The following is a 68,327-nucleotide window of genomic DNA, read 5'->3' as shown; positions in this document are numbered from 1 at the left end:
GAGCAAGGCTCTTAGGGATTGGTAACATCAATCATTTTCTAGTCTCCATGTTCTGCACTGACCATAGACATGTATGGCACATGCAAATACATACATGTAGATGTCTAACTTTGGTGTCTTAATCTTGAACTCAGTTTCTGTGTAAGTAACACTGACTGGACCAGCCATCCTCAACGGTATTCAATATAACTACATCCATCTGATCGCCAGCAATTCTGTATCTTTTTGTTTCTCATCTTGTGAATAATTCATCTTCAGGTGTCTGAAACATGCATCTGTACTAAACTTCCTGCAGGCTTGCTACTTGTACATTATTTTGTAAAAGCTTTGTTTTAACTGCCAAAGAATTTGTTCCTGTCTAGCTCCCAAATCAAAATATCCCACAGCAGAGCTTTTTTCCACATTCCAGAAAGCATTTTAAGGACAGCCTGGACTGTATTGTTGATTGTCTCACATTAAGTTGACTGTTCAATATCAAACAAACCATCCTCACTCCAGTTCTTATTGCCTGTTCTTTTGCTAGGGTTGCCCTTAGCAGCATTTATCAAGTGTGACAATCCAGGAGATTTTGCCAGCACTTCTGCTCTGGGTGTGTTCTCCCTTAGAGCCGTATCTGGAATGGAAGGAACCATGATGTATATTCTTTTCCTTTTATGGCGCTGAAAAAGTTTATCTCTTCTAGAAATGTGAAAAGATTCTTATTTCCTCTTCTTCCTCACTCTCCCTTTGACAGTTTGAAGAAGAGTTTTTGGAAACTCGAGAGCAGTATGAGAAGCTCCTGCAAGGTGAGTCCATGTGAAACCTCAAGAAAAGTGTAACCAGACATAGAGAAGATGTGTGAAGTCTTTGAAGACTGTATGTGACTTCCTTTCCACACAGAAGGGTACAGCTGAGAGCCGTGAGCAGCTGCAGAGGCTGATTTTTTCCATATGTGGACAGATGAAATTGCAAACTGAGTATCTTTCCAACCTGGAAAGTTTGCCAGGCCTCTGGATTCTTCTACTCTCCATCTGTCTACGCATCCCACCTTGTCCCACAAACTTAACCATGGGCTTCAGTAACTAGAAAATATGTATCCGAAATTTTCATTTTATGTCCTGATAAAGCTTAAAGATTGATCATAAGAGAGAAATCTGTGAATCTAACATTTGCTTCAAATACTGTTTGAATAATGGAACAGAACTTTTTTACATTGTTTAGAACTAGACACTTTTTACTCAGTTGAGATGTTTAGTGTGCTTGTCTCCACTGCACTTCAATTTCATTTTAAAAGCTGCTGTACACAGTCTTGACTGCAACTACAGTGAAATTTTTTAAAGGAAGGATGGTAACCCACAATAACTGTGTTTTTCAATTGAATTTGTCTGCATCACTGTAATTTATTCTTTGCATGGAAGAACTCCAGTTTAATACAATAACTGCCCACAGCAAGCTCACCAGAAAAGCAATGATCCTCTGAAGACAGCAAGAAATCTGACGTGGACTTACTAGATCAGTCAAATAATGTGTGTCTTTCCTTTTAGGTGGATCCCTGCTGTTTCAGCAGGTGCCCATGGTGGAGATTGATGGGATGAGGATGGTGCAGACCAGAGCCATCCTCAGCTACATTGCAGCAAAGTACAACCTCTATGGGAAGGACCTGAAGGAGAGAGCCTTGTATGTAACAGTATTACTCTTGAATTTAGTATAGTAGTTCAGATGCATCAAAAAGTAATTGCATAGTCACACACACACAGAATCATCTGTGGGCCTCAGTGATATGCAACTTGCAGTCAGCGTGAGAGGCCACAGTTAGATGTAAGCCAACTGATTTGTTCTAACTCAGTTACTTTTCACATAAAAATATTTGAGTCAGGGGTTTATTGTGCCTTAGTGAAAGCTTAATACAGGTATTTGAGAGGTGACTGGCATGTAGATGCTGAACTACTTTTGTAACCAGAAAACTCTGGAAAGAAATGGTTCATTTCTAACTTCTGGCTGCAAAATAAGAGCTATCATTGACATTATCTGTGGTTGCATGATGTCCCACTGCACTGTAAAACGTGCATGGTTTAGATCTTTGGGAGCTGGGGAAAAAACAGCTAAAAGCTGTTGAAAAACTATTGGTTTAATCTGAAATTACATCCACATGAAATTACATCTTGATGTTGTGTCTGTGAAAAAAAAAGTATGATTGGGCTGTCTCAGTATGTAGCATTTTAAATGTCCATCTACAGTATGAAACCTGCACTCATAGTTCTGGAAAAGGGACAATCTGAAGAACTGCTGTACTGATAATTTAGCTGGATGAAGAGCCTGGTATGCTTCAGACTTCCAACCCCATTATTTATCTATTTGGCACTACTTGGATTTTGGATTAAATTCTGAAGGTGGGATACATCCAGACAATTCAGTCAGTTGGGAGTGAGTCCTTGTGGTGCTGTGTGTTTCTCTGGTGATTGTGATCTGTAGCACCAAAGTTACGCTCTTAACCTCTGTGCAATCCTGTTTAAACCTGCACAGTGATGCAAGTAAAGAGCCAAAACCACTACAAATACCAGTAAACTCAGACTGTGACATGTTTTTTTAATTGCAGAAATAATTTGTATGAGGGGGTGTCATGAATGAGTGTGTTTGAGATCACTTAAAAAAACATTTTTCAGATCACACTGCAGCCTGGAAAGGAGGGAGGGGGAATGCACCACCACAGGGGGATGGGAAATACAATTTTTACTATCCTAAAACAAATATAAGGTAATTCTGCTTGTGAAGGTGCCTTCTATTTAATGTTTTTGTTTGCTTTGGTTTTAAGGATTGATATGTATGTTGGAGGAACAGATGACCTTATGGGCTTCATTTTGATGTTCCCTTTCTTATCTGCGGAGGATAAAGAGAAGCAACGTGCTTTTATAGTTCAAAAGGCAACAAGCAGGTATTTCCCAGTATATGAAAAGGTATGTAGGAGGATCATTCTCTTCCCTGATTCTGTAGGGATAACAGTGGGAACACTGGTATTTCACCACAACCAGAAGCTAAAGTGTCAGTGCAGTACTTTACACCAGGACATCCATACTGTCTATTGGCTGGAGATGGGTCAGAGCAGTATCAGAAAAGTTGGGGCAGGTCAACCCAAGAGCCTTTCATTGAATTTTCTTCCCCATGCCCAGGTGAGGAAGGGAGTGATAGAGCAGCTTTGATGGGCACCTGGTGCCCAGCCAGGATCAACCCACCACAGTAATTTGCATTGCAAAAGCAGTGCTAATTATCTTCTTTGTTTAACATTTCAAATACATCTTGTTGGGTTTTTTTTAAACACAGTAATACACAGCTATCACTGCTGACTTCTAGCCATACTGGAATCTTGGTGTTTTTCTGATTATAGTTTGAGAGACAGGACCCAAGAGGTACTCACAATGTAAATTAAGATGCATGGACAGGATGATCTAGCAGGAATAGATCCTTCTCAATTTTAAAGACTAAAGAAAAGACAGTTTTCCACTTTGCCAGGTCTCCCATACATGGTTGCCAGGGTGCATTCTACCCTATATTCTACTTGTTGTTCCACTTGTTTTAGCCCCAGTGCTTTAGGCTGATCACCTCTCTTTCATACTCTCCTATTTTCCCATTGAAGGTGTAACAATGTGTAGAAAAATTCCATATAAATTAGACTTGAAAGGTGTGAATACCAAGAAGGTATCTAACCCTGTACTCCAGTACACAGGGTTACCTAGGGCTATAGGAAGAAAGGACCAGTAAGAGAAACCCTGGGATTCTAGATTTCTGCTGTAAAATCATCAGTGACTGCTGGCACATCCCCTGTTCCCCCTGTTAGCTGCGTGGGAGAGAAGGGTGAAAAGGAGACAGTAGTATTGTCAAAGAAGGTGTGCCTGTGCATTTTGAAAACATGAACCTCAGCTGGCTATCCACACCTGAGTGTTTTCATTTATGACATTTCTAGGTTTTGAAAGACCATGGGCAGGACTTCCTTGTTGGCAACAATTTTAGCTGGGCTGATGTTCATCTTCTTGAAGCCATTTTAATGGTAGAAGAGAAAAAGTCAGATGTGCTCTCAGGCTTTCCTCAGTTACAGGTACCTTGCACTAACAAGATGCTCATATGGCTGTAAATGTGATAAGTGATATTTCAGTCTGTTATGTGTAAATAATTCCACAAAACATTTGTTACTTTTTCATTCCAGTCTTGTTCTTCTTGCTTTAGGAAGAGGTTGTAAGATGTTTCATCTAAAGAAACTGTTATTTTCAGGAGTAACCCCTGTACACATCTGAAGAAACGCACCCTCCCTTTTTTTGCCTCTCTTCACCAGTTCTGTGGTACTGTTAAGTGGAAGATAGTTTTGGATCACAAGAACTGATCTGAGTAACATACATATCAGAAACCACAGATAACTGTTAACACTTCATCCCATATCAATACAAGACAGAGGGCTGATTTGTTACTGTGGAATATAAAAGGGTTGAAGTGAGTGGGAGTAAAATTCATCCACGGTTAAAACCGTATTTCCTGTCTCATCTCCACATACAGCTTGTTAAAGGATGTTACATAAATCAGCAAAATAGGGGGTTTTGTTGTGTTATTTCTGTTCTTTAAATACCATGTACTTACTGTTTACCTTTTAGGCATTTAAAGCAAGGATAAGCAGCATCCCCACAATCAAGAAATTTCTTGAGCCAGGAAGCCAGAGGAAACCTGTTCCTGATGATAAATATGTGGAGACTGTCCGGAGAGTTCTCCGCATGTATTATGATCTAAAAGCAAATTAGTTTGCTTGGCCACAGGCTGTAAGAGAACTGCCAGATTGCACGTGGCCAGTTATGCTGCGAAGGAAGGTGAAGGGGTGTTTGGGAGGTGTTTCAATGGGCAGGAGGTCGTGCCCTCACACAAAATATAGTAGGCAGGTATCTTTTACAACACTTCAGTACTAGCCTATTTTCTCTTTCATTCATCTCGAGATTTTTCCGGGTAATTTTAAGCAAGTGAAATAGCAGCAAGTACACTGTCTTCCTAGAGACTTCGTGGAATAGCAAAAAAGAGAAATGGGAGTTGCTGACTGATAGCTTCAGCATGTCATGCTATTTCTGACGACTTTTTTCTAGATCTAGATCGGATTTTTATATGATGATTGCTCCCAATGTAGGTCTTTACTGTTCTTTAATATCACTGTTGGCAAATGAAACAAGTGGTTTTTAAAGATGGTAGGAGTGAGGTCTTTCTCCTGCCAGTTTTACTGGACATTAGTGACTTGTCTGAAATGTCAACACTGTGCCTTTATAACTATGCTGCACTTTTATTAATGAAATAGGAAATAAACTGACTGCCAAATGACATTTTTGTTTAACTGCTGCATCTAGAGGACCTGTACTAAACAAATAAACTTTTTATGTAGTCACATTGTCCTGTTGGTCTCGTGAATGAAGGTTGGGGCTTGCAAACATAATTTTTACTTTTCTTGTAGCTTGAATTCTTTGTATTTGATATGAGGAGGGTCCTTGTTAACCCATACGCCTCATGGGAAGGCATATTTTGTTTGTGTTTATAAACAAGAGAATGGAGATGTGAGAGGTAACAAACCATCACACAAACCTGATACAGCTCCTGTCTAGTACCAACCAAACTCAAAATGTTGTTTCTTCTTCTCTTTTTTTTTAACTCTATGGTTTCCACAGACAACTAGATAATGGAATTTAAAGTTTTAATCACTTCAACAAGGCACTTGGGTTTTGAAAAGCTGCTCTGCAGGATGTTATCTTGGGGTTTCATATTTGTTGTTTATAGTTCTACATTAATGACATATCTTACAAGAAAAAACTTGTGCTCAATCGCTAATGGCACTGGTTTATTCCTGTGTTAGCTTGAGTTGAGAAATATGATGCTGCTTGACATTGGGATGTAGTAAGTACACTCATCTGATACTTGATGAACAAGTTGCCCACTTGAGAGCTCGTCAGGCTCCCCAGCTTCAGTACGATCGAAGTTTTCAGTGCTACAAACACTTTTCCCTCATTGCTAGGTATACAAAGTTTGTATTGACCTACGGTAGTTCATTAGCTACTGTAATGTCAATTGCAATTACAGTTCAGTCCTTGGTTTAATCTCAGATTAGTTTAATAGAAAAGTTTGGAAGACCCTGTAGTTGTTCATTGTAATTCCTTGCTAAGTGAACTTTTTCTCCACAATATGAGGAAAATTGTGGCGTAATGCTGTTCAAGAGGACCATAAGCAAAGGTGCAGCAGATGTAGGAGGTGCCTCTATCAGTACTTGTTGGTGATAAGCCTAACAGCTGATGGTTATGCCTTTTAGTAAATAGAGTGGTACAGCAGCAATGAATGTGAGCAGGAGAACAGTTGGTACTGAAGCCTTGTCATCAACACTGTATGTGTTTGGCACATGGTTAACTTCAGCATAGCTCAAGAGTGGTTGTGTGGAATGAATGCCCCTTAAACAGCATTTGGTGCACTCTTGGAGCACATTTTTCAGTTTAATTTCATCTAGAAAGAATCCAGTTTGTACACTCCAAGATCACACTGTGATGGGAGCCAAAGTACAGTTAAGAAATTAAATTTTAAAACATCGTCCTGTTTCAGACCACTGATGTAGATATACCCTGCAATGCTCCAGGTGTGGCCCAACTGATGGTTCATTTCCTGATATTTTAGTAAATTGATGATGAGAAGTTCTATTTTGTTTCATTATTTTTTACTTACCTTCTTGATTTGTTTTGAAATGAAGACACCTTAAAAGTGTTTATACATCATGTGGACTTCTCCATATAAAATCTACAGTCATGTTTGCTTATGCTGTGGTGGCAGAGCTGTATGGTGTGACAGTGCTGCGGGTTAACCCTGCCTGATAACCTTCTTATTTTGATATTCCCATGCAGGTTTGTCAGTTTACTTTCTAACCTGTGAAGAGCAGCAGGTTTACAGACTATTATTGTGATCTTCCATATTCTGGGCAAACTAGGGATGAAATCAGCTGAAATCTAAGTATCTTACAAAACAGTTTTTTCACTGAGCAACCTTGAGTCCTGGTAAGTGTTGTAAATGAGGCTGAGACTTTTGAAAGGAAAAGTCAACTTGTTAATTTATTAACTGCTGAGAGCAGGAACTCAGGATAAGCCCAGGCTCCGCACGACAAGCCACAATAAAACAATACAAAAACAAGACAGTGAGACCCGCTGGGTCCTCCCTTGGACCCCAAGTTCCTCAGGAGGACCCCTCCCACCCTGGGGGCAGGTGGCTTTTAAAGTCTCTGGTGCCACCGGACTGGTGCATTTCTTAATCCTCGTGCTGATTGGTCCCTTTCCTGTTCGCTGGTTGGTCTATACCTCCGTGCATTCCTCACCAATCATTTTCAAACAAGTCCACATCATTGGTTGGCTCGTTCTCCAATCACAGTCTAGGGCATCGTCCTCATCCTTTGTACCCTATGAAGCAATGTACTAGAAAGTTCCTGCTATTAAACCCATTGGGTCCTTGTTATATCCCCATCCAGTGGTTACATTCCAGCATTACACCCGTACAGTCTCGCAACTTCCCTTCAATTAACATGTCCATCTATTCCACCCTCAACTCCCCTCTTTTATATCTTATCTAAACAGTAATAACCAACACCCTGAAACCAATTCATTTATTACAGTAAGCACTCTAGCAGTAATTATTTAGGGGGTACCTTTCTTTAGTATTGCTTTTACAACACATCAGAGCTTTTCAGTTCTGTTACCAGCCTTCAAGACAGTGGTAAACAAGTAAAATATACAGATGTTTGTTGCCGTTTGTTCTATGTCTCTCAATGTTGCCAGCCCAATAATTCCTGGCTAAAAATTAGTTAAGAACACATAATAACCTCAGGATTTGTTTCACTCTTAACTCTCACAAAGTACTTTGGTGTTAAACAGGCAGTTTTGATGTGTTCTCAAGAAGGACTTGGGGTTTTCTTCAACTTTTGCTCTGCTAGGACCTATTTATGTACAAATCAGCTGGGAGCATCATTCTGCTAGCCAAGTAAATTATGCTTAGTGGAGGTAAGGGTTGTGATCCTAAGTAACCATTTTTGGTTTAAAACACTGTCTGGTAATGGAATGACAAGTTCATTTCCATTGAAAACACTAGGATAATTCTCACTGATTTAATAGCGAGTACAGGATATTTGCTTTAGTACACATTATGGTTTCTGATGACTGTATGGGATCTTTACTCTGCATTGTGCTTGCTGATGTTTTGGTATATTGCAGTTAATTCCAATGGAACTCTGCTATTCGGATGAGCACATCTGAACGTGCAAAAGAAGCATCAGCTATTCAAAGGAATTTTTCAAGTCTCCTGCATGCTTCCTGAGGCACTTCTTCACACCTGACTATAGCAACACTAACAAAACAAAACAAAAACAAAACAAAACAAAAAAAAAACAACAAAAAAAAAGCAAGATGGCAAATTTAGGGAAAACTAGCCAGGTCAACTGACTGGAGGATTCCTAACATTGCTTCTAGCAGGCACTTAACAGATATTCCTATGCTTAGTATCACTTGCCAATTGCCACCATAGGAAAAATAGACTTGATTTGGGGGAAATGTCTTTACTACCAATTAATTTAGTTGGTGACAAAGCAAAACAAGAACACCTTTGATGAGCGGAAAAGACTCCACTACTAAATAAGTAGTAAAGTAGGTATGTTTATTCCAGCGCTGGGACACACAGGGGATGGCTCCTCCAAAACCATGCGTGCCAACAGCTGCATTCAGCTTGGTATTTATCGGGTTACAAGTGCCATATTCATTAAGTTTCCCAATACGCTTATACATATTCATCACCTAGCCCTGCCCAGCCTCACTTCGTATTATAATGAACCCAAAAGTCATTTACATCTACGTTGCGCATGCGCAGTGTTGTCTGTTGGCTTTGGTAGGGGTCTCCGAGGGTCTTCCTCCGATGAAGTCAGGAGTCTTCTTCATTCTGAACTTTTCACCTTTCCTCTCTGTGCATGCTCTTTATACCCCTGGCCCGAGTTCAAGCTTCGAGACTGGTTTGAGCTAGTTTTGGGTTGAGCACAGGATGTCTGTCCGAGACTCCCCCTGCCCTTATCAGTGGTCTCTTATCTTTTCTTCCTGCTTTGGTATGCTGACCAACCTCGATGCATTGTTCCTAACAAACTAATTATTCTGCTTCCCATCCCCCTGATTCACCTTCGCTCCCACTCCTTCCCAAGCTCAACCTCTCTCCTTCGTTCCCAACTCCTCTGCCTTCTCCCCTCCTTCTCCTCGTGTGCAGGGCATTTTCTTCGCTGTTTTTCCCCGGCACTCTGCCGTGCAGTGTTCTACCCCTTCTTAAACACATTCCGCAACGCCACCCTGGCCATGGGCTCAGCCGCGCCCTGCAGTGGGTGGTTGGATCCGGCTGGAACCGGCTGTGTCCGGCTGGGGCAGCCCGGCCTCCCCTCATGGAGCCCCTGCTGAAGCCAACGCCCCATACAGCTGTGTCTGGTTTAATAAGCGGGTCCCTCAGCGGGTTTCCAAACGGGTCATGGGGTCACTGGGATCTGCTGGTGGTGGCCCATAGCCTTGCGGCCCAAGAGGGGAAAAGTTCGTGTTCCAGAGGCATGTAGGACCTGGACACCAGGGCACCTGGGCACCGCTGGTGCAGAGGAGTTCTCAGGAGGCTTCACTCGGAACCTGAAATTCGGAATTTGCATTAAAGCCCAAATCCTGCTCTTAAGAAAGGCTATTTTATTTGCTGCTGGGGAAAATTTGAGACGTAGGCAACTCCTCTGCATGTCCCCGGGCTCCCTTTTAACTACTCGGAAGCTCTCGGCATGGAATTAGCCTGACAGTACTTTTCCTGCCCCCAGGTGGAGCCCTGCGCTTTCGGCAGGTGCCCTTGGTAGGGGCTGGCGGGAGGGAGGTGGTGCATCCTGGAGCCATCTTCAGTCACAGAGCCTGAAAAGTACACCCTCCGTGGGAAGCACCTGAAGGACAGATCCTGGTGCAGTAACTTCAAACCTCAAAGCACGAGATGCTCCTTTTTAACATGTGACTATTTTTGGAGTCAGTGGCAACAAATAATATTATCAGAATGCAATTTATCTGTAAAGCATGGTCAACCTCTGAGCAGCTGACTGGAAGCATGTCTACAAGCCACCTTGGAGTGCAGAGCAGAGAAAAGCATATATATACACATTTCCAGCAGCCCTTTCAAGGCTTTGTTTCAGTGCTGATGTCTTGTTGGAATTTCCCGTGCTACAGCCTGTGCCTGTTGTCTCTTCTACTTTCACTATAGTCCTCCAAGGACAACCTGGTCCTGGCCCCTCTGCAGCTACATATTAGGTAGGTGAACAGAGTAACTAGATCCTTGGCACTTCACTGTTTCACATTTTTATCAAAGGGCTAAAAGAAAAATCAGCATGTTTCACGGTAAATAAAATAAAGTGCCAATAGGTAGGCAAGTTGAAACTCGGTGATCTGAATCAGTATGCAAACTGGGAATTAATAAACCAGAGGCATTTAGTTTTGTTAAATGCACTTTGCCAAAATTCCCACTGATGTGAGAAGCAGGAACTCAAAGGAGGAAGAGCTGAAGAACACAGTGGATAATTAGCCATATGCCATCTTCCAGCACGCCACTGGCATCTGAAAATGCTGATGTGACCTTGGTGGATAGTGGAAATTTTCAGATAGCATTATATGTCTGACTCTGACATTGACCCAAGAACTACTAATAGGTATCACTTAATCCTAATCCAGAAACTGGGGACAATTTTGTAGTTATGCTGCAGATTTGTGCTGCTTACCCTACAACTACTACTTTCCATTTAAGACCAATTTCAACACTGCAGCAGTGCCATTTAATCTCACACCTACAAATGTTATCCAAGAGAAGATGGAATGTAATGTTAGCCTTTCTGGCAAGAGAAAAGGAGCTTCACCTCATGGTTCAGCCTCGGATGCCAGAGTTTAGTACATATAACTCTAGCCTTGCCACCCTGCTTGGATACACTTCAAGCAGGGAATATCTTTCCACTCGCTTTCTCAAGGAAGTAGTTACCTTATTTAACTCTTGCTATTATTCAGCAGGTGGTTTTGCTGCAGAATGTCAGTCAAGAGGTGATCTGGGAGACAACTGTTCTGGATTCCTTTGAAAATCTAATTTGAACAATTATTTCTGAGAAAGTTCAGAACGGGTTTGTTGGGGTTTTAGCTCTCCTCCTGGTGGTTTTTTTTTTTGTTTCCTCTTAAAGGAATTTTCCCTGTACATGTTGCCAGGGAGACAAATTACTGGGTGCTTAAGAAAAACAAAGGACCTGGCCACAGAAGGAGGGGTGCATCTCTTTCACCTGGGTTTGTGGGCAGTCAGTTCCCGGCGCTTGGTCAGAGAGAGAGAGGCTGCTTCTTCAGCTGCCTTCCTTCTACCGGAGAAACCCCTGGATCCCAAGCCTGCCTTCCCTGCCCTGCTGGGAGCTGGGCTGCGGCCGCCCTGCCCCTGCCATTGCTTTGAGCCTTCGCTACTCTGTAGCCCTGTCACGCCCTGCCTGCCCAGACCTCCGGGGGGTTCCCACCGCAGCTCCTGAGTTTGGATAGATCCCGTCTGCCACCCGGGATTTTTGCTCGTCCCTGCCATTCCAGTCTGCCGTTCCAGCCTGCTGTTCCTGAGGGTCTGGCCGGACACCGGGATCGGCTGCCCAGGGGTTTGTGAAGCCTTTGTCCCATCCCTTCCCGGGATCCCAGGGCACCGGTGCCGCGTGCTCCCCGAGCTCGCTCCGGAGCGCCCCCTGCAGCCGCGGGGGAACCATCGCACCTGCCCTGCTCACCGGGAGCCGCCAGCGCCCCTGCCGGCTGCGAGCGGAACTGCACCCGAGGGGAAAGGGCCTGACAGCCGAGAAGGCTGGCACTGGGTTTGTGATTGTTTGCTGTTACTGCCATAGTTATTGCTGTTTGTTTGACCGGTTATACACATATAGATATATAATTGTAAAGAACTGTTATTTCTGTTCCTCATATCTTTGCCTGAAAGCCCCTTAATTTCAAAATTATAATAATTTGGAGGGAAAGGGGTTGCAATTTTTTTTTTGTCTTCTATCCCAAGGGAGACTCCTGCCTTCCTTGGCAGACACCTGTCTTTCAAACCTTGGCAGACACCTGTCTTTCAAACCAAGACAGGGTTGCACAGAGACAGCTTTGAAATAAGCAGTGTGACTCTCATACTTTTCAGAGTATTTTGTTGTTCTGCATTCTCCCAAAATATGCCCACAAAACAAAACAGAGGTGTAACAGAAGTGTGTATGTTTTAATTAAACAAGCACACTATTTTTCTAATACCGTGGTGCTTTTTTGCTAATAGTAGCGGTTGCTAAAATGAAGACAGTGTAGGGCTGAGGCTGGAGAACGTGTATCTCCAGGATTTGGGGGTCATTTTTACCCTACAAGACAGACAGAGTAAGACTTCACTAGTTGGAAGTGGCTCTCCTTGAAGCAACAGGGATGTCTCTTCAAAACACACAACTGAACTGTAGAGGTTTGGGCCCCAAAGATTGTTGTGTCTTTTCTGCTCATTCCAATATAGAAGATTAGGAATCTCCACATTCAGCAGTGAAACATATCCCCATTAACACTTTTCTAACATGAGTGTACGTATGGTATTTTATTACTACAACTTTATTACCTTGTGTATAGAGACCATACACAGTTTCAGCATGGTTCTCAAGCACACCAAAGTCATCTTTCAGTATTCGTGATATGGTAAGGACAGTTCAGGTCTCTGTGTACATACATGCAGTTTAACCTGTCACCATGCAGGCTGATGAAAAGAGGCTTATGTATGTGTAAGGGAGCTCTTGCCTTTGTGAACTGGCCGCTGAGGTCTATAGTGCTACTAACTAGCTGGGCAGGATGAGCCAGATTCCTATTCCATTATCAAACTTGCATTGAGCGCTTCCCCTTGAGAAGAAGGGAACAAAAGCATATGAAGGTTTGTCTTTGACCCAATGGACTTATCTTTCCCCTCACTTTTTATGTATCTTGTACCATATTTACAGTTTCTTCTGATATTTTTCATTTTTCATTTTTATGGAAATGTAACAACTGTTGTATATGTGCAACTTACAGAATTGACTAAGGATGCAGAAATAAACCTGAAATGAAGGTTTAGATTGTTAATAACTTCATCAACTCTTTTCTGGAGCAAAACTCAGAAAAGTCATTAGTTTTTTAATTCCTGTAAACATTTTTCTTCTTGAATCAAGCTGGTTACAATCTTTCATACCTGTCAAACTTCTGTGGACAGAAGTCCAGCAACTGATGGAAGCTGTCCTGATGGTAGAAGAGAAAGTGCCCTCCATTCTCTCCATGTTTCCTTTTCTGTGGGAAATTAAATTGAATAGTTATACACACATATACATTTCAAGTTTTGAGGAAGACAAAATGCTTGGCAGTTTCTTGCACTCTTACAGAATGCAGATGTAATCAAGAGAGAATCAGGAAATAGAGCCAACAGAGTAAAATACAAAGAATAGAAGACAAAAAAGCAGAGATGAGAAATGCACGTGAGAAGTGAATTACAGCTCCATTAGTTACAAAAATTACTAGATAAATTATTTTTATGCATGTGATTTCAGTAAGAGAGACAGAGAAGGGCTTTCATCTCCCCTATCTTGTAATACAAGCAATGAAAAGCAACATTTTCACAATAAGACAGTGGATCTCATTGTTAGAGGATGTCATTGAGGCCAGGAATTTAATTGGATGAAAGTAGTAGGAAGGATATAATGAATGTGGTGAAATCTTGAAAGATTGAACATTTTGGAGCTAAGCAGCTCTCTTGTGCAAAAAGATTAAACTTTGAAAGGCAGATTATCCCAGTATTGATCACTGTATGGTTTTATACCTTGCCTTGTAGGCTTGTACCATCTGACTTGCATCTGCTTTTCTCTGAAGTTGTGCCATCTGCTCTTAGGAAATTGCCTCCTCCCTCATGATCAGCCTTGAGCCACCATCTCATGAAGCTGATTTCACAGGCTTTTGTTGGCTTGATTAAAGCTTTCCCCACCCCTATTCTTAGTAGTAGAAAATAAAAAGATTCTTTAAACCTAAGTTTAGATTATTAGTAGTTTTAGTTGTAATAACGCACATAAAGTGAGAGTCCTAGAAAGACTCCAAGAACGTAAGAGATACCAAATAGAGGAAACATACACTCGTACAAGTTTCTATGAAAATATGAAGTAATTATAATACATGAGCTATTTAAGTTAAATATTTCTCAATGAAATTTGTACTGCTAAAGGTATGTTTCATTTGCCTTTGAAACCTTGATTTTGCCTACCACATGCCTTGATAAATCAGCCCTTTGACCATGTTGAGATCATTAGATCAATAAAGACTTAACAATCCAAACAACAATGTAGTCTCCATTTAAACTCTCCTCACAGCACTACAGCAGGTCTAAACTAGAATTAGGGTTATTGTTTTCAGACTTTCCTGTGCCAGTGGTCCAGCTGAGAGCCAAAGAGCTCAGAGAAATATGTGTGAGTGTGACTAGAGACTTGGTTAACCTTGCTTTGGGCATTCAGTAAAGCTTCCTGCACAGAACCAGAGCAGTCACTGAAGGTTTGCAGCAAGTCTAGGCTTAAGTGATGTATGACTTGTTGTACCTACTCATGTGGACTCTAATTTATCACAGTGGTGTTGCGCTTCAGTTTAGGAGTGCAATAAGCAGCGTGGGGAGAATCCTCCTACCCTTTTGTGTTTAATTCTTTGGTGGCAGTTTGTCATGTACCCTGTGCCCACCTCTGAGAGGATGCTGCAATCAGGCATCATCCCCCAAGGCAAATGCTTAGTGTTTTGTGAGGATTGCAGGTAGATACATTTTGAGAAGATTTTGAACTTGCCTCATCTACAGCACAAGGAAGTGTGTCCACAGAGCACAGTAGAAAGGTGACATGCCAGGACATGGTATACTCACTAGCTAAAATCTGCCTTTGCCCAACCCAGATCACTTCAATGGCACCTGGGCCCCATGCCTGCTGCCTGAATACTCGTGGGTGTGGCTTAACAAATAATGTGTAAAAGAAACTTATTTTCTTTTCTGCTCTAGAGGTTTACAGAACACCTATTCAAGTTATAGATAGCAGCAACCTCATTGATATGATTGCCTTCAGATTCCAAAGGAGCTTTGTAATTACGTTATGAAAGGCTGTGCTGGAAGCAAAATAAAAAGAGAACAAGGGGGAAAGTCTTCGAACAGGAATGTGTAGAAGGGGAACAACAGTCGAATCTGGATGTGGCTATATTCAGCAAATCCAAAAAGCATCAGAATGCTTTGCTTGACCACTCAGTCATCCCTGAGCCTTAAATTAGGGACCTCTCCCTCCCATTCTTCTTTGCCACCAAGCCTACTGCTGTCCTTGGTGGCATCTGAGACTGCAGAGACGACAAAGAGACTTCAGTTACACGCATGCCCTTCAGTGTTCTCTGTTCCTGAACCAACTCTTGCACTCAGGTGCATGCTGATATCAAAGACCTCAAAAGCAGGAATAGATTAATCTTGATTCAATACTGCCATCATGGGTAGGTATAAACAAATGCTCCTTTCTACTCAGCCATCTGTGTATGTGCCGCATTCCTACTGTAGCCACATCTGCATTACTGGTTTAGGCTCATGGGGATCATCATGCCCATGCTTGGTACGGCATGCATTTACACATTGTTCAGACCTTCCAAAACAGGATATGTATGCTGCTAGCTGGGAACTGTTCTGGGCCTCTGCTGGACTTCTGACCCATGTTTAGGAATTTTCTGTACGGTAGCCTGGTAGTAACTAGGTTTGACATAGAAAAAATACAGAAACATGCATTTAATGTTACGCTTCACTCAGTACATTATGAACTTAAGAGAGAGTTAGAATTAGGCAAAGTGCAAAGAAGCACCATACAGTTGGGTTTTGCTGACAGCATCAATCTCTGTAGCACATAAATTACAAATTTGCAGGAAGCCTCTAGGGGAAGTGCATCCTCTAGAAGACACTGCCAGCAATTTCCAGGCAGAAAAACAAAACTCCAACTGCGAGGAAAAAGCTACCTGGAGACTTTTGTCCTCAGATTCCCCATAGTGAGGTGCTATGTTAGTACAGTCATAGCTTTAGACAGACAAATAGAATTTTGATAGCAGTGTGGGTTCTGTGAACAGATCTTCAGATTAGTTGTACTAATGTCTGCTACAGGGATGTAAAGCAATGCCCAACATCACGTGTATCTGTGCCAGAGTAGAGAACCTTATCTTAGCACCCAAATCCTGTTTTCCATTTGCTATGCCGTCTTTGTGTCTGTTCACATCCACTTTCAGTTTTGGGATTTTTAGCTGAAATACAGATAGAAAAGCTGACACAGTTACTTCTCATGGGTAAGAAAATCATAGTTTATTTTATCTCTATTAGCTATGTACATTCAATTTAATAAATTAACGCTATTGCCTTGAGGCATAGGGTGAGTTGTGACATAAACGGTCATCTATTTTTTATATCAAGTAGGCTTGATACTGTATTTCAAAGTAATTGAGCCCTGTTATCCCATACTCTGGGTAACTTTTCCATCCTATACAGCAGCAAAAATAAAAACCTGCTAAATAATTAAATAAGCCTAGAAACTTAAGTGTTTTTTCTGTAAATGATTACTATTACCTTAAATATGACCCAGAAAAAAATCTATAATTTTCTCAGTGTTTTTAAATGTCTTGCTGTTGTATTTGGGTAAAATGCCCCCAAAATTCCAAGAGAAGAGTTTGAATAGATGGCTACCATTGAAACTATGAGGTTACCATCATGATTTAGTCAAAGCAGCAAACGAAGACTGTCTCTGCCTTGGGTGTCAGTTTTCAGAGCCATACGTCTTTAAGCTGGAGAGTGTCCGTTTAAGAGCATTGGGATTTTTTTTTCTCTAATTGGGCACAGCTGGAAACTCCCCCAAACTGCAGAGTTTAAACAGCCCTGGGGAACCTGCCTGTGCTGGGTGGAGTCTGAGTTAAAGTCAGAAGGTAAGTAAGAACTTACAAATTCGCTTTTCTTAAAGCATTTGCTTGACTTTTTTAAAGTGAAACTACTTCTAAGTTTTTTAGGGCATCTGCTGGTGTAATGTAAATTCTTTTTTCTCTTTAGTCTGTCCGTGTGCCAGGTAGCCTAAAAATGGCTCAATAGTTATTCACCAGCTGGAAGCTGCAGGAAAGAAAATGCCAGAAAAAGATGTGTTTTAACCAGGAAATTAATTCTGCAGTGCAGTCCAGAGCTGACCGGGACGGCCATGAAACAGCCGAGAGCACAAAGTGCAAGCCTCTAGCACTGTGTTGGTTTCTTCTAGGTTGAAGCAGGAAAGCTGGCCCGTGGGATATGCTGGACTCTGATCGCAGCTCCAGGGCCAAAGAGCACTTCATGCTGAGTGCTGCTGTTTCTGGAAGATGATGATCTCTTAAACTGTTCTTGCATCCCTCAGATGCATGCTCAGAGAAATTCCAGACAGGTGTGTTACTAAGGCTCACACGGAAATAGGATAGAAATACGGACTTTAGACAAAAACAATTAAAAAAAATGTATATAGTCAAATTTTGTATTGAGGTCTTTGCTAGATATCAGGGTAGTGTATGCGAGATGTGATTACTTATTTGGCTTCAGCATAAATTCATGACATGAATCAGTTCTTCAGCAGTGTCTGGGTTAGTGCAGTAGTCCCCAAATGCCCTGAGTAGTGAGGTATTTTGGCTATGGGAATCAAGTATTAACTTAAGTAAAATTAGAAGGTTTTCCATGTCTGCTCTCCACATTCCCTGGACGTTTGGCTGTTTGTACCTTTTGCAAGAGTCAATTTTCTTCAGCAGGAGCAGTCAGACAGCTTTTCAGGAGCAAGCAACAGCAGGTCAGATCATTGGACTGCTTGTAAGTCCAGTGGTTTGTACTGCTGTTGTGCAATATATGTTAGACCATTTCCTATCTCTTTTTTGTCCTGCGGTATGGTCTGGCTGATGAATGATAGCACGTTTCTCTGGCAATTGTACAGCTTTAACAGTTCAGTAATTCATGGAGCATTTGATATTTTACTTCCACTAGAAGTCATAAATCCACACAGCTTCCATAACTGCCCAGTGGCAGGGCATACACCAAATGCGTATTAAGAATCAGCATAAATATTTACAGTCTCTTCTTGGAACAGCCAATAGGCCTTTGTTAATGCAATTAATTCAGCTGCTTCTGTGCTCAGCTTTGGACTGAGTGGTGAAGCTTCCACTACTTCGTACACAGTAGTCATTCAATAACCTGTATTCCAGTTGCTGCTCAGATAATATGACCACCCACAAATAACAATTCCAGACTGGGATTTAGAAACAGTGCATCTGTTAAATCTGCTTGAGCCTTTTAGGCTTCATAGATGGTTTCTACACAGCTGTGATGTTGTTCCTTCCCTGGGTGAAAGGAGTAATGCAGTGGGATTCAGTATGTTAGTTACTATCCCAGAGGCTATTCCTTGCCCTTCTTGTGCAAACAAGGTAAAAGGTTTACCACAGTCTGGCAGTCCCAGGGCAGGTGCAGCTAGCTTCAAAATCTTGAATATCTACTTTGTGTGTTGCCCAGTGAATGGGTTCTTCATCATCTTAGGTTATCAGTATTGGGTTTTTCTTTTCCTTGAAAGAGCTGTCTGGGGGTGGCAGAATCCTGCAGCTCCTGAAAAGTATTTGTTTTGAGTAGCTGGTCTTGGAAGATTTTGAATTATTTTAATATGATTTTCAGATAATCGCTACTCCTCTTGCTGAAGAATGTAACACAGATATATTCTGATATACTTCTCTTACACAAATTGTAACTTATATAGAAAGGTCCAATGATGATTTTTAATTAAAGCAAACAGTAAGAAATGGGTGACAGCTATACAAGATTACTTGGCTATTAATAAAGTATCAACATATTCTATCAAAAATGGATCAACTTTTTTAAACAGTACATCCTGAAAGTCTTTTATTAACGCTAGAAAAATAGTGGAGGTCTGAGCAAAATCCTTAGGTCTTGGCTCTGTAGGATGTATCTTTCCCCAAATATATGCAAAAAGGTGTTGGGAGTCTGGATGAATACGTTTGCTTTCTTAAGGTAGAAGTTGCCCGGTTTCGAGTAAGTTGAAGGTTGTAGCTTCTGATCTTTAGGAAATCTCAGGTGTCAGTACTCACAGGGGAATGAGTAACTAAAATGAGCCCACCGGACAAGACTCAGGTCCAGACCCACTAACTGAAAGTAGCTGCCTGTATGTGAGCTACAGGTGTCAGGTCCTTGTATAGTCAGTGGAGATGCATTCAGTAGATCTAAAGATTGAGGCGACTTTTAACCAAAACCCAAGAAGTTGGGGGTTTTTTTGGTTTTGTTTGTTTGTTTGGTTTGGTTTTGTTGGTTTTTTTTTTGGTTTTTTCTGTGTTGGAAGCTTAAGGTAACTAAAATCCACTCAGAGCTGATAGTGTTATTTTTAATTTTAAAAAATGATCTTAAAACAAGTTTTAATTCTATGTTTGTCATTCCTCTTCTTGCATAATTTAATGCCACATAGAATCTCTTGTTCGTGTAAAATAATAAAATGATACCTGAGGCTTCTTACTCCTTCTACTCTTCTTCTGCAAACGAAAGATAATGTTTCCAAGAGGATTAAGTTTCATATACTTGATATTTCAGTCATTGACTTTTTTACTTAAAGGAAAAGTCTTACTGTAAGTTTCTGTGCATTACAAGTTGGGGCAATGTGTGTTGAAATGATACAGATGCAATGTAGCTGAAAAGTGTGATAATGAAAGAAGCACTAGCTAATTGTTGTGAACTAAGTTGAAAAGCTGCCCTGCAGTGAAAGCTAGTCACACAAGGTGCAGAAACTAATAAAACACTGTCCTTTAAGCCAAACATTATAATTAGGAACAGCTATTCACACTTTAAAACTGAACATACTTTTTTCCTTAATGTGTACTTGGATTATATTTACTAAATTGCCCAAGATATCCCTATATATTCTAGTAGCATGACTCAGTTCTTACTGGAATTGCTCAAGAGAGAACCCTCGACCTTGTTTTTTCAACTCAAATTTTGGCAAAATATGTTCCAAATGTACTTTACTTTAAGTACACCTACAAAGCACTGTGACTTGAAGAAAACATATCACTAGAGTGTACTGAGCCTGATTCAAATAAGAAATATCAAGTGGATGCTAGGTGTGACAGATGTCATGTTGCAGCTTTGGCTTTTAACTGGGAAAACTGGAGTCATCTGGAAATTTTTTTAAGTGAGGCACTCTGAGCCAGTAGGATATCTATTTTAAAGGGTTTTTTTCCTTCTGATCATTAGTGTATGATACAAACATCTTTATGAAGGGGAATGCTAGTCATATTCTTTTAGTAATTAGGGCATAAGCACAGAGGAATTAAGGCCTGGATGCAGAAATTCTGCTCGTGTGTGAGCACTGCCAGTCCAGCTGGTTGTCCCTGCGTATGAAACAGCTCGGTACAAACGCGCTGTCTCTGCCACGCGCTCTGGGAGAGGCACAGGTACAGCAAAGCATCGACAGCCTCGGTGTGCCTGCCAGTCCCCGGGACATGCAGGGCCCCTGTGCCCCAGGGGCTACTTCTGAGTGCACCTGAAGCCAGTTGTTGGGGTTTTAAGAGGTCTAGTTTTTTTTTTCTGTTAAAGGAATTTCCCCCCAAACTGTTACTAAGATACAAATCGCTGGGTGCTTAAGAGAAAACAAAAGACCTGGCTGCTCCTTTTGTTTCACCTGGGTGTGTGGGCAGTTCGGTCTCGGCAGTTCGGAGAGAGAGGAGCTGCTGGTTCTTTTCGGCCGCTTTTCTTTCTGCTGGAAACAACACTGGGATCCCAAAGCCGCCTTCCCTGCTCTGCTGGAGGCTGGGCTGTGGCCGCCCTGCCCCGCTGCTGCTTCGAGCCTTCGCTACATTGTAGCCGTGCTCGCCCTGCCTGCCCGACCTCCGCGGGGTTCCCCGTTTGGATACATCGCATCTGCCACCCGGGATTTGCGCTCGTCCCGGCCGTTCCAGCCCGCCGTTTCAGCTTGCTGTTCTCGAGGGTCCGGCCAGGGGTTTGTGAAGCCTTTGTTCCATCCCTTCCCGGGATCCCAGGGCACCGGTGCCGCGTGCTCCCCGAGCTCGCTCCGGAGCGCCCCCTGCAGCCGCGGGGGAACCATCGCACCTGCCCTGCTCACCGGGAGCCGCCAGCGCCCCTGCCGGCTGCGAGCGGAACTGCACCCGAGGGGAAAGGGCCTGACAGCCGAGAAGGCTGGGACTGGGTTTGTGATTGTTTGCTGTTACTGCCATAGTTATTGCTGTTTGTTTGACTGGTTATATATATAATATATAATAGTAGAGAACTGTTATTCCTATTTCCCACATCTTTGCCTAAAAGCCCTTGATTTCAAAATTATAATAATTTGGAGGGAAAGAGGTTACATCTGCCATTCCAAGGGAGGCTTCTGCCTTCCTTAGCAGACACCTGTCTTTCAAACCTAGACACTAGTGCAGCTAGGTTCCACATCTGGCTTCAAGGGACACCTCAAGGCTGCCAAAAGCAGCAAGGAAATGGGCTGCAGCCATGCAGGATGGCTAAAGAAGCTCATTCTGTTTCATGGAGTAAAGGGAATGTCCTGGGTTGCAGTGTATTCTATTACCATCCTCAGGAGCCGTTGAAACCAGGTGGGGCAGTGTTTCCTTGCCTCCTCCCCCCAGACTATCTTTCTGTTAATTGCCCATCATTGTCCTGCCGCCTGACTCAGCGATAACTCCCTCCGGACTATCTCCTGTTAATGAGCCTAATCAACACTTTGCCTCATGACTCGTTACCCCATTGTGAGATGCTCCACCCAGAGGGAGGAACCAAGCATCCCATCGTGGATATAATCTGAGGCTGAACACCAGAGACACGGGCTTCCCACTGGATTTCCAGAGGACAGGAGCTACACAGCCACCATTGGACTTCCTGAGGAAGAGCAGACTGTTTTACTACAGGATCACTGCTTCAGAGGACTGCAGCCACCATTCTACCAGACTGCTACCACCACCCTGCCTAACAGGGTGTCAGGTTGTACCTTGACTCTGTCAGTTTGACAGTGTTTTTCTTTTACTTTTTTCTTCCTTTTCTTTAATTTCCATTAAATTGTTATTCTGACTTGGTGCCTCCCACTGGTTTGTTTTCAAACTAGTACAGGGAATAGCAACAATTCATTTGCCCCTATTTGAGGAAAGAAATGGACTGCATGTGAAGCTGCAAAATGCACATATGGCAAACAAAGCAAGATGAATTTCAGCTTACTGGTAAAACGTGTTTTCCTTCTTTTAATCTTTTCAATGATGGTGACAATGAGGCTAAGTGAGTAGCTTCCCTGAGATGTGGTGGCATTTTCAGTGGCTTTGTATAATTGTCTTCATGGGCAGCAGTGTTCCCCCTGTAGCTAGGGACTCATACCATTTGTTTAAACATGTCTGTATTTGCTTTCAATCATAAGAAACCCTCCCTGTCAGCACTGGGTATGGCTTTACAGATTCACACATCTTTCCTTTCCTAGCACTGGCTGTCTCTCATTTTATGTTTTGAACCAAATGAAGTTTAAACTTGATCAGGCATAGTGAGAATAAACGGTGCTGTCTCCCCTCAAAATAATGGTGCTTACACCAGTTTTATGAGAGACTGTTTTCTGCTTAATATCTTTCAGGGAACCAGGAGCTCAGGAACATGTCGGGGAAGCCCAGGCTTACCTACTTGAATGGAAGGGGCCGGATGGAGCCCATACGGTGGCTGTTGGCAGCAGCCGGCGTAGAGGTTGGGTGACGTTTTCAGTAGAGTGTTACAGACTGGTGTTTGCAACTTTCCTCAGTGGGGGACAATTTAACATGCGTGTGGAGGATAAAAGCTGCATGAGAGTGGCTAAATTCATATGTCCAATAGCACTGCATGTTTGTAACTACATTGTTCGGTGGTTGATATGTGGGATGCAAAACTCATTCGCATTCAGAGTTTATTAGCAGTAGTATCAATCTCCTGAAGTAATTAACCCTAATGGGACAAAATGGGGATTTATTTAAAGGACCTTTATTAATTGTAAGTTTTGTAGCTGTGCTAAACCTCCTTAACTCAGTCTTATTAAGTGTCCAGTTACGATGTGTGTAAACTGGGGTGGGGTTAGAAATATTTGATGTGCCTTTTTTCCTTTGGCGCTGGCCCCAACCTGTCTTGTTTCTGTAGATGCTTGCACTCTGTTTCTGCTTGGTCTTGGTTTATTTCTGTATTAGTGCACTAATGCAGAAGTGGCCAGGCCCTCCTTCTGTTCCCCATCAGCTGTCAGGGAGTGTTGGATCCTCAGGACATCTGTACCCAAACAGTGTGATTGAAGATCTGGCCCATTACCTTTTGCTTGACTCAGTAGTTCTGTGCATGGTTATGTACTATCACTTAATAGAAGAAAGTTAACAGAAGAATAGCAGTGTGACACTATTCTCACTCCTTTTTCAGTTTGAAGAGGTGTATTTGGAAACAAAAGAGCAGTATGACAAGTTAATCAAAGGTAAGAATCCTGACACCTGAGGTGTAGTCCTTCAAAATATTTGTCCAGCCTAGCTAAATTTGTGTTCAAAAATAGTTTACTTAAACGAGGGGGAACTTCTAGGTGCACACCTTGAATAGTGCAATACTAGTTTTGAATAACCCGTTATTTCCAGTGCCAAATAACTGCTATAAACTAAAAGCCAGAGCATTTGTGATTGTGTTTATTGTAGTACATTAAGCAGGCAAACACTTCTATTTAATATAACTTACTTAACTATGCTGTTGAATTGTTAGCATGGTACCTGGCACAGTTTTCGTCCAGGGCAAAGAGAACTCCCTGAGCCTGAGATATGAAGCTTCCCCTAGTTAAAAAGCATGGAGCCAGCAGGGAGACCTGTGGAAAGCCTGACATAGTCCAAGCAGCATGCCACAAAGGCTTCATGCCAACCTTGGGCGAGCAAGACCAGTTCTTCCCACACACCAATGCAGACCTGTAGCCACTGCCCTTGATATCTGGTCAGAAGAAATCCATCAGTGAACCCCTCCACGGACACCCTGGAAGGAGAAGACCTTCCTGCCAGGGTGGGGAAGGAGTTGGGACTCTGAGGAGCAGTAGAGAGTGCACATGCCTCACAGTTTACCTGCTGCCCAAGACACGTGAGAGAAACCTCAGAGCAGGCTGAGCGTGCCAAGCTATACAAGGAAAGTTGGAAGAGGGCTTGCATGTATTGTGGCTGAGCTCAGAAAGGAAAAGCTGTGTCTAAAGAAATTCTGTCAGGGAAAGCTAAAGTGAACAAAAATAAAATAGAAGTGGTATTAACTAGATCAGAATTAAATTTGCAGGTCCAGTTGGCTGGGACTCTTACAGTGTGGGAAGACAGTGCAGTGTACACAAACCAATTATAGCTCTAAATCTAAGAGCACAGGTAGTGAAAGCCCAAGTCTGTAAATCCTTCACAAGTATAGGTTATCTAGAAAGAGTGATACTGTAACCAGGATTGTATCTGAGCTTATTGATATCCAGAGAGAATTAAATTACGGTAAAAAGGATAGGGAAGTTTTATAAAGAAGATCAAGCGTTCTATGTCTATATATTGAGCTTAAGATGGTGAGAACACAAAGAAAAAAGGTGTGGTTTAATAGAATGGGTTGAAGAAAGATAGATAAATTAGTCATCCTGATAAAAGGACCTCTGGAATGTTGCCAGTTGTGCAGGGCAGGACTCAACAGGAGTAACTCCACATTACTTCTCCCTTAAACTTTTTTTCTCTCCCTACCAATATGCTTTTTGACAGGGTTTCCTGTGTTTAGACACTACCACATCGTTAGACTGGCCCAGGCATGATTTTGGCATGTACCAGCTGACAATCCTCCAAGCAATGCCCCAGCAGTGTCAGGATGATGCCTGGGCCAGGGGCTCTTCCCAGCAGGCAGCTTGCAGACAGACAGCTGTTTCAGAGGCAAAGAGAGTTAAATAACTTTGGCCTGGGCAGACCTGTACCTATTGGCCTGAGGGATAACTAACCTGGCACAGTCTGTGCAGCCAAATGTTGGCCAAGTGCTACCTGGGTATCAACGAGCTCTGCTGGTTGCTTACAAATAACAGGTTGTTGAGCTTTTGATGGGGTACCCTTCCTTCCCGGACCAGGGTAAGAGAGCAGAGGAGGCTGATGTTCTGCTAAGTTCAATAAAGAACTTACATAGTCTCATAGCTTTCTTGAAGGCAGAGTTCAAAGGGGTTACATGATAAAGGCAAGCAGCAACAGCAAACAGCAGGCAAACAGCTTCTTCTTCTATATCCTCTATACTCTATATGCTCTGTATTTTTTCTTACAGAAGTGTGGATTATATTTGTTAACTGACCAATAAGATTAACACACAATTCTAGTTTTCTTCTTCTTAACCTATCCTGGTCTAATTCTAACAGTCGTAAGTCTTACACAAGTGTTACACATGTATTACACAGATTTGCATATACAGTTTCTATCAGTTCTTCTTGTTTATGTGAACACGCCATCTAAAATATGTGAACAGTATCATTCTATCTATATTTTGTCCTAAAGTAAAGAATTCTGTGAAAAGGTACCACTGCTGCAGCAAGAACTATGTTTAAGGTCTCTGCTACAGCTTTTTAATGTTTAAGGCACTTAGCATATATTTCTACTAAAAGTTAAAAATCTATATTTCTATTTCACTTCGGTGTGGCTTCATGTATCTCAGCTTGTCCAAAGGTTTTAATTCAACCCCTATGCTTTGGCTTCCCTCTGAGCCCAAGTCCAGAGGAGCTTTCACTCCAACAACAGGTGATTGATTTTTTAATGTGTACTCCACAGACCACCTTTGGCCAGCACAATCCAATCCCTGAAATTACTGGCAAATTCCTTTTAATCCTGCATATGTATTCTGTGCTGTGGTTATGTGAAGTGGTTCTCCCTGCAAAACGAGGGAGGAGAGGCAGTCCACTACTGATTTTAAGAGGGACTCCTCTTTTCTGTAGATAAGAAACAAATGGTGTATTTAGTTCAGTCATATTTGCTACACTGCTTTTTGTCAAGGGCCAGAAAGACAAATTTCATTTTTCACTTCACATCTTTCTGCTGAAAAATATTCTTCCCAATCTATTAGTTTTCCCATTCTGTTGTTTCTGCTAGATAGATACCAAGTAATGTTTCTTCCTTAAGATGCAGGAATGTGTTCTGGAAAGGCAAGAACACACATGATCTTTCTGTGAATGTTTACAAGAAACAAATCCAGGCTATTTGTTGCTGCAGAGAGAACTAATTTTTGAATTTTATCTGTAAATTAATAATATAGAACAAGTAAAGAATCTTTGTTAATTCTAGCCTAGCAAGGTATTTTAACAGCTATATTTTAACAGCTCTGGAGAAAGAGGCAGGCAGACGTGCCCGTTAGAATGAACCTTTATATCTGAAAGAAGGATTCACCAAACAGATAAAAATTGAGCAATTAAAAGAAATCATTAACTTTGAGCAATGCGAGTGGCAGCTGCCTGTTTGGACTTGGAGTTCTGCTGTGATTATAAACAAGGCAGGATTGTTCTCTGGATGCCCTTAGTGTGTAAATGGAGGAGGGAGTGTCTCTAAAAACAGTGAATTAGTCCAGCAGAAAACTGGTCTAGAATAGACTGACTTTGCAATGCTAAATCTCTGTGTCTACTTAGCTCTCAGAGCTGCCTCACTGAAAGCTCAGACAATTGCTCTGACCATCACCAGCAGAAAATGGGACTACAAAGTTGTTTCTAAATAGGCGTGAATTGTTGTAGAATGACACTAAGGCTAGGCCTGTAAAATCTATGGGGACTCTCAAACTCTTGTCCTGGAGTGACTGTGTGAAACTTACTCAAACACCAACAGCTGTCACAGGCTCTGCCTCTAACTCTGTGGCTTCAGGATGTTCAAAGTGGCCTGACCCCTTCCTGTATTCTATCAGCTTGGCCTTGCTGCAGTACTACTCATGTGTATGTCCCTGACAGGGAATTGATCTGCATTCTAAAGAATTGGAATTTTTTGAAGTTCAGATTTACCACATATCTTTATTCTCCTTCTATTCCTTGGGTTGGAAGTGCTGGTTCAGGCTTTTCCTGCCAGCATGAGGCAGGCTCCAGAAGTACAAGCAGGGCCAGCTCTCACCAGCCGGTGAAGCTCCAGCAATGCTGTCAAGCCCAGGCCTCAGCTGCACTGTGGTGACCTCACTACAGGAGTGTGATGCAGGCTGTTTGATCTTCCCCACAATGTTAGCTGGGTGCAGTGAGTCTTACAGTTAGAGCAAGATATCAGTGGTCTTCTACACTGCAAGAGAAATGTGCTCAGTGCCTTGCTCTCCTGTACAGCTTGCAGTCTAGGAGGAGCTAAAAGGCTTTCCTTCACCTCTCCACCCTAGATGGATTCCTGCTCTTCCAGCAAGTGCCCCTGGTCGAGATTGATGGGATGAAGATGGTGCAGACCAGAGCCATCCTGAGCTACATAGCAGGGAAATACAATCTGTATGGGAAAGACCTGAAGGAGAGAGCCCTGTATGTAACACTTCCTATCACTTATGGAGCAGTTTGTTATTTGATAGCTACATTATATAAACCAAATTCAATCCTGTAAATCCAGTATAAAGGCATCAAAAAGACTAACAATAAGTTTTAACCACTGCTTCTGAAATGTTCCTAAACAGAAACAGGCTTTTATTCCTTTTGAAAAATATTCATGTTTAGTTCATGCTTACTTTTGGCTGTGAAAATTGGCACTGTGTTGGTGATATAAAATTCCTATAAGTTGCCTTAGTTAATTGGAAAACAGATGAAATAACTTCTGTGCTTTTTTCTACCATCTTCCCCTGACCAACAGGATTGACATGTATGTAGAGGGAATAGCAGATCTGATGCAGATGATTTTGATGTTTCCTTTTTCTCCACCTGATGCAAAGGAGAAAAATCTTGACTCAGTTAAGGAGAGGGCAACTAACAGGTACTTTCCAGTCTTTGAAAAGGTAAGTGACAGCAAGTATGTGTCTATCAAACTTGCAATTATCCAAAAAGTTTCTGCAAAATAAGAATGCATTTGTAGTGTAGGTCAGTTCCCAATCCTCAGCTTTCTTGGCTGTCTCAAAGAAGGAGAAATATAGCAGCACATTTTCCTCTATTTGTTGGCTTGTGTTGTCAGGGCTGTGGTATTTGAACATCTGCAAAGCAATATGTTCTCAGCTGTACAGAAAAACTTTTCACTAAAGTGAAAGCAAGCACATGAGATTATTTTTGTTGAAGGAACAGTCCTATACTTATATTTGTTTAGAGCCCATCTCTCTGCCATGCTTAATTTCATTTGGAAAAGTTTCACTGGAGGAATGCAAAAATCCCTTGCAAATAAATCAGATAGAGAGATTAGGAGTACTTTGGTAAAACAACAGTCATAGATTTATAAAACAACAAACCCAACCCATATGATTCATGCATCTGGCAATATTTCCCACTTTTGTAATATTTATCTAGTTTTGGTGGAAAACAATAATAAAGGGTGAACATCACAGAACTTCTTAACACTAAAATAAAATAACCTGTTCCCAAAGGCAGGGATTTTCATTACTTAGCTGTTGCAATTCTGCATTTCTAAGTTTGCTTCCTGATATCAACATTGGACATCACTTTACATGAAACATCTAAATGGGAGTTCTATGAATTCCTTAAATTGCTTGTTACTTCTTCCATTATCCCTATTTCTAATTCTAGGACTGTTACTAGTTTACTTAAGCATGTGGTTTTGTTTCTGTTCCCGGTGCCAATCATCATTCATCATTACTGAGTGACCAAAGTTTGTAGTCTGTCTACTAGAACATGAAATGAACAAAACTTCATTTTTTTTCCAGCAACAGTGAAATGATGTAGGCTCAGCTTCAGCTGAAAAGTCCACCCTGAAATTTCAGACAGAATTGCTGCTCAGCTCTGCAGCTGTGCTGTGAGGCTTAGCTGCCAAGGATGCCCATATGCCCCACTCTCATCTGCAGCCCATGTTTTCTTTTCTTCTCCAGGTTTTGAAACAACATGGTCAAGACTTTCTTGTGGGCAACAAATTCAGCTGGGCAGATGTTCAGCTAATGGAAGCCATTTTAGCAGTGGAGGAAAAAATTCCTGCTGTGCTGTCAGGGTTTCCTCAGCTGCAGGTAATTTTATTACTGAGCATGCTGTATTCAGGAGCTGGAGGTCAGTCCTGAAGTGATCATCTCCCCAGGCTGTCTAAATCACATTTTTGTGGCCAGAATTTCTCTCTTAATTGTTTTTTAATTATTTTTTTTTTTTAGGCGTTTAAAACCAAAATGAGCAATATGCCTACAATTAAGAAGTTCCTGCAGCCTGGCAGCCCAAGGAAACCGCCACCAGATGCCCATTATGTAGAAACTGTGTTGAAGGTTTTTAAGAAATGAAAGCCTTGCCACCTTTGGTGAGACCCAAAATGCTGGGAGAGCAGGGGAGAGCAGAGCAGCAACTCCAAACCCTAAACCAAAGGAGAAGGAAGCTCAGTAAATTAGTATTGTTTTAGTTAAAACCAGTGCTAGAAAAACAAAGCAACCCATACCAGAAATAAAGCATTCTATTACTCTGGCAATGTGACAACAGCTTTGTCTTTATTGATAATAAATGCTTGGCAAAACATGAAAACATAGGCATATGGAGGCAAAGAACTATTTGTAGGGTAGGGAATTTATGAATTTAGAGAAAGAACAATGCATTGTTAGTATTGTCAGAATGTAACTTGTTGAAGAAGGTATTTTCTACATGAAAAGCTCAGAGTAAGACCTGTGGAAGAGAAGAAAGAGAAGACCATTGGCACCACTTACCCTTTAAAGAAGTACACCTGTTTCAAGTTTCCGTTCTTAAATTTAAGCTTGTGGGTGAATTGGATTTTTAAGGTCTCTCAGCAAAGTTTTTGCAAAACTGATGATTTATAGCGAAAAATAAAGTATTTCAAACCTTTTGTATGATCATACCAGCTACTCACAAGCATGTTACAAATACATTACCTCTTGAGAGCAAAGTGTCATCAAAGAAAGGTGCAGTCTGTTTTGCAGACTCTGCCAAGGCAGAGGGCGTTTATTTCTACCCATTTAGGACAGAACACAGAGCAACAAATACTTAGGTTTCATTGACTTTCAAATAAAAATATTTACAGCAGACAATAACAGCTTTGTGAAGTGGCCTGATGCAACAGAGAAGCATCTGCCTAGAAGGAAACTTGTGTTCCAACAACTGTCACTAACCAGACCTGCTGCTTAATATTCTATGACATGAGTGAAGAAAAAAAGAAATTAGAAAAAAATATGGGAGCCAGAATAAAACAATACACAAAAAGACAGTGAGACCCACTGACTGCTCCCTTGGATCCCATGTTCCATAGGAGAACCCCGCGCCCTCGGGGCAGGTGGCTTTTAAAGTCTCTGGTGCCACCGGAATGGTGCATTTTTCAATCCTCGCGCTGATTGGTCCCTTTCCTGTTCGCTGGTTGGTCTATACCTCCGTGCATTCCTCACCAATCATTTTCAAACAAGTCTACATCATTGGTTGGCTCGTTCTCCAATCACAGTCCAGGGCATCGTCCTCATCCTTTGTACCCTATGAAGCAATGTACTAGAAAGTTCCTGCTATTAAACCCATTGGGTCCTTGTTATATCCCCATCCAGTGGTCACATTCCACCATTTACACCCGTAACAGTCTCACAATAACAATTAACTCGTTAACTGCATATCCCCAAAAAAACTTTTGACCATTTATTACAGCTACACTATTTCTACATTATTAACTTTCAGGCTCGAACTCGTGTTTTCCTACAGTGTAGTCTCTAGACCCAGGATGTCTCCTAGAGTTTATCATGGCCAGGCCTACAAATGGTAAATCCAGACAGCCTACCTAAGAGCGAGTCTGGGTTTGTGAAACACCACCAGATGCACCTTGGTGCACATGTCGATGCATGGAAAGCTTCAATCTCCCACATTAGCCTAGATTCTGCATCATAAGTCATATATGTCCAAAAACATGGGAAACACTCTCCAGCAGTGTCAGAGGCTGGACAGGAGACCTGCCCAAAATGTAAGGAGGGGATAGAGGGACATAGAGCCCTAACCAGAAGGGGGAGCTACAGGAGGTGCTCTCAGTAAGGGGTCTCCTTTTGTGAAGCCTGGCTGTCCTTATGTGCCATATGGGGTACAGAGTGTTCCACCTGGGGACTAGGCACCTCCTAAAATACAATACATTGCAGTGGTGACTCTTTTGATGCCTTGTCCTTCTCTGGTTCTAGTTCTAAATAAATTATTGAGCTTATTTTATTGTCAAGCATGGAACACATCTATGTAACAGGTACCAACAGTGATGGCTGATGGATGAGGATCATTTTCAGCTACCAAGCAATGAAGTATGTGTACAGGAAGGACCTGAAGGAGACAGCTACCTGTACTGTAACTGCAGGTAATGCCTCCATCACTATTAACCATGTAGATTAGATAGGCAGGATGGTGCATGGGAATGCATGCTGTATTGACTTTTTGAAATCAATACAGTTGTCCAAAGAAAGCAGTCAGGAGTACAGAGGGCAGTTTGCCATCTGATACCACACTTCACTCACTGTCTCTTACGTTGTCTTTGGTGTGTATTTTCACTGAGCCAAATTCAGGGAAACATTTTTGGCAGAAATAACAAAAAAAAGTCCAACCCAGATGTCCAGAGATGAAATTCAGCCGAAGTGTCCTGAAGGAATATACCCTAAGCAAGGCGTAGAAACTTGTGAAAGATTTGAGCTGAATTAGTTGATGTGTTAAAATTTAAAAAACCCCATAAAATATTAGAATAAAAGTGTGATTGGCATAGCACTATTCTTTTAAACTGAGTGAGCTTTTTGGCTGTTATAATTACTTTTAACTAGCATGGTGCCAAGCAATGAAAATGGGAGGCATATTACCATTTTGTGCTGGCACAGATGTTCCAATGATCATGATCTCTCATCTATCTTACATTTGTGCATAGTCAGCATGAGGCAGGAATTTATTTTCTGTAGGTGAAAAGTAACTAAACAGAACAAATTGATTTGTTTGCTTGAGAGAGAGAAGTTTCCTATTTGCAGAGAATTGTTTGCAATTCTCTATGTAGGAGGGGCTACACATTTATATAATCTCAAGGCAGGGCTGCTGGGAACTTAGAGTTACACTGGGCCCAAGGTAAGTGGGGTTTTTTCTTTATTTTGGACATGCAGGGAATTGTTGTACATGAAACTCAGCGAATGGGTTTTATAGATTAAATGTGTGTATGTACTTTCTTTATTAACATGGTTTTGTGCACCAAATGTTAGATTCTTAATCAGCTGCTTTTGAGGTGTACAGAATTAAGAAAAAGAAAGGTAGATCTCAGAAGTGGGGCATGTTTCCTCTCACCTCCTTCTTTCTTCCTACAGTAGAGAAGCTGCTGACATGTTATTTACAGGTGGAATGTGGTGGGGGTTTGGGCATTTTCCTTTTGCTGCTGTTAATGCTTTAGCTTTGTTGTGGACAGGGTGTCAGTAGCTGTGAGGCTGGCATAAGCTGGGCACTGTTTGTGTGTGTTTGTTGCTGATGCGCAGCGGGGTTGTGAGTTGGGTGGGTGGCTGTCTGCCTAGAAACTGCTGTTGCTTGAAATTCTGGCAGAGTTGGAACTGGACCAAGCAAGCATTGCCCTGTGGCTTTGCCTGTGGTAAAGGCAAATCTGATGTTACCAGAGGCAAAAGTAACTTCCATGTCTTTGGAGGCTTGTCTAAAGAAATTACAGAAGCAGGGAGTGTTGTAGAAGAGGTTGCCTGGGCGAAAGAATTCCTTCCTGGCCGGTTATAATGGAGCATAACGGCTGCTGGAGGAAGCACAGCAATTGCTGAGTTTATAGCATGTATCTGGTTAAACAGTAAACTGTATTCTGAGTTAATGCCAAATTACAGAGAGAGCACACTCTGCTTTTTGGTCAGAACAGAACACTTTGGATGCAAATGGTTTTGATTCATTTGTTCTCTGAGTGGGCCAAATGCCCTAAATACAGGGTTCTCTTTAACTATCCTGCATGTGTAAGAAATATTTTAAGGCAGAATGATACAAGGCAGCCTCTCAATATAGTCTTTTACCTCCTCTATTAATTTGGTGAAAGTCTTGGACCATAAATCATCAGTTTCAAACAACACAACTTTGAGAGCCATTAGAGACTCAAAACCAGGATTCTAAATCTTTATTGTGTGAAGCTTATTTTTTTATTGCAGATACTAGGAAATCAGGCACGTGGAAACATGTCTGGAAAACCCAAGCTGCACTACTTCAATGGACGAGGCCGAATGGAACCAATACGGTGGCTACTGGCAGCAGCTGGGGTTGAGGTTTGCCTGTGTTTTTTTATACTGAGAGCATGTGACAAATATGTACTTTTACTGTTCCTTATGAAAAGTGTGACTGAACAGCAGTTTCAAACTCTGCACTTAGTGCATTGCTGAGCAAGCCAACAGTGACCACGAGCTTACCCAAGGCAGGGGGCAAGTTCCTGTCTCAGTTCCACACATCATGTGCCAAGCCTACTGGTAGCACCACAAATGCCTCTCCCCTGTAGCCAGTGAAAGAAAAAATTTAAACCCCAGCAGCGCAGCAGAACCTGGCTTCTTATCTTCTGATCACCGCGGTCAAGCACTTGCAATTCTGAATACCTTCAGATAAATTCCAGCGTCCAAAATAGCAAGAGATTATTATTGCTACCATGATGTAGTTTACCCTTGAAGGTACTGTATACTGAAAACCATAGTAATATTTTTTTACCTCTAACAGGTTCTGATATTAAACCAGAGAGGGAGTGTTTCAAGATTTGTGTGTTTCAAGAGCCATTGGGTTTCTGTCACAGCGACGGCCAATGTGCCTGAAAGCTTTCAAATATGATTTATGTTTTAGAAAATAGAATTCCCCAAAACACAGCCCTTTTGTGCCTTCTTTACCTAAATGAAGAGAAACTGAAACATGGAATGACAACAGAACTTTTCTTCTCTATTTCCTGCAGTTTGAAGAATCTTACCTGGAAAAAAGGGACGATCTGACAAAGTTACAGCAGGGTAAGTTTCCTTCATTTTTAAATAATAACAACAGCAATAGCGATAACAGTAGTAATAATAATAATTAGATTTAGAAGTACTTGTCTGAAAACACTTAAGAAGTCTAAGTCTTAGTCTCTGAGGAAGAAAATCTCTTAACTGGATTGTACATGAGGTTTCAGAGATACACACTGCAGTGTGTTAAGTGGTATCATCCCCCCAGTTTCTTCAATCTTCACTGATTCACAGAAGTGCTGAGGTCAGAAGGGACCTCTCAAGATCATCTACTCCACCTCCCCTCTTCAAGCAAGGCTGCCTACAACCAGTTACCCAGGACCATGTCCAGCTGGGCTTTTAAGCATCTCCAAGGATGGAGAAGTTACAGCTGCTCTGGACAACCCACAGTCAAAGAGCCTTGTTACAGTGGGGAAACTGCAACACATGCATCAAACAACGAGCCCGTGGAAAAGAAATATATATGGACCGATTCTTGATAGATATTTCAGAGAGATGTTTATTTTCCCAGCCGCATGGCCAGGGCTCTGCCGAGGAACTGCGGCAATCATGGGACCCGAGGGTCCTTGCCCACGCAGGGGAACACAAACCAACCAATGGGGAATGAGGCTGACCAGGGGCTCCGTGTCTCCCCTCAGGGCCCCTCTCCCAGGACCACATGGCAGGGGGGAAGGGACCCCGACAGAGCCTTTCTTTAAGTTCAGATGGTTGACTCTCCTTTGATTCAGCTGGTGTCCATTGCCTCCCGTCCTAGGACATACAGGCTTTTGTCATCAGATCATCTTGAAATTCACTAGCATTTTAGGTTGCCTACAACGTTGTTGTTTTATAATCCATTTGCAAACAGAGTTCCAGATTTCCGAGTCTACCTGTACCTCTGCTGTGTTCCTGCCTCCCAAGGCAACTACCCACTGTGCTAGCTTCAGCTTCCATCTTCCTCAACATGATGTTCACGTTTCCTCCAAACCAAATTACATGTCTGTGCTTTTCACTTGGCCTGTCAAAAGAAATCTGAGCTAGGGGTAGCATGTGCAGTCCTGTTCTCCTTTAGGAATAATGACTTGATCCCCCTGCCACAGGCTGCCTTTCAAAAAGTGTTTTGAGACACAAGTATAAATGTAAAAGCACCCCTACTAGCAGAGACTTTCTCTGCATGACTGTCTTACAACGGATACAAAGAGGGACATAGCTGATCAGTTATCTGAGTCAAGACATGATTCCCTAGAGCAAAACCTCTCACTCGCTCCTCTGATCTGATACCTCTCTTTCCACAGGTAGTTTTACTTCTTTCGTTCTAGGACAAGGCTTCTGCAGGCTAGGAAAAGGGTTACATGGCTCCAGCCTCACTCCAGGTGATATTTGGGTCTTGCAGGAATCTCATGGAACTCACTCATTTTTCCCACTACATGCCCATACAGATGAGATGCCATTTGTAAAATCAATAAAGTAGACACAAAGACATTTTATGCTTTTATATTCACTATTATTTATATTCATTATTATTCACGTTATATGTTGGCTGGTGCTTAGAAAGTCCAGACATACTTAGCAAAGCATGACAGAAACTGGCTGGGTCAGACCTTCAAGTCCTTCTCATCTGTGTTAATCTCCATGAAAATCACCTGAGTTAGGGCCATGCGGTGCATGTAGTTTTCAGTGTACGACAGGTAGAAGTTCTGCATTTGGGTGCTTCCCCAAATCTGAAATTTCCACAGTTCATTGCTTTAATATTAAGTTATTAACATGTCACTATAAAACGGTTGTTGCATGCTGAGCATTTTCCATACCTTCTTGTAAGAATGAGGAAGATTGCCACCAAAAGGGTTGTCAAACTCTGCAACAGGCTGCCCATGGAAGTGGTTGAGTCACTGTGTGTAGACTTGCACTTGGGGACAGGGTTTAGTGGTGAAATTGGGCATTGTTTGGTTTACAGTTGGATTTGATGATCTTAGGATACTTTTTCCAGCCTAAATGATTCAGATTCTAAATAAAAAATAGTACACATGGTTACTTTGCCTAACACACGGTTGTGGTTCTCATTCAGGGACTGAATGTGTCCTTGTTATTCCCTTTCCCCTAGATGGATCCCTGCTCTTTCAGCAACTGCCAATGGTAGAGATCGACGGGATGAAGCTGGTGCAGACCAGAGCCATTGCCAACTACATAGCAACGAAGTACAACCTCTACGGGAAGGACCTGAAGGAGAGAGCCCTGTACTGTCACAGTAGCACCTTTGCTTGTTAGACCCCAGCTCACACCGTAGCTCTGTGTAACACAAGGATATCCCAGCTCACAGCTAGATTCAGAGGGAGAGAGCAGCGCTTCATGCAGCATGTGATGACTGTGACTGCAGGTGATGGCTACAGCAGTGACAGCCAGCTAGATTAGATAGGGCAAGTGAGCCCATGAATCATCAATCAGAGGTCAATGCAGTTATGAGAGGAAAGCAGTCAGGGGGCAGACTGTCTTACTGATGCTGCTTTTCATTTTCTCCTGCACTTGTCAGCAGCATCATTTTCACCTCATCAAATTCAGGGCAATGTTTTCTAAGGAAACAAATAAACTTCTCTCTCTTATACCCAGGAATTAGTATAGAGTTAGAGTGAATAACTGGTTGTCAAAGGATAGGACTCTTAGGGCACGTGTTTTGACCTGAGGTATTTTTGAATGTTTCAAATTAATAAGCACTGGTAAACACATGTCAACATATTTGCTAGATATTGTACAGACCTGCTGCTCAACTTACCCTGTCTGACTGGGTTTTTAGCACAAGTTTGAGTGACACACCCAGTAGTTTTGCTCACGAATTTTGCATTTGTTTTTCACCCAAGCTCCCCTGCTGCCTGCCCCCAATGAAACTTTTCCAGACTATGCGTGTGTGTGATAGAAGAGGCAGCGATTTCCCAGCATCTCAGAGAGGTTATGCCAGTAGCTTTTGTGCTGTTCATACCTGCTGTGTTTGACCTGACCAAGTGGATCCATTCCTTTCAGAATCGATATGTATGTGGAAGGAATGTTCGATCTGAACGAGTTGCTCATGTACTACGTCTTCCAGCCAGCAGACAAAAAGGAGCAACATTTCACTAATATGATGGACAAGGCCACAAACAGATATTTCCCAGTCTTTGAGAAGGTATGTGGCAAAGAGGTTGTAGCTTAATTGATGCTGTTATCTTGAACCTCCATCCTGGATCCACACAAGTTTTATGAAGGAAAACAGAAGAAAAATTACCACTTGAACATAAATGCTCTGGTTTTGGTGGTGCTGGGAGTAAGATGGAGGCAGGACACTAGAGAGGGGACAGAAGGCACTACAGATCTGGGAGAGATGTAAAGCTGCAAAAACCTGGCACACTCTGAGCTCCCCAAATGTCCATGTTTGCATCTGTGTGTTGTTTCAGACAAAAGACACTACAGCATCAGCTTTGACATAAAGTTTCCTCCTGAAGTGCAGATTCCCCTCTACCGCAGATGCTATGTGAAAGTATTACAGTTCCTTCTGTATCTCATACAGCTTAGCCTTCAATGCAGCTACAGCAGCCAAGGCCAGATGAGCACAACTGAGCTGCCAGACAGCAGTGTAGAAGAGAAAGGGCTGATAGATTATGCCTAGGATGGCAGTGCCATCAGATCACTGTTTGTACTACAGGTGTTTGAAGAACAATGGATGACCCTGCTTTGAAGATACCCTATTAAGTAACACAGAGAAAAGACATCATCTCCTTCTGGTTCTCCGTTTTTAGGTTTTGAAAGAGCATGGAAAAGACTTCCTGGTTGGCAACCAGCTGAGCAGGGCAGATGTGCAATTACTTGAAATCATTTTAATGGCAGAGGAGTTCAAACCTGATATACTTGCCAAATTTCCTCTCTTGCAGGTAAATGAATGGGCAGTTTGAATGGACAATGAATTGGAAAGGAGCACTGATTTAAACTGGCTGAGAAGTATGGGAGAGTGGGAGGGTGAGATGTGACATGCAAAATAATCAGATGCCCTAAGTACTTCTAGCTGGCCTCACATACTCATTGATACTGCTACCTTCTGTCACCACAACCCCAAAAGTATAAGAGGGGGACGCATATAGTTTCTTCTGCAGCATCAAGCCACAATGTGACTTTCAGAGTATGGGTAACATTGAAATGTCTGACAGTTGCAATGATTCTTCAGCACAGTGCTGTTTTGGTTTTGGTTTTTCTTTTTTTTGTAGAGCTTCAAAGCAAGAATAAGCAATATCCCCACAATAAAGAAATTCCTGCAGCCTGGCAGCCAGAGAAAACCACCAACACGAGAGGAAGATGTACCCAAAGTGATGAAAATTTTCCACTCCTGAGCAGCACCCTAAAGCCACAAAACGTCAATTTCATTGTGTTTGCTGATAGTGAGAAATTAATGAAAACACTGAAAACCAAGGTTTTTGATCTCTCTTTCCTTAGCTACAGAACTGGTTTTAGCCTACTGCAAACACTTCAAGGTAAAGCTACATGAGCCTACCAGCAAAGGAAAGAGTTCACTGATTTGGGGGTATAGTGGACAACACAGGATGCCTTAAATAACTAAAGAGAATACCTGAAATAAAGTCTTACTATTGATACTCAAAACCCAGCTGTTCATTGATTTCTTGCTGCTGCTTCAGTGCCTAAGATCTCTCTGGTTCTGTTTTTCCGGCGCTCCCAAGAATAGTTGGAAAATTAGGAGAGTTTATCCCAAACAGTAGGTCATGTATTTTTTCTGGGAAATGCCAGGAAAAGCCTGCAGGTTGTGGTTAGATTGATGCCATGAAGATTTTTTGCCTTTTCTTTTATACCCCTGTTATACCTTTTTTACAACCTCTGTATTCCTAGTGCTTTTTGCCTACATTCTTGGACTTGTTTGTCAAGCTAAGAGACTAAACATTTTAGAAGCTTTGTAGCTAGGGATCAGTGTGCCCCAGACCCCAAGGTCCTCTCCAGAACACATTCTGCAAACCAAGACAGAACCATCCAGGGGAAGGTTCCTTGGGGAGGGGGGTTCACTTGAGCCTCTCATTGGGGAATCTTGGATAGATATGCTAATTAGTGAGACCTATAATGTTATACCCGATCTTTGGGGGATACTCGGGCAGGGTGCATCTCGATGCATATGACGTGGACGTGTGCACCTAAGGATCCTTAAAATAAATACCAAGGTAAAATCCCTTTTCCCCTTCTAACCATGTACGACTCTTGATTTTAAGACCAGGAAAAGGCATCAAGATGGGGATGAAAGGTTTGGATTCAGCTTTCCTCTGACCTTAACTTGGAATATCCTTGGACCAGAGGTCCTACTGCACCTCTGGTTTAGACTCTTAAACTCTTGTACTGCAGCTTCACCAATGTTTCCTTTATCAGAAGGTCTATTGTAGCAGCTAAAAGCACTTTGCAGACTCTGAGAAAGGAATGCTTGTCACCAGCTGTGAAGTTTAAAACCTGTTGTTTGAGGAAGGAGGAGTCAGGATGGTGCAAGGTGTTAGTGAGACCTTGGAATGTAGGACTCCGTGCTGACTTACATCACTTTTTATTAAACCAAGTTTTATACAAGTTGTACTCGAGTTGTTCATTACCATCGCTTAAATCAAGCTCCACTACTGAGGTTAGCAAGGCTGTTGAACTGACAAATATGTGCATTTATGTAGTGAAAGGTGCTCCTGCCCAGGGCAGGAGGGTTGGAACGAGATGATCTTTAAGGTCCCTTCTAACCCAAACCATTCTATGATTCTGTGAAATTATTTGAACACCAAATAAACCACGTAAATGAAAGAGCCAATGCTCTAAATCCAGCTAAAACTAGAGCACTGGCAGTTTTCATCTGGGTAAACTGAGGGCAATGTAGCTCTTGCTAAACCCAACAGTTTCTTTATAAGAAATGTCAGGCAGCTGGAACCAGTTTTTGTCATCAAAAAAGGAAATAAACCCCTGTTTTTCAGCAGCAAAGCATGTATTAAAGGGAGTTGCTGCAGGAGCTGTTTCCCTCCTGCCTCACTGAAGCATTCAGACAGCATTTGCAGCTGCTGTGTGCTGTCAGAAACTCAAGCCAGAAACTGGTGCTGTGCGTACTGACTCCATGCCAGGAGGAGCTCCGGGCATGGCTGTGTGGTTTCACGATCCCCCACACAGATCCCCGCCTTTGCCCACACAGAGCCAGAGCCCCTGGCACACGGAATGCTTGGCACCCCTTGCACAGGGGCTGCAGCCCCGGTGTCTCCCCTGGTCACACCATCACTGCTGCTCACTGCTGCCTCGGGGGTCTCCAAGCCTGTCCCCTGCCCACTCCTGTCCTAGCCATGTCCCTGAGGTGTGGCTGCCTCGGAGCCAGCCCAGTGAAAATGTTGACCAGAAAACCCGGGCTTGTTACCCAGTGCACAACGAACCAATAATTACACATTTGAGAGAGACTTTGACTCTCTATTTCAGAGTTGTGCAAGCCTGGTTGCTTGGTGGTATTCCAAAAATCAAGCACAACTTCTTACTATTTATTCATTTTAGCAAGCAAAGGCATTAATGTTCATTGATTACATGTTACCTAGTTCTCTTAATAATTACTATTCTATCTTCTATTGGTCAATTATTCTCCCTCTTCTCATGCTAGTTAGTCCACATGCTTGGTCTTTCTCTTCTTTTGAGTTGGGTTTCTTGAGTTGGCGGGCTGTGAGTCAGTGGTGGGGGAATCTCTCCCTTCCGGAATTACCTTTTACTCAGCCAGAGCTGATCTCAGCACAGTTTCTGAGTGGGCTTTATTAGATTCTTCCTTATCTTGGGAGTTCTGCCAAATGCCCTCGTGGCCCGTAAATTCTGCATTCTTTGTATCCACTATCACAGGCACATCCTTCTTCCCAAGCCTTGTTAACTCCCCCTAGGTCTGAGATCATTAAAACATGTTCAGCCCTTAACAAGGCAATTCTACTGACAAGCAATGACTCTTTCCAACAGCTGGATATCACTTAGACCTTGTTTGGTAGCTGCTCTCTGTTTCACGGATTAAAACTTCTTTCTTGTTGATTAAGCTTGAAAGTATACAGAGATCAAACTTCAAAGCACATCCTTTCTCAAGAAAATGTTTACATATTCTACATTTTGGAACAGAAACCCCGCAGGACTGCAGGGACAAGGCCGAGGTGGCTTTTCCCTGAGCTGCGGTGGCAGGGTTTGGCGCGGCGGTTTGGCGGCGGGGCGGGCGGTGGGCACGGAGAGGCCGCGGCCGCAGCCCAGGGAGGAGCGGCCGCCTGACGGGGCGGGAGGGCCGAGGGGCGGCGTCGGCGGGGCGAGGAGACGAGAGGAGCGTGTTGGCCGTGTGGCGGCGGGCCGGGCGCTGTGCCGGTGCTGTGCTGTGGCGGTGCAGTGACGGTACTGTGCTGTGCTGTGGCGGTGCAGTGACGGTGCAGTGGCGGTGCAGCGGCCCGGGCGGACGGTACTGCGGCGGCGGGCGAGGGTCGCGGCGGGGGGTGGGCGGTGCCGGCTCGGTGGAGTGTGTGGATTTTGCCGGGATCAGGGCTCCTGCCTGGAGGGCAAAGGGCGAGGTGCGTGACAGACCGGCTAGCCCTCGAGGAACGTCGTGCCGTGCTGCTCCAGGGAGTTTGTCCAGGGGTTATTCCCCAGCCTCTCTCCGGCAGCAGGGACTCAGGCCGGGTGAGTGGGCACAGAGGAGGGTTGTGTTTGGCTCTGGGTAGGATCAGCGGTGAAGCTGAAGAGGAACTGCTCTTTGGAGTGCAAATTTTGCAATCTCTGGGGGCACTTCACCTTTCCCCTCGTCCGGACACTCCTCCTAGCCCGGGCGGTGGAAGGAAGCGTTCCGGATCCAGACTTGGCCCGAGCCCCAGTGGAAAGCAGCCGCTGGTGAGCAGCAGCTGCAGCCTTAAGGTGGTCCGGAGGCCGAGCCGGGCGGTGCAGCGCGGTGCTGCTGCGAGGTAGAACAGCCCCGTGCGGGACGGGTCCGAGCAACAGAGCGTTGCAGAGAACTGCTGTGAGGCCCATATCCAATTAGGAAGAAAGTTTAAGATCTTGGATCAGGTTGTGAGCTCGCTGCTAAATTAATTTACTTCTCACTGAAAGGCTGGTGCCTGAATTGTTTTGTACAAAACAACGTGGGGAGTTTTTAATGCAGCGATCGCAGCACTAGCTGTCTCTCTGACGCCTGCGTGGCTGTGGTCCAAGGAAGGTCTGATGCACTAAAACATCAAGAAAGTTTGTGATTAATTTTCAGGTCCATTATTGCTATTCAAGAAAGACAATTTACCAATTTTGTGACTCTTTTAAAATGACTCCTCACTATTTACAAAGGGATATTCATTACAGAGCCATAACAGGGTCACCAAAATACTTTGCAGCCCTATGTAGGTATTCAGCCTAAACCCCAAATTCAGACCTTTAGCAGTGCATTCCTGGGAAGATATTCACGGCTGTTTTGAGTGGAACACTGAGTTGAGACTGGCTCTGGGTGGGTTGAATTTTATCAGCTCCAGCTCTGCTTTGAGGAGAGGTCAAGGAAGTTTGCGCTTTCTGCATATGCTGGTATTACCGCAGGCCTGGGCCCTAGGGTATATCACCGTGTCCCGCAGCCATAGGGAGGAGGAGGGGAGAAGATCCAGCAGGCAGGAATTGTGCAGCAAGATTGATTTATTTAATTATTTTACAAACTCTTTTATAGACTTTTTTCTTCATAGTCTAATTGGACCAAGGATCAGCCACCCCTTGGGGTGATTGGCTAAAATCCTAAAACATCCATTGTCAAAATATTTTTCTACTATACCATAAACAAGACTTTTCAAGGTTGCAGGTGGCTTGGTTGTTTACATACTCCGCTACCTCTTCTGTGAGAGAGAAAAGTCTCTCTTGGACTTAGAAAATAGCAAGAAAATCCTCGCTAGCAGCATTTTTGTATCTACAATGCTAGCCTGTCCTTATAGTGTATTTCCCAGCCTTGATCCCACGTGCTGGAGGTTAGAGTGTTTGTCCAGTCTGTGAGGGTTCTAGTGCTATTCTTTGATGGAGTGGAGTTGAGACCTACTTTTTGAGCATCAGGGAATGAAGTATTTCTGAAGTATAGAAGATCAGGAGCTCTCTTACTTGGTATAGTGTAAGTCATACATGGGAAGTAGAAATGAAGTGTAGGTCATGGTCTTACGTGTGTAGGGCCTGGTAAGGAAGCTGTGCTAAGTCACTTCTCTGAGTGCCTTGTTGCTCTTCAGGTGTCAGGAATCTAGCTGGGCATCCAGCAGTGCTAGATTAGATGACAGCTCCAGTCAAGACATAATCTATTGACAAGCACATCTTTTTGTATCAGGAGAACTTTGCTACTAGAGACTCAGGTGTCTGGGGACACGGCCAGGGCTAGGTGGAAGCTGAGCAGTGGTTTTGAAGACCTGCATTTTGGATGGGGGCACCTGTTTCTCCTGTGAGTTCAGTTCCTAACAGAGTGATGGCTGTTTGCTGTGGAGCCTGTTGAAGATAGCACCCAACACAAAGGACTTAAGTAGAGAGGGCCAAGGATGCAATCTCCCATGTCACTGTTCTATTTGTTTGTGCCTCTTTATTGATTGGGATTATGGCCAACACTTTGACTTTGTGGCTCAGCTATGTAATGTGAAGTCAATGCAAGCATAAATAAGCCTGCCTGTGAACAGATAAACCCTTATCTTAACAAAGAAGCATTCTGTTAGTCTGTGACTCTGTCTTCTCATGAAATCTGCTTCATTCTTCTGTGACCCATTAGTGATAAGAGTACAGCGTTAGCTTTGTTTCCAGCATCAGGCAAGCTCACATCAGCTGCCAGTGTCATACAGTGGCATGTGACTGCACATGGTAGGGAAATTTGAAAGGACAAAGTGTTTCATCCCAGTGCTATCATCTGATGGGCTGACTTGAGCCCCCTGCTGCTGAGGGCATTGCCCACGCCTTATCTGCGCAACAGAGGTCAGTTCCTTTCATTTGGTTTTGATTTTAAAGTTAAGTTTTCAGGGCAGAAAGAACATAAATCCCTCTTATGGTTTGATTGTAGCAGAGCTAGCTAAATAGGGAACACAGTAGGCCTGGTGAAATATGTTGCTTTTAAAAGCATATTTGTAAAGGCACAGGAGCACCGGGCTCTGAATTGTCATGAGAAAGGTGAAAATAGTGCTGGTGCCACTAGTTTGGTGTTCTTTGGAGGCCATTCATTTGATAGAGTACATTTTTCAGGTATGGTATGACATGTCACAAAGCCCAACACCTACTGAAGAGATTGCATCACTGCAAGGTTAAAAATGTATTAATTCAGGAATACCCCACAGTTCTGCTTTGGTTGTAAAACACCAGTAAGCTGTTAAAATGACATTAATATATGATTTAGGAGATGTTTATTGTCATGATGTGGTTGAATGGCTGCATGTTCTGATAGTGTGTAGTTTTTCTTTTATTCCATTACTCCACAGGAAACTTGGTTGCATCAAGCACAAGTGTGTAGGACTTGGTTGTTCTTCTACTTCCACATTCATCCAACTGTATTTAGTAGTTTGGAGTGGGACATTCAAAATGCTAATTTAAAGCATGCTTCCTATAAGATCATCACCTTGATTTTATCAGGAAACAAGAACTCTGACATCATGGCGGGGAAACCCAAGCTGCACTACACCAAGGGAAGGGGGAGGATGGAATCAATCCGATGGCTGTTAGCAGCAGCTGGAGTTGAGGTTTGTACCTTTTTTTTATAAAGTGATTTGTGATTAAAACAGGTATTCTCTGGAAAGGTTTCCCAATTGCATCTGTGCTTAGGGATATGCACATCATCATATATTGTGATGCAGAATGCTTAGATTGAGTGATACACTCCTGTGTTGTATTTCATGTATTCCTTGAGCAATAGTTGTACAGTAAAGAGATTTTAACATACAAAGAGAATTGATGGGTGTCATTTTTGAAACATACTTTAAACTGAGTAAATTGTTGCTACAGACAAAACTGTGGCTTTTTTTCAATGCTCATAACTTCCCTGTATCTCATGAGTCTTCTCCACTGAAACATCATGCATGCCACATGAAAACTTTTGAACATTCTCTCCAAACAAAGTGCCTTTTGTTCTTTGGGTCAGGACCTGAGTAGGATAAATCAGCAGATCTGCCCCAAAGGCAGTGTTAGAGGATCTATTTAGATTCACATCAGGTGAAGACCATCCTAAGGCATCTTAATTTCTACAATAAGTTTTTGTTTGAATATGGTTTTTTGAAACTATTTTATACTCTGTTGGAAATAAAAGGCTTTTTTAATGGTGCTCACTTGAGAATGTTGCTGACAGAAAATTTCCAGAGCATGAGTGCTGAGGAAACTAAGATCTTGTCCTCATTCAAATGTCCTCATTCAAAAAAAAAAAAAAAAATCCAGTGGATTAAAGAGGGAGATAAATGCTGTGTAAGAGAGGCACAATTTACAGAAAGTATCTCAATATTTCATGTGGCATCAGCTGCTTTTTAAGTGAATGATTTGGTGTTTGTTAATGGTTCATGCAGGCAAGTAGTCTGGTCTTTATAATGAGGAAGTTCTTTCTGGAGCATAATGCATTGTACAGTCCTGTAGAGTTGGGGACACCATAGTCTTGGGTTATTTGCTGGAACAGAGATGAAGTAGGGGGTCTGTTAAGGAAACTTTCCTGTCTGACCATCCAGGAGCCCCTCCATCAGTCTTTAAATCGTGGTGCAACAACAGAGTAACAGCTCGAGCTGGTGCCTGGGGAAGGACCCGGAACAAAGGAAACCCCGGATCTTTTATATCCTTACAGTCTAAGTGAAGGCTTGGAGTCATCGGCTCCTGCTGTGTCTCACCTGGCCAGTGCCACAGGTCCCCGGGCCCTTTGTTGTGCAAAGGGAGGCAGTTCCCAGCTCTTGCCTTGGGCTCCCAGAACTCCACGAGCAGCTGGAACTGCTGCTGCTCACCCAGCTACTGGCACTGAATGGATTCCTCCACAGGGTCAACACAATGAGAAGAGTATGGAGAATGGTGTGGAGAGGTGGACTCTAACTGCCAGACATCCTTCCACTTCTCCACTGCCTTTGGAGTGACACAGTGCTTTCTGTTGTTGCTTTTCAGTTTGAGGAAGAATTCATAGAAACAAAAGAAGACTTAGAAAAATTGCGCAGTGGTGAGTCTGTAAACTGTACTCTAAACATAAATTCACACGAATATAACAAAAAAACAACAGGTGGTATTTTTTTGAAGACCTGCAGTATAATGTGACCTGTAAAGAAGAGCTGCTTCCTTGTAGATGCTTTCATCCCTGAGAATCAGAAATGTCCTGGTCTCTTACCACGTCTCTTCCTTCAGCAGCCTGAGTAGCTTGCTCCTTTTTCTTCCGTAGATGGAGTCCTGCTGTTTCAGCAGGTGCCCATGGTGGAGATCGATGGGATGAGGATGGTGCAGACCAGAGCCATCCTCAGCTACATTGCAGCAAAGTACAACCTCTATGGGAAGGACCTGAAGGAGAGAGCCTGGTATGGTAACAGTGCACCACTTACTAACACTCCTTTGTGATTGTTAATATTTACAGAGAGAATGTTGCTGTGAAGTATCTGCATGTAAAGGTGATGATGCCTAACAGACTGTCACTTACTATTGAGGGTTTATTTTGTGAGAATGGAAGGACAGCTCCAGAGACTGTGGAGATTATTTTGGGCTGGCAATTGGTAGCCAGCATCCTCTCATGATTAGACCTCAAAATTATTTTTTTTTTCCTAATGTGGTTTGCATATGCAGTCTTTCCTCCCACAGCATAAACGAATAGATTATCAGTGGAAAACAGCATGAATTCCACTTTAAATACATTAATTTCAGCCTTTTATCTTGCTTATTGCATACACTGTGAGCCTGTTTTAAAATTTGTTATTTGAAAAAAACTGGAAGTTGTCTCAAAGTGGAAGAACCAAGAAAATAAACCAGTGCCTTACATTACATCCACTAATAAGCATTTTATTCAGTGATCACTTCAGCACTGTGTTTCAGGAAAATAATCAAAACGGAAAGTTTGAATGATATATGTTGAACAAAAGTATTTGTTTCAGGATTGATATGTACGTGGAGGGAACTACAGACCTAATGGGAATGATCATGTATCTCCCTTTTCAACCAGCTGATACAAAAGAAAAGAATCTTGCCTTAATCATTGAACGAGCTACAACCAGGTACTTTCCTGTTTATGAAAAGGTAAGTGGCAAATCACCAGTAGTTCACAAAGAGAGTGAGTTCCAGGCTCCCCCTCATACCCCACTCCCCTGTCCTCCCCACACATGTACTTTCTAGAAGGCAAGTGACAGTACAGCTCTAGAAATGTATGATGGAGCCAGTATTCAGCAATGTGAGAAGAGGGCCACAAAATAATTTTCAGCTGGTTTCAGTACTGGGTCTCTTTGCTGTACTTCTTTTCTTAGTGGCTGATGGCTCCCACCATTTTGCATAAATGCACCATTTCTGTACTTGTGCCAGCCTTCAGTACTTACTGCCTGGAAGTGTAATGTGTTGTCATAGAATTGTTAAGGTTGGAAAAGACCTTCTAAGATGATCAAGTCCAGTTGTCAACCCAGCACCATGATCATATTCACCATTAAACTGTGTGCTCCTGTGACATATCCACATGTTTCTTGAACACTTTCAGGGACGGTGAGTCCACCAGTTCCCTGGACTGTGTGCTTTACAACCCTTTACGTGAATAAAAATTTCCTAAGATCTAATCTAAACCTCCCCTGGTGCAACTTGAGTCCATTTTCTCCTATCCTATCACTGGTTACCCCGGAGAAGAGGCTGACCCCCACCTCACTACAACCTCCTTTCAGGGTGTTGTAGAGAGCAATAAGGTCTCCCACTCAGCCTCCTTTATTCTTGCTATTCAGAGTTAAATATATTTGTGCTTTACAGCTAAGGATCCAATTATATGATATTCCTTAAATCCATTGCTTAAATGTATTATACTTAGAGACTATGATTGTTGTTCTCTGAGTTGCTACGTGGCATCCTTAGGTGTGCACAGAGAGGCTCTGCAAACAGGATACATGTAGCTTAGAAAGCATAAAGCAATTATTTACTGGCTAGCATGCACTAAGGAGTTAGCCTGAGCTGTGAGGGAAGGCATTGGTATGCTTGCCATCCCCTTAGAGCACATGAAGAGGCTTTCTTGGCTAGGGAAGAGTAGGTCAGGAGGGGATGGATTGTTCTTTTCTTCTCCCTGGAACATTGCCTGGATGTTATTGAACTGCCATTTTCTACCAATTTGCTGTTTGTTCTGTTGTTTTATTTTTCCTGTAAGGATAGTTTAATTTTTTAATGTGTTAAAATTTTCCTGTTTGAATTGAGCCAGCTGTGACCCTCATGTCATGAGTTTGCTTCTGTTTGTAAGTCTTCCTTTTGTGCCATATGTGGTTGTGCTGTACAGACCTTCTCACAGTGCTTTTTCAGGGCATAGTGGTCTCCTCAGAAATCTGCCAAGGGTACAAAGCTGTGTTGTTTCAGAGCTGAGCTGGGTTTCCAGCTTGAATCCCTGGTTACCAGGCAGCTGAAGTCCAGGACTTGATGCAATTTCATGTCCTTCCACTTTATTAGAGCCTTAAATTGCACAAACAAAACCCACAGAGGCTGCCCTGTAAAATAATGATGTAAATTACATAATCCAGCACTTCTGTAAGCAGAGTTCCCATCTATCCACTGCCATAGCAAGGGAGAGCTGTGCTGAGAGATATTGATTACTCACATCAATGTTTCAAAGACTAGAAGTCTGGTAAGTATTTTCAGTTATTAAACAATAAAAAATAATGCACCAAAATTCTCTAAGTGTGTGTCTAGGTGGCATAAACTCCTGTTGTGATATGTTTTAGTGTGTATGCTCCCTGTAGGAGAGTCTTTAAAGTAATCCTTGTTTGCATGTGGTAAAGACACAGCTAAACTTTTCCATGATTTTAGCCTAGTTAATTTTGTTAGAATGGTTAATAGTTTTCTTTCTGTACCAGCTGTTTAAGATGTCCATTGATTCAGCTTATCAGGGTTTGCAGTCTATGTGTTACTCATTCAGCAAGCTGACAGGAAACATCCCTAGCTGTGAGTGTTCACTTTAAACCCTCGGCAGCCAGATGGAGCAGCAGAAGGCAGTGTAAAGCCCTGCAGGCAATCAGATTCTGATGCTGTTTGGGAGTTTTTATACAGGTCAGATAAACAAGCTGTGGTGGACCCTGCTGGAGCAGTGTAGGAAATAACTACGTGAAGGTATTAGCTGTGACTCTGCCGGTGATTGCTGCCTCTATGGTAAAATTGGCAGATGGGCCTGGAGAAGCACTTGCCTTCCAAAGTTACAGACCGATGTCTTACTGCAATTTACTTGTTTAAGAGTAGCCTTAGTGTGACTTAGGCACAGACACGCCCTTCTCTAGCTCCTGACAGGAGGGTGACAGTCTTCAGGACAGAGAGGTAGATAGTTAAGACAGATAGTCTGCAGCTGGAGAGCTAGTAACTGCTCTGAAGCTGTGCTGAAATGTTCACCTCAACTTGTCTACTACAGCTGTTAGTAGCTTTGGCAGGCTGTGATTTCTGCATCAGCAGTTTGCCACAAAGGAATCCTTCCTTATAAGATAAAGGGTAAGAAGGCTGTATTCCTTCATTCTGGACCTATTTCAAACTGTAATCAGCACTCTCAAATTTTGCTGAAACAACTTAACCTTTTTCTTAAAAATTCGAGGTGTGCTTACACATAAACTGGCCTGACTACTTCTTCCAATTACTTTAGTCTTGTTTGTGTGATTAAGTCTTTCTTACGGTACTGGACTTGCTATACAGCTACCTGGTGCAGTAGGTTAGAGTGAGAGATAGGATCATGCACACTGAAACATGAATTCTGATTTAATTTTTTTGTTTAAAGAATATTTATAACTTTCGAACTTCATAGGTTCTTGCATGGCTTTGCTCTGCTGTATTTTTTTAGAAATCTGTCTGCAGTGAAATACCTAGATAAAATTGTTACATCCCATGTGACTTCTTAAAAATTTGTTCATATTTTATAGGCCTTAGAAGATCATGGACAGGATTATCTTGTTGGCAATAAATTAAGCTGGGCAGATGTCCATTTGCTGGAAGCCATTTTAATGGTAGAAGAATGTAAGCCTGATGCACTGTCTGCATTCCCTCTGCTACAGGTTAGTAATCATCTGGTCTCAATAGGAAAGGTAACAAACAAATTTCACTGACTGTTGTTAAAAGTTAATTGGTGTTTACGTCTTTTGAGCCATTGTACTGACATTTCTCTGGTCTGACTACAAAAACCTGCACTCAGTGCACTGCCTTGCCCCAGAGCTGCTGGGAACTCACCTTTCTCCCGCTCTACTTTTTCCAGCTGTTCTCAGCTGCCAGCAATTCACTCACTAGTGCTACCAATTTGGTTCTTTAACTGCTACTTTCATGTCTTCAAACACAGCAACAAGCATCAGGAAGGGAAGTCAGTGGCCTGGTGTGTCTGCAGTTCCTGTTCTTTTCTTTTTGCCAGCAAAATTAAATTTTTAAGAGATCATATAAAAAGAGCAGTTAAGTTTTGTATGTCTTGACTTCTGTAGTGCTTTGCACTGAGGTATTCCTGTCCTTGCCTTTTTTTTTTTCTCAAATATATCTGCAGGACTTGGATTCAGGATATGGGTTTTTGTTTTTTCTTTTTTTCCTTCCACTTTTTACTAGATGAATCTTAACTCTTTAATATTAATTTCTCCCATTCCCATCTGGGAAACGAAGGTAAACTTCATTGCACCAGCATTATAGATCAGAAAAAGCTACTACCTTTCTCTGTTTAACAAAGTATGTCTGACAAGTAAAAATCCAAGTCACCTGATCTTTAAACTATGAAGGATGGAATTATAATTTCCTTACTCTCACTGGCTTTACTGTTGCTTTTTACAGGCTTTTAAAGGAAGAATCAGCAACATTCCAACAATCAAAAAATTCTTGCAGCCTGGCAGCCAGAGGAAGCCACCAACAGATGAGAAGCTTGTTGCTGTTGTGAGGAAAATATTCAATATCTAATCTGATGAAGATAACCCAACCGTAGTATATTACCAGAGCTTGCTTTGTAAGGTTAAATTGCATAGATTTGCTGTGTAACTTGCATCATATGGTCAGTGTTGAAACAATACACTGTGAATACACTTTTAAATTAGAGTAAAAGGCTGATTTGGACCTGTTGAGTCCAGAAAGCAGTATTTCATGAAGTCGTTATATGAAATAAAAAATGCTGATACTTTGTGTGTGTTTGATTACTGTGCATGCCTGGTAGGGTAAAATGTTTCAGCTGTAGCTTCCGGAGTACTGTAGAAAGCCACATGATCCCCAAACTCCCCTTTTATAAACTGCAATAGAGAGGAGCCACACCATGAAAATTGAGAAGTCATTTAAATTCAGGGTAAAATCTTTTGGGTTGGTTCTCTAGATGGTCTCCTAGAAAGTTCACTGTCGTCCCCCACCCCCCCCCCCACTGTATTTCACTGCTGTCTCTCTGCTTACAGCTGCAATTTAAAAATTGAGTAAATAAAACCTTTAAAAATAAAATCAAAACTCATGATCCTTTTAAGTTTAGGGGCAGAAGTAAGAAACTTTTCTAATCCCCACATGAATCTCTTAGGAGTGATTTTTTCAAGGAAAGATCAGTCCTTTGTTTAATTGGCCTGATGTGGTTTTCATCCACTGAAAGCACCTATTCCCTTGCTCTTCTTTTTGCTGCTTGGCTGGCTGATCAGTGAGGCAAATGCCCCTTGAGTGGTTTTTTTTTTAAGGTTTTACCTTCTGCAGTCACTTCCCACAGTTACGAGGCAAAGTGCCCTGGCTGCTTACTTTTTCAGTAAGTGAGTTTCACCTCAACAGTGCTTAAAGCATGCACTATTATGTCAAATTCTTTACCCTAATTTCATGGGAACCATCACTATTTCCTTTATGAACATTGCCATAAACCATCCTTCTTTGCACTTAGCTGTTTCTCCTCAGTAGGACTCCCAACTGATTAGGCAAGAGTCAACCCGTGTACATAATGAATTACTGCCCAGCAAAGTTAACTCCTTTCCTGACTTGTGCCTAAGAAGAGCCACGTGCATCTCAAGAGGTACAAACCACAAGTGCCCCACTTACCTGGGCACTGCTGAGTTCCAAACAGGTTTACATTAAAATTACCTCAGTAGCTGGAAGCAGTGCTTTGCCATGCCCACCACAGTACTCGTTTCACTGGGCTATTCCTTGTTGCAGTGGGGATCCTGCAACATGCATATATCAAACCAGGAGTCCCGTGGAAAGGAAATATATATGGACAGACAGATTCTTGCTAGATGTTTCAGAGATGTTTATTTCTCCAGCCGCATGGCCGGAGCTCTGCTGAGGAACTGTTCCAGTCACCGGACCAAGGGTCCTTCTGCCCGCGCAGGGAACACAAACCAACCAATGGGAACGAGGCTGAGCAGGGACAGGGAAGCCCCGTGTCTGTGCCCTCAGGGCCCCTCTCCCAGGGCTCCATGGCGGGGAGAGGAGACTCCAACAGTTCCTCTCTTCCAAACAAGTGCTATGATTTAGGAACCATCACAAAGACTGGCACAGGACATTGCTATTGCATTTTGTGAGTGCAGGTGCCCTTCCAGTCTGAAATCCGTAACATACCAGCTTAATCACCTGTAAGCCTGGCACCATCTGGAGGTGACTGATACCAACATTCACAAGCAAAAGATTCCAGAGCTGCAGGCTGTGGTTTGGGGTTGGTAAGAATCTTTTTGTGTCACGTTGTCCTGTCCCCCTTTTATTTTTTATTGTCAGTTGTGCCTTAGACATCTAAGCTGCTCACAAGGCCTTGTCACCACCTAAGCCCCTGACAGGAATAATATTGGTATTTTCCTCATGAATTTGTGCAGCACCGAGATCTGATACATGATGACCTTCATAAGCAACCTTTGTATGAAAAAAATGAAAAGCAGCAAAATTTCTCTTTGTCTTCAAGAGCGCACCCACCCATACTGTTTCCTAATGATTTTGCTTACATCCCCTGTACACCAGAAGACAGTCTTAGCCAAACTTTGAGACCCAGGCAATATTTATTTTGTACACAAATCAAAGCAACTTCAATCCCTGAATAGTTTATGGCTGAATATTCTCCTTTGCTTACGGGGGGGAACTTCAGCAAGATAATCAGTTTAAGAGTGGAATGGCAAACCTGTTCCAGAGTGCTGGCAGTTTGGAACCTCTCTGCGCAGTGACAAACCTCAGCCATGGTTCATGTCAGTGGCAATTTACAGCATGCTACAAGTTTTAAACCACCACTGAGTACAAAGCAGAGCACCAGACTCTTCCATTGACAAAATGGCTCACTCGCCTGCTTAAAAAATCGATAAGCTTTGAACATTTTATGTTTTATTTGAATATTGATTATAGTTTTTACATTTAGAACCAGTGGAACAAGAACATGTGTTGGAAAGGAAGTTGGTTTTCTAGTGCAACACAGTACAGGCCCAAGACATTTTTGATTTAAAACTGATTATTTAATCTCAGAAACTACAAAATTATACTCCAATACAAGATACCTTTTTAGCATAAACATGTATTTATATATATTCTTCTCTCAGAGACACAGTGCAAGAGTAATTCAATTTCCTGAGGCGCTCTGCACCCCTAAAACAGATCAAACTTAAAAAGAAAGGTCCCTTGAGTTAATAGACTGCTTAAATGAAAGTAGATCAAGATATACCAACAAAACACTTGCTTTAGTTGTTAAAAAAAGCTTTTAAAATATCAGCACATGTCAATAATCAAATAACAGGTACAGATCTTTTACAGAAAATATAAATGCAGTATAAGACTTATGTTCAAACTTGTCTTTCAAGTATGGAGAGCATGTCTGTTTGGTGGGCATGGCAGTCATATTCGGTTCTAAATTCTCCTACAGCAGCATAAATACAAGCCTCAAAATCATCAAAAGGCTGAAAAAAACCCAAAACAAGAAAACATAAATATAGCTGTCATTAATAAAACCAGTGAAAGTCATCATTCAATAACAGTGCATTCATAAATAACTGACACTAGAGTCTCTATTAAGCTGTCTTTTCAAGTGTCTAAATCTACAATCTCAGTGTCTGTTGAAAAACAAAGCCACCTAGGCTGGAAAAGCAATCCACAATGGACAATAACATTTTCCAGTGTAAGTCCTGATTCTTACATTTTGCACCTTGACAATTTACTTCTGATTTTTTCCTCCCTGTATGTAACTGAAGTAAAACAGAATGGTGTTATATTAAATCTGGTAACAATGAAGCAACAGTTATTATTCCTTCAGAAGATGGGGATTCTGATTTACACTTCAAAAAATGTTTTGAGTTACAGACTCATTGGGAAAAAAGTTTTGAACTTACTCCATAATTTAATTCAAAAATAATAAGTTCAGAAAATTGTATTTTCCAGAATGCCAAACAGCAGCAATAAAGCAGCTGGAACAGTTAGAAACATCATAATTTGCATTAATACTGACCACAGTTCTTAGCTCAGGTCAAAAATGTCCTGTTTTTCAGCAGTACTGTGGTTCCAGTAGTTTTGAATGCAGCCAAAACTAAACCAAAGTGTTGGCCTTTTTTTTAAGATGACTGTGTTGTACGAAATTAGACTAATTTTATGTGGATGTGTTCAAAAACACTAAGGCTTATCCAGGTTCTTCCAAAAGCCTTACCAATATGCATTAATATTTAACTCCTGACCTCTCCTTTCTGTGCTGAGAAAGTCACTTCGTATCAGCTGTATCTGCCTAGTGAGAGAAAAAAGCTGTTCACTGGACCTCCAAACTAATTTCACTTAAGCTGTATAGTTGCTGAATGACAGTGACTTCCATCAATACTGCCTTGAATCAGGTGTGAAATGGCAACTATTTGAAAACCAGTGAAATCTTTGCATTAAGATCTGCAATGTATCTTTACCTCAGGCATGCTATTAGTCCGGCTGGCATTAATTTCTTGGACCTCTTGAACCGCATTCCCATTATAATGGTCAAAAGAAAAGATGAAACTGTAAAAGACAATCCAATATATTTATGTTCTCACTTTTTGCAGTGGACCACTCAAGAACATGTGGAGTTATCAAAGGTCATTGCTGTTTTCTTATGAACTGCAATTTAGTAAAACATTAGATCAGAGATAGAGTCTATAAAATCATTCTTGCTTTTCCAAAATACACCATTATGATTTCTTTTAGCTACAAATAAGGTGTCCATGTGCAGCAGAATGCTAAATCCTATTCCATGGAGACTAAGTTTGTTAGTCAGTCAATTCTACTCACCCATATCTACATTCATGGGCATACAAATAAAGTAGAAAGAATCTTGGCCATAGCAGTAACATGTATACTGAATTACAGAAATAGTGTCTCATAAATCACACCATCCTAGATCATTGCAGCTGTTTTCCAACTATTCAAAGAGCTAGAGCATTCAACTTCTTTTCGGTTTTATTTTTAGAATATTAGCTCTTCATTTGCTGAGCCTTAAAAACCATATTAGAAGGTTTGCCACTTGTTTTTGCTACAGAATATGGCTATCAACATCTCCTTCTTCATGACCACGAGTTCCTTTGTAGCCTTTTGCTACGAGGGAACCATCCTTGCCTGTGACAAGAGCTGGGCAGCCCAAGAGGGCAATAAATGCAGCACAAGCAGCAGAGAACAAACATCATAACAGAAACTACATCTTCTTCCTGGAGCAGTCTTAACTAAAAATGGAGGCAACAATGAACTCATCAGGCATGGGGATTTCATCTTGAACTGTGGCTGCAGAGGGGTACATAAATGAGAAGGCTGAGGAGAACACATAAAACTGCAAAGATAGCTACCTTCATTAAAGAACTGTCACTGGAAACGCTTCCTAGAAGTGGGCAGAGACGCAGAACTTCTCATGAGCAGCAGGGCCTTATCACTCTCGCAGCCAAAGTAATGGCAGTTACACAGATCTCTTCCCTTTAATGGAGCATTTAAACCTTCTGGCTAATTCTCTTCAAATTCCACTGTCTAGTCCTGGGGCCAGTCCTGTGTTCATAGGTGTCAAAAATTAGTTTTAAGCTCACTTCAGCGTTATAAAACAAGCCCTGACAGCTACAAGTATCTTACAGAACTCTACCAACTATGTGCACTCATTAAAGATACCTTGCAAAAAAAAAAAATTACGCTCCATTAACCATTGCTCTTATTTTCTAGTCACATAGCCTTGATCCTCTCAGGAATGTCTCAAGAGTAAACTATTCCACAGCATGTGTCTTGCCAGAGTCCTGAGTATATTTACAGTTTATGACAAGCTACAAAGCATGTTCACTCTGTAATGTTCTTTTTTTTCCATTTGCTAGTATATGGCTGTTCACAGGTTCCAGTGACTTTTTAAGACATTCAAGTTTTAGACCTGATTTTAGAAAGTTATATACATTCACTGTTTCACCTTAAACCAGGTCAAAGAAATTCAATAAATCAAGACAAATTCAATCCAGTGAATCATATTCAGATCAGGATCAACTTGCACTGTGAATGCTACTAACTCTTGCATACTGAAATTTGAATTTCTACACCTACTTCAAACACATAAAAATGCATTAAAGTATCCAAGAGAGCACAGAGCTAATTTCAGATGAAGGAGGAAAATGCCTGAAATAATAATTTATAAAACAACTGAGAGAATTTGCCTGCAGTATAGGCTACATACTCTTTGTATGTAGCACAAGTTACAATAACCTTCCTATCAAAGTCTTGTACTAAAATATTACCTAAATTACTGTAGGAGACTCTTGCATAGGTGAAGAATACTGTCAGTAGTCATGGTTTGGATGGATGGGTTGTTTTTAGATTTCCTAACCTTTTAAAGGTTTGGGTGCTTGCTTTATTTAACATTGTAATTTACTGTACTGGTTTCTAAGTTCAGAGTGGTCGCTTTCTTCCATGCACTTAATTTCCATCTTTCATTTGTGCTCTAGCTGCTTTTCACACTTTGGCATGTTAAGACATAAGTGAAAACATTCTAGTTTTCCACAAAAGCAATATACATTTATAATAAAAAGCAATAAAACATTTTTTTGTAAACATTCTAAACTAAGACTGCTTTAAAAAGTCTTTGTTCCTTTTACTCTATGTAAGAAGAACTTTCTAGGGCAGGTGTAGTGAACTCTGTCTCATCTCATCTCATTGCTGTGACTTCTACTAAATAAGTAATATACATTTCTCCAGTTGAGAAAGTCCTCAGACGCCTACAGCTACATGAAATGAAAAACACCGACTATTTTAGATATCAGACATTCAAAAGCACATTAAAGGAAAATTTTGTATTAGTCCCTTCAAAACCTGGGAATTGGGAAACAGGCAACATATATTAAGTTTTAATGAGTCTTCCATAAATTCTGTATCTAACTTAGTGGCTTAATTAACCCATAGAAGTACAATACCATACACTAATTAAAATCATCTCACACTAATGATTATAAATTTACATATACTTAAGGCTATGTCTTCATTCCAAATGAAGTTTTGGCGTTTTTTTAAACAGTGGGAAAACTTAATCTGAGCAAGGTCTTGGTGGCAAAAGTGGAAATCCAATTTAAGGCCATCTAGGAGCAGATCAGGTCCACCATTACCACCTTTTCTAAAGAACCTGGTGGAAACACTTCACTGACAATGATACTCAACATTTTTTTGAAACGTAAATTTTTATAATTGTGACTGAGGCAAAGCACAAAATCAGAATGAACAGTATACCACAAATTCTAAGTTGAGAAAAAACAATTGTGTGCTCACATCATCTGGATTATATGTATTTTAAATGTATTTCTGCATGTGAAACCACCTTTGCTAAAACCATGAGTGAGACAAGCTCCCAACAGCTCTTATTGCAAATCACTTGGCGAGGTTAATGCCCCGCTTAGAGAATGTAGGTTTTGCCTCCATGAGGCAAACTAGCTACCATGACAATTACTGCATAGTTTGTATCCTGTCTTAACAGCAAAGGAAAAACACTAAATCAAACTATTTGATTCACTGGGAGTTGAGGATACGTTAAATTATGCAACACCGGATCCTACACCCACTTTACTGCTCAGATTGTGAAATTCTAATCTGTAGCGCTAGTGATTTTATTACAGTACTATCTCCTGTTTCTCAGCTGGATTTCACAATCTGTGCAATGTTAGGCAACCACCTCATAAAAGGAGGTGCTGCCAGGTGGCTTGACACTAGTCAGTGTTTTGCATTCACACACCTGCTGGCTTTGTGTGAATGATCCGCCTTACCTTGCAAATGGCTCCTGAATTTTGCAAGCTAAGTTGAAGTGTTGACCTCTATTTAAAACTCAACATTTAAACCAAAGCAATACTCAAAATTTACTAAAAAGAGAATTTTACATGCAGTTACGGATGCTGCTTGTTTGTTTGTTTGTTTACTGTAATGAAACACTTACACAATGATATCTTCACATTTCTTGGATCACATGTTACACAGTAAGCTCCATAACCAGCCACAGAGCCAAAGGTGAGTCCAGCAGCTAAAGAGATTTTACTACCTGCAAGAAATCATTCAAGTGTTATTTCTCAATACAAGGTCTTTAAACTCAATCTTTATACAGCAGTTGTCTCTCTACACAGTATTATCCAAATATATTAAAAATAAAACGGATTTTGCCACATTCCAGCTTACCTCACCCAGTGTGAATAGAGAGGTAGTATTTCTGTAACTGGGTCATTCTAATACGTGGCATTAGGGGCAAAGTCAACTATGTTAGAGGGAGATGATCAGGATCCAGTAATACTTACACCTTGGGAAAAATACAACCCTAAATTTGGCTACTTTCTCTATCATACTTAATAAGGACTTTGGTAATTTCTCAGAACTGTCTGTTCGTTTTAACTGTATCTTACTGCACTTGGGAGTCTCCAAAAATTGTAGAAATGTGTCAATATATATAGAGTAAATGGACAACATGTGTGGTCATAATGTCAGGCCTTTCAGTCTGACATCAGTCCTGGACAAAGAAATGCTATCACCAACATCCCATTTAATAAATAATGAAAAAACAAATAAATGGCAGTGAGGATGAAAATAGGGCTTCTAAAAGTAACTTGACATCTTCTTGCAGTGCTATTGCAAAACTGGTTCATAAGTCCCGGATATATCCCTAATATATTTAGATTTCTGAACAGACATTTGTCTTGGTATCGTATGATAAAAGTGTAGAATCTGCACAGCAGACATTATTTGGATTAAGCTGATCCCCAAATGTTTATAAATAAAGAATCCAAACCCCCTGATGTCATTTAGCTCCCAATCCTTTTATTTTGAGTACTTTTAATCATGACTTTGCAAGAAATGGAAATCATAACCCATAAAAAATAATCTAGATTTGCCACGAGGATTGACCAACTAATAAAGAGTGAAAAGAATAGGTGAATGGGATAGTCAGAGAGTGCAGCTGGCTGCAAACACAAAAATACAGCGTTTCCAGAAATTCAGATGCGAAGCCGTGTCTCCGAGAGCACAGCATGTGCACACTGCGAAGGGAGACAGTGACCCTAAATCACAGGAATCGTGACGGATAATGGCCACAGGGCCGGAGAGTGAAGCGCTGCCGAGGTTTGTGAACCCGCCTGCAGCCCCGCCTGCCCGTCCTCGGTACCGCTGCGACCTCTGCCGGTGCAGGGCCCGGGCACGGCGCTGCCACCCGCGGGACCGCGAAAATCCCTGGAACACCGAAACTGCGCTTTGTGGTACACTGCCCGCTAAAACCTGCCTCGTTATCTTACTGTGAAAAGGCACAGTTCTAACAGTACCAGAGAATTAACCACCAACTCAGAGCACATAAGTAAAGGGTTTTTTTTCACCGTGCATCTGGAAATGTCAGAATCAAGCCTGGATGTCTCTGTAGAAAATAAGCTTTAATCAAGGATCTACTGTGCTCAACACAGGAATGATTAAAAGGAGATGAGAAAGCTCAAAATGCACTTAAGGTGAAAGATAACATGACAACCCCCACTCTTTGCCCTGAAAACAAACTCAAGTGCTTCAGCTGGCCCAAGTACATCTCATGAGACTCAGTGCATTTACAGCAGCATATGATGGATGTAAAATGCAGTTGTGTTACAGCAAAGTTACAGTTACAGCAAAGTTGTCATGTCTCACACTGCATAGAGGAAATTCAAATGCTTTGATTTCCTGCTGTCCCAGTACTTACCTTTACGAGTGTAAGCTACAACACCTCCAAACATCAGCAATGAAGCATATGCAAAACCAATCCAGTCAACAGCCATGGTCCCAACTCTGGAAAAAAAACAAAACATATTGCAACTGAAGGCAAACAAATTCCTTCCTCGTGGTAAAAAAGAAATCATTACTTAAAGGGTTCTAAATAACACTACAATCTCCTAAGTTGTGTTTGACTACTGTGTCAAAACATTCAGAAGGTGAAGGTGTGTGTGCCTTTTGACTATTGTACCATCCTTTCACTAACTGCTGCCCTTCCTTACACCCCAGTATCTGGGTATACCGTATTTCCATTAGCAGATTTTTTGGGATGTACGTGGCATGCATTTTTCCCAGTCACAAATACATGTATGCGGGCAAAAAGCTTGACACCATCTAAAGAACGTTTTGTCGCACTTGTGCTACAGGGCTGAGCTGAGCGCACACTGTGGATATGTACAGGTCTTCTGAGTGCTCAGCTCAGTGCTTTCATCTCCTTTCAACCACACTGCACCTGGTGCATTTCAAGCGGAATCTAACAAACCCTGCACCAGACAAAAATACCAATTTTCAGAGTCTGTTCAATGTTTCCAGACAGAAGCTTAGGCTGTTTTGGGAAGCTATACATACAGCTGCTTTGGCCTGTGTCTATGCCCTTTTGTTTCACCTTTACATTTTGGTGCATTGTCTGAAGTTAGGCTTCTGCCCCGCAGGAAGCATTTAAGGTTCTGTTGTGATGCTGGTCCCTACTTCCCTGGCAGTGCTGTGTAAAGGCATGAATGGCAGTGCTCTGCAGCCAGAGAGCTCCTGCAGCACCACGGCCTCTCTCCCATCAGCTGGTGGGACACATCTTTTCCCTCCTTCTCCCAAATTAAGTATACACTTAATTAAGTACGTCCTTCTTTATACCTCAGCGCGTGTGTCCTTTGTTGGGGTCCCTCCCCCGCCGTGTAGCCCTGGGAGAGGGGCCCTGAGGGCACAGACACGGGGTTCCCTGTCCCTGCTCAGCCTCGTTCCCATTGGTTGGTTTGTGTTCCCTGCGCGGGCAGAAGGACCCTTGGTCCCGTGACTGGAACAGTTCCTGGGCAGAGCTCCGGCCATGCGGCTGGAGAAATAAACATCTCTGAAACATCTAGCAAGGATCTGTCTGCCCGTATATATTTCCTTTCCACGGGACTCCTGGTTTGGTATATGCATGTTGCAGTATCCCCACTGCAACAGTCCTTGACCACAGTGTTAAAGGGCAGTAGCAAACAGTGCTCACTCAGCATTTCATGTCAAGCCTTTAGTATTAAAAGTAAGCAACTCACACCGAGCCCCCTCCTCCCCAGGTCGTAACCCCTCAGGACAAAAGCTGGATTTAGGGGGCCATGGCACCCCGGAGAACGAGGTTTGCAGAGGCAGGGGCCAGGGATGAAGGGGCCAGGGATCCCCAGGCCTTTGATGTGCCTGGCCTTCGCGGCCGGGCCCGCTGCCCGGACCCGCAGCCCGCGACTCGCTTCCCAGCGCCGGGCGCAGCCCCCGACAAACAGCAGGTGCCTGCGGAGGGCGGCCCCGCACCCCGCCCAGCCTCCCGCTCGCCCCGGCCGCCCCCCCCGCGGCTCGGCCCCGCCGCCCCGCCGTACCTCGTCCCGCCGCGCCGCCCTCTGACCTGCCGCGGCCCCGGCCCCGCCTCCCGCCGGGCTCCGTGGGGCGCCGGGCCCGGCCGAGCTGCCGCGTCCCCGGCTCAGCCCCTCGGCGGCGGAAGGAGGGCGCCTGTCGCCGTCATGGCGCGGCCCGGCCCGCCCGTAGCGCCGCCGGAGGAGCGGCGGCTGGCGGCGCTTGGCGGAGCCGGGCTGCGGGAGACAAGCGGGTGACCATGGGCCGGCGGTGCCCTTGCGGCCAGGAGGGCAGAGGTATCCAGGGGTGCATCGGGAAGAGGTGATCCTCCCCTTCTTCTCGGCCTTAGTGAGGCCACATCTGGAGTGCTGTGTCCAGTCCTGGGTTCCGCAGCAAAAGAGAGACGTGGAACCACTGGAGATGGTCCAGCGGAGGCCACAAAGATGACTAGGTGTCTGGAAGATCTCTTTTGTAAAGAGAGACTGCAGGACTTGGGTCTGTTCTGTCTAGAGAAGAATGAGAGAGGGTCTCATTCATGCATATAAATATCTCAAAGCTGGGTGTCGGGAGGGTGGTGCCAGACGTTTCTGGTGGTGTACAGCAACAGGACAGGGAGCGATGGCCATAAACTAAACCACACGAAATTTCAGCTCAGTTGGTGAGAACACGGTGCTAATAATGGACTAGATGGTCTGCAGGGGTCCCTTCCAGCCCTAACAGCTCTGTGATTCTCTGAGTCGTGGCTGTGCTGGTGCAGGGCAGCAGGGCAGCACACTCTCTTTGTTGGGGCCCCTCTATGACAGCGTCCTGCTCCGGGGTGGGCATCTCCTGCTGGAGACTCTTTATCCAGCCCTTTACACAGTGGAAAGGTCCGTGGATATTTTACTCTTTTAAGGCCAACCCCTCTTGCCTTGCCGTGTTTGAGATGGAAGAGCTCATGAACGAGGGAGTCACGCCTGCAGATCCACCTGTCCCCAAAGCATGCCCATCCCACAGATGGGCAGGGGCAGGGTGAGGGTCTCCTTCCTGCAGCCCCCACAGGCACCCTGTGACCCAGCAATGGGCACTTGTTGCTGTGCCAGGCACCCTTCTGTCCCTGCCTCTCTCCTAAGAAAGTTTCTCTCTGTCCTTGCTTCTGTTTTTTGAAAGTCTGAGGGCTGCTGCATGAAGTCAGGTGAGCAGGCACGTAGGCTGAATGCTGGTATGTGTTTGTCAGGGAAAACAGCAGGCACAAGCCCCAAGACTCTGATACTGAACACGTAGCTAATTTATGAAAGTGCTTGAGGTGGTTATTTTAACACCCTGACTTCTTGTCTGCTAGCCTTGTTTGCTGGACCTATTCCACTACAAGCTATTTTTGTCCATATTTTGTCCCCCTCCACAGTGTTTCTTTAGCTTTTTGTCAATTGAGCGATTCTTGACCAGCACAGGATGTGTCCTTCAGGAGTGATTCAGGGGTGCCTGTGTGCAACGTTCCCCACACTTCCCTTGTTCCCACAAACAGACTGAGCATAAACATGGCCACAACAGGGAGAGACTCACAATGCCATGTGATAGGACTTGGATACCTGCCTTCTTCAGGGGTCATTTGAAAATCTCTGCCAAAATCCCGTGTTTCCTTTAGATTTCTTTACTTAAAGGTGTGGGAGTTTTCCGCTCCAAAGAGCTAGCTGGAAAGCAAATCAGCATTCTCATTAGGGTTAACATATCTAATTTCCACTCCTAACGTTCCATTTGTTTTTTCTTGTAGTGTTTAACTGCTGCAACACAAACCCACTCCATGTGAGCTGTCCAAGTCTTCTGTCTGCTCAGTGGAAAACAGAACTGCTCTCCTTATCTCACTGCAGTGTCTGTTGGAAGGAAGACTGAAGGTGCAGCAACTTTGGAAAACAAACGTAGGACACTTGAGGGCAGGATGGCTCCAAAATGCAAACAAAAAGTGGATTCATAAGCTGAAATCCAGAAATCTTGGATTTTTAGATGAAGTATTATGAGACTTGCAGCTCTTGAAAAGCACAGAGCACAGTTAAATAAACAGGGAATTAAATGGAGCAGAACCATGCAACTCTATTTGAGGGGATTCCAAAGTGGAACACATACAGTATCTTTTGGCACCTCTAGGATAATGACCAGTTGTGATTACTGATTCAATGATACTCATCACTTAAGCAGACTGGGTAACCCTGAAGTCTGGATAAAATTTGAATTCACATAATTATATGCTGCTTGTTATGTTCCCTTCAATTTTCAATTACAAAAAGTATTTGGTACTGTTTTCCCTAAGGTTTTACTTAACTGTTGTCTGATGTGAAATCGTTGCTGTATTTTACAGCACAGATGGGAGGTTTTGAATAGGAGGAGAGTTAATTAAATTAGTTTGTTGGTAGCATGACAAATCAAACACCTCAGTCCTTACAGTGAAGTATAACAGCCCCAGCAGCATAGCTAGTGTTATTGTTGCTATGTGCTTTCTAGTATAGTTTTCACTTGCTTGTTACTGCCAATCTGAGCTGAAATTTCCCCTGCTGGGTGTCCGCTTCCAGCTGTTTTGTTTTAGTTTGTTTTGGTTATTTTGTTTTGTCTTATGATTTGTTTGCTTTGATTTTGGAAAGTTCCATTTACAACAATTGAGCCAACTACAAGGATGAATTTAGGGGAGAATACATGGTTTTGTCCATTATAAACATAACCATTTCACTGAACAGCCCCTAGCATCTCTCTGCTTTGGAAAAACAAGCTTTCAAATCTGGCAAGCAAATTGCCTTAGTTTCAGGGATATATTTTTCCGTGTTCAGGAAAATATGACCTGAAGAGAAAAAGAATTTAAAATGTAGAGTGGAGGCTTCTTAAAATTGTACAGCCCTGTCCCCAGAAAGTTTCACCCATATTGATCATGTGTGACCTTGTGTTAGCCCCGGCTACATTCTCACCTGAATGTAGGCATTCTTCCCTGAGAAAGTCTGAGCTTGTGCCTTTCTTTGCTTATGTCCTGTCTAAAACAAGAAGCCTCTAAGGGGCTTGTATAACACAGTCCATCTCCCTCCCCTGGAACATTTTTGCTGGGGCTACCTGTTGTTAGAGAAGGTGTTGGCAGCATGAAGCACATAAAAGACCTCTCTCTGCTGTAAGCTGTTTGTGTTATTTGTTGGTTTTCCTGTATTAACTCTAAAGGATACTCATAGTTGTAAGCACCAAGTAAGATTTAATGCCAATTGCTATCCCAGAACATAATGTGATACCAGAACGGATCTGTGGAATGGAAGAGTGCCTCTGAAATCCCATAGACAGAAGAAAAGGTCCTGAGATAGGGAAAAAAGAGCAGCTAAGCACCCTTACACAGGTGTAGTTCTGGAATATTTTCGTGCGAAGATTGTTCTCCTCATTGGGTGGGATTATGGAAAAAGATTGATGTTTTCCAAATCCTGCAGAACTAGAAGTAGGGGCAGTCGTTGAAACCAGTAGGAGATTGGTTTAGAAAAGATAAAAGGGAGTATACTTTTTTTTAATGTAGCAGATATAGTGAACTTGTGGAATTTACTGCCAGCAGAAGTTTTGGAAGCAAATAGGCTAGCAGATTGGAAAGGAGACTAAACAGTTAAATGGACTGCATATTCATAGAGACATGAAAGAAGAATTTAGTAGGGATATGCTCTCTAGCATCCCTAATACAGTGGTTGTGGGTGCTGGAGGAGAATAAAGGTAATGTATATGCCTGGCTTGCATGTTCTCTTTAAATAGTATCTCTTGTTATTAAAGAAAGGATACTGGGGATAGCTGGATATGGGGCTAACCCTCCAGGAGATCCGTTATGTTTTTTTCAGGGCTCTGATTTTGTGTCCACAGGTATGCGAGAATAAATGCAATGTTAGTAGGAGTTTGTATTTTATTTTTTGAGGATGATGCCTCAGGGTTCTCTTACTTCAGTAAGACCTGAACCATAGGTCACTAATACTGCATTGTACCCTACTGAGGAAACATACACTTTCCAATACATACACAATCCACATAATATTAGTGCTTGGATAGGGACTCAGGCTGGGCTATAGCCCTCCTGATGTTGCATTTTCCCCAGAGATCCTTCTGCTCTGTCTGCATAGAACCTGATGAATACTCATGTCTGAGGAAAGATTTCATAAGCTGTGATAGAATTTCCCCCAGGATATCAGTGTATTTTGGGAATATTATTTGAGAGTCATCTGCTGGAAAACATCTAGTGCAGCTGAAGGAGAGAGTGCCAGATTAGACAGATTACTAGGCATGAATCCCAGCCCCTATTTGTATGAGTACTCCTTCTGCCTTTAGATAATCACATTAACATCAGGAGTATTGCTTACACAAGTATTACTGAGAAAAAGTGGTGAACAGGCTTGGGCCCTCACAACAGTGTTTTTGTTCCAGCACTTTCCTGGTGAGATTTTGATCTTTTCCTCTTCAGAGCTCATTAAAGTTGGTATATTCACTAAGGAAGACCACCCACTACTCAGCAACCTCCTGTAATGATTACCAACCCATCTTTTACATCTATCAGAAGTAATATTTTTAACAGTTCAGATATTGTTTTCCTTCCCCTTCCTAAGCTCTTCCCATGCTTAGAGATACACAAGTACTGTCTTTCATGCTTGGTTGATTATGAAGCCAGAACTTTTGTCTCCTCTGAGGGTTTTTTTGCTGCTCCTCCACTACAGATGAGCCAGAAACCTTCCACAAACATATGCTAGAGGAGCCTCCAGTGGGTGGTGAGACTGGTATCTCATGGTGGTTGTCATCAGGCAGCATGGGTTAGGATATGTCTCCTGCCAAGCCTGCCTGGAGAAGCACAGCTCAGTGAGACCTTAGGGATCTTGACTAATAACAGCAGTAACCTAATTTGAAAAAAAGAAAAAAGCTGTATTCATTTTTTTTTTGTGGCTGATGATACCCAAAGGAGTACCACTGTGAGTGCAAAGGGAAGATTATAAACATCAAATCATAGAAAGTGTTTACATGTCTACTATTGGGTGCAATTACTCAAGCTTGGAAAGGATGAAGTAATTTTTATTTGTACACCTAAAAGGAGAAGCCAAGTTAAAGTACTTATATAGATCAGCCTCCAAAAATTAAAGTGTGAGATAAACAATGCCAACAACACTGTAACAAAAAATCCAGATTTCAAGCCAAATATCTATGAAGGAAGAAGTATTCAATGGAAAATATCATATTCCTGCAGTCTTTCTGACCACAGAGTTACACTCATTATGGTAAAGCTATAATTGCAGCCTTGTGAATACAGTGCTGCAGACAATGGCCTGTCAGTGTTTTTCCACTATAAACTCTCATGTGAGGTTTGCAATTTTGTGAAATACAATTATCTTTGGCTGGAATATTCAGCTACATTCTCATCCCAGAAATTGACTTTTTTTGTGTGTGTGTGTTTGTTTCCTTTACCAAGTTGTTCAAAGTTCATTGGTAAGTGTTTGAGCCTTTCTGATTGCTTAGCTGCTTGTGCCTTGTTCATACTGTGAGGATGTGTGGAGAGTTTGCTGTCACTGGTAATGCATCAGTGCTTCACAATATTTAGGGCTGCCAGGCTGTTGCAGAGTCCACACTTTGGACCAAATTGCCTACATTTGTAGCGATGTGGTTTGGGAAAGTCAGGGCAGCAGGATTATAGCAAATTAGCACTGACTAGCATACCCGGGCATGCACAGCAAAACATGCTTTAGGGAATACTAGACTATATTATTCCAGCTGTGGAAGGAAGGAGAATTGGCCAGGCCAGTTAAATGGGTAAAACTGTAAAGATTTGTCTGTCTTAAAGTAAAAGGAAATTCTGAATTGATGTTTCAAAAAAAACCTCCCAAAACCTGTAGGATTAGTGAATCCCTGCAACATGCAAAAACCACTTCTACAGTTCTGGTTTTGATTCATTCTTTGGCTTAGCTAAGGGTCTTCTCTGTGAGATTGTGGTAATAGAGATCCAAATCCATCCCAGTTTGATTTTTTCACAGATAACTCAAAGGGAAAATACAGTGCCAACAATGAATGCTGATTCCCCAGATGGAAACATGTTTAGTTACAAATGCTAACCATGTAACACCTGTGTATGAACTCCTGGGAAACAGGAGATCTGAAATAACCATATGTGTAATGTCTTACTTAAAAATAATTATTTTGAGACACATGCACTTAAGGGATCTCACCTGTAGTTAGATATGGTTCACTAAGCATGAATTTATTCAGTGTCAATCAATGCTTTGGAAGAAAACATGAAATCCTTTTGCTACAGAGATCTCTGGTTGCTTCAGCAACTTGCTACATGTTGCAGGGAAAAACTGCTGAGTTCACATAGTTTAAAATAAATATGAATCAAAGCAGTTTATTGCTTTATTGGCAGAGTGTAATTATCCAGCAATTAGTGA

General features: G+C 42.4%; 5 protein-coding genes and 1 long non-coding RNA gene across 14 annotated transcripts in view; 5 read left to right on the top strand and 1 right to left on the bottom strand.

Annotated features, from left to right (window-relative positions):
* LOC125323575 (glutathione S-transferase 3) overlaps positions 1-5,386 on the top strand; it is a 9,055-nt gene extending 3,669 nt beyond the window's left edge. For 2 of the 3 annotated variants that reach the window (XM_048298683.1, XM_048298682.1), the window contains exons 4-8: positions 734-785; positions 1,524-1,656; positions 2,792-2,933; positions 3,938-4,069; positions 4,617-5,386. In XM_048298683.1, coding sequence (XP_048154640.1) covers positions 734-785; positions 1,524-1,656; positions 2,792-2,933; positions 3,938-4,069; positions 4,617-4,760 — 603 coding nt within the window. In that variant the 3' untranslated portion in view covers positions 4,761-5,386. Of the gene's footprint in view, positions 1-733; positions 786-1,523; positions 1,657-2,791; positions 2,934-3,937; positions 4,070-4,242; positions 4,589-4,616 lie in introns of those variants that run through there. The other variant, XM_048298684.1, reaches the window with a different exon arrangement.
* A 16,656-nt stretch (positions 5,387-22,042) lies between these two features.
* Positions 22,043-29,642, top strand: LOC125323740 (glutathione S-transferase A4-like). 2 transcript variants are annotated; one of them, XM_048298963.1, is made up of 7 exons: positions 22,043-22,074; positions 22,706-22,812; positions 23,503-23,554; positions 27,436-27,568; positions 27,891-28,032; positions 29,068-29,199; positions 29,338-29,642. In XM_048298963.1, the coding sequence occupies exons 2-7, from the start codon at positions 22,726-22,728 to the stop codon at positions 29,458-29,460; spliced, it is 669 nt and encodes a 222-aa protein (XP_048154920.1). In that variant the 5' UTR covers positions 22,043-22,074; positions 22,706-22,725; the 3' UTR covers positions 29,461-29,642. The 2 variants fall into 2 exon arrangements, with proteins under 2 accessions (XP_048154920.1, XP_048154919.1); XM_048298962.1 differs by lacking the exon at positions 22,043-22,074 and adding an exon at positions 22,167-22,307.
* Positions 29,643-32,217: 2,575 nt separating this feature from the next.
* Positions 32,218-38,721, top strand: LOC125323741 (glutathione S-transferase-like). The gene is made up of 7 exons (XM_048298964.1): positions 32,218-32,242; positions 33,301-33,414; positions 34,080-34,131; positions 36,206-36,338; positions 37,117-37,258; positions 37,869-38,000; positions 38,331-38,721. Exons 2-7 carry the CDS (start codon positions 33,328-33,330, stop codon positions 38,451-38,453), a joined length of 669 nt encoding a protein of 222 aa, XP_048154921.1. The 5' UTR covers positions 32,218-32,242; positions 33,301-33,327; the 3' UTR covers positions 38,454-38,721.
* A 2,765-nt stretch (positions 38,722-41,486) lies between these two features.
* LOC125323348 (glutathione S-transferase) lies at positions 41,487-51,361 on the top strand. Of its 3 annotated transcripts, none has more exons than XM_048298212.1 (7): positions 41,487-41,545; positions 44,695-44,801; positions 46,192-46,243; positions 46,460-46,592; positions 47,160-47,301; positions 50,139-50,270; positions 51,022-51,361. In XM_048298212.1, exons 2-7 carry the CDS (start codon positions 44,715-44,717, stop codon positions 51,142-51,144), a joined length of 669 nt encoding a protein of 222 aa, XP_048154169.1. In that variant the 5' UTR covers positions 41,487-41,545; positions 44,695-44,714; the 3' UTR covers positions 51,145-51,361. The 3 variants fall into 3 exon arrangements, with proteins under 3 accessions (XP_048154169.1, XP_048154170.1, XP_048154171.1); XM_048298213.1 differs by lacking the exon at positions 41,487-41,545 and adding an exon at positions 41,575-41,763; XM_048298214.1 differs by lacking the exon at positions 41,487-41,545 and adding an exon at positions 43,947-44,046.
* Positions 51,362-53,480: 2,119 nt separating this feature from the next.
* TMEM14A (transmembrane protein 14A) lies at positions 53,481-62,040 on the bottom strand. Of its 4 annotated transcripts, none has more exons than XM_048298537.1 (5): positions 61,956-62,040; positions 60,323-60,408; positions 58,556-58,657; positions 55,053-55,140; positions 53,481-54,068 (listed from the first exon to the last, which is right to left on the bottom strand). In XM_048298537.1, exons 2-5 carry the CDS (start codon positions 60,396-60,398, stop codon positions 54,029-54,031), a joined length of 306 nt encoding a protein of 101 aa, XP_048154494.1. In that variant the 5' UTR covers positions 60,399-60,408; positions 61,956-62,040; the 3' UTR covers positions 53,481-54,028. The 4 variants fall into 4 exon arrangements, with proteins under 4 accessions (XP_048154494.1, XP_048154495.1, XP_048154496.1 ...); XM_048298538.1 differs by lacking the exon at positions 61,956-62,040 and adding an exon at positions 61,641-61,661; XM_048298539.1 differs by lacking the exon at positions 61,956-62,040 and adding an exon at positions 61,240-61,260.
* Positions 62,041-62,074: 34 nt separating this feature from the next.
* Positions 62,075-67,320, top strand: LOC125323504. Its single transcript, XR_007202538.1, has 2 exons — positions 62,075-62,250; positions 63,680-67,320. It is a non-coding gene; the product is annotated as an uncharacterized LOC125323504 (long non-coding RNA).
* The last annotated feature ends 1,007 nt before the right edge of the window (positions 67,321-68,327 follow it).

This window comes from Corvus hawaiiensis, chromosome 3 (assembly GCF_020740725.1).
Source record: "Corvus hawaiiensis isolate bCorHaw1 chromosome 3, bCorHaw1.pri.cur, whole genome shotgun sequence".
In the NCBI taxonomy this organism is placed as follows: Eukaryota; Metazoa; Chordata; class Aves; order Passeriformes; family Corvidae; genus Corvus; species Corvus hawaiiensis.
Note: the sequence above shows the minus strand (reverse complement) of the source record. Positions and strands in the feature narration are given on the sequence as shown.

What these genes read in the sequence shown, in the direction of transcription:
- LOC125323741 (XM_048298964.1), top strand. Translation starts at nt 33,328, where the DNA reads ATGTCTGGAAAACCCAAGCTGCACTACTTCAATGGACGAGGCCGAATG. An exon ending in TCTGACAAAGTTACAGCAGG is followed by an intron (nt 34,132 to 36,205) that starts GTAAGTTTCCTT and finishes CCTTTCCCCTAG; the next exon opens with ATGGATCCCTGCTCTTTCAG. An exon ending in ATTTCCCAGTCTTTGAGAAG is followed by an intron (nt 37,259 to 37,868) that starts GTATGTGGCAAA and finishes CTCCGTTTTTAG; the next exon opens with GTTTTGAAAGAGCATGGAAA.
- LOC125323740 (XM_048298962.1), top strand. Translation starts at nt 22,265, where the DNA reads ATGCACATATGGCAAACAAAGCAAGATGAATTTCAGCTTACTG. An exon ending in GTATGACAAGTTAATCAAAG is followed by an intron (nt 23,555 to 27,435) that starts GTAAGAATCCTG and finishes TCTCCACCCTAG; the next exon opens with ATGGATTCCTGCTCTTCCAG. An exon ending in CAGGGTTTCCTCAGCTGCAG is followed by an intron (nt 29,200 to 29,337) that starts GTAATTTTATTA and finishes TTTTTTTTTTAG; the next exon opens with GCGTTTAAAACCAAAATGAG.
- TMEM14A (XM_048298536.1), bottom strand. Translation starts at nt 60,428, where the DNA reads ATGTTTTGTTTTTTTTCCAGAGTTGGGACCATGGCTGTTGACTGGATT. An exon ending in TGTAGCTTACACTCGTAAAG is followed by an intron (nt 58,658 to 60,322) that starts GTAAGTACTGGG and finishes GATTTCTTGCAG; the next exon opens with GTAGTAAAATCTCTTTAGCT. An exon ending in GGACTAATAGCATGCCTGAG is followed by an intron (nt 54,069 to 55,052) that starts GTAAAGATACAT and finishes GGTTTTTTTCAG; the next exon opens with CCTTTTGATGATTTTGAGGC.
- LOC125323348 (XM_048298212.1), top strand. Translation starts at nt 44,715, where the DNA reads ATGGCGGGGAAACCCAAGCTGCACTACACCAAGGGAAGGGGGAGGATG. An exon ending in GACCTGAAGGAGAGAGCCTG is followed by an intron (nt 46,593 to 47,159) that starts GTATGGTAACAG and finishes TATTTGTTTCAG; the next exon opens with GATTGATATGTACGTGGAGG. An exon ending in ACTTTCCTGTTTATGAAAAG is followed by an intron (nt 47,302 to 50,138) that starts GTAAGTGGCAAA and finishes CATATTTTATAG; the next exon opens with GCCTTAGAAGATCATGGACA.